The following is a 72,089-nucleotide window of genomic DNA, read 5'->3' as shown; positions in this document are numbered from 1 at the left end:
ATGAGGAACTGAACACTCTTCCCAATCCCCCGACTTGCAGCGAGGAGAGCGAGCAGAAGAGCTGCGATGACCGACCATGTTGGAATGGTTTTTTCCGGAGTGCTCTGTGGGATGCTTGCTCGAGGGGGGAGAGTGAGGTTTGGATCTGAGAATTCCCGTCTCTTCAAATAGACGGCCCGCTGGAAGGATCGCAGGTGGCAAATGCAAAAATGCCTCGTCTCCTTGCATTCGCTTGACACGTGGAGATGGTCATTATTGAGGCACTGAAGCTGAGGAGTGCGACATTGATGGGAAACCGGACACTATTCGTCATAGTAGGTACATTGGAGTATTCGAAGAAGTAACCCGCCTTGCAATGCCGAAGACAAGACTGCGCACCGGACTCATCATCATTAAAGCCTGGTTCAGGGGCTACTGAGGGAGTCCTGGATTAGGGGGTATCCGGACAGCCGGACTATATACATCATCCGGACTATTGAAGCGTGAAGATACAAGACTCAAGACTTTGGCCCGTGTCCGGATGGGACTCTCCTTTGCGTGGAAGGCAAGCTTGGCGATCCGGATATTGTGTTTCCTTCCTTGTAACCGACTCCATGTAAACCCTAGCCCTCTCCGGTGTCTATATAAACCGGAGAGGTTGGTCCTTAGAAGGCCGATCACAATTACAATCATACCATCATAGGCTAGCTCTTAGGGTTTAGCCTCTATGATCTCGTGGTAGATCTACTCTTGTACTACTCATATCTTCAATATTAATCAAGCAGGAAGTAGGGTTTTACCTCCATCGAGAGGGCCCGAACCTGGGTAAACATTGTGTCCCTCGCTTCCTATGACCATCAGCCTAAGACGCACAGATCGGGACCCCCTACCCGAGATCCGTCGGTTTTGACACCGACAGGGGGGCTTTCCTTCTCTCCTAGTCCTCCTTCCCTTCCTCTCCTACTCCTACTAGGGAAAGGGGGGAATCCTACTCCCACCGCCCTAGGGCGTGCCATAGAGAGGGCCGGCCCCTCTATCGGTTCAATATCTGGCGTATCTCATAGTAGGGGTCCTAAGCTAGGCGTCTTGGAGCGATGGTAACATGGATCAGGGTTTTACCCAGCTTCGGGCTCTCTTGATGAGATAATACCCTACATGCTGCTTTTGATTGTATTCATATGGGTGTAGTACAAAGTACATGTGTCTACCACGAGATTGTACTAATGAATATGAGATTGTCTATTGACTAGCATGGCCTCGGTTTATATAAGACACCGGAGGCCTAGGGTTTATGAGAGTCCTTGTCGGCGCCAAGTCTTGTGGAGTCTTCCTTGTATGCGGCAGGGGTTGTCCGAACTGTCCCATGAGTATACGGTCATGGGGGTCCTCGGCCCAATCCAACTGATCGGGAGACAACGTGGTGAGTACCCCTAGTCCAGGACACCGCCAGTAGCCCCCTGAACCGGTCTTCAAGTTGGGGACGCTCCTCGATTCTTCTAAACTGTTCTTCACCTTCGGTTGTTGGTCTTGAAAACTGGTTCAACAAATCTTCTCGTCTTTGATCTTGAGGATCGCCGAGGTGACTCCGAAGAGTTTACACGTCGGGTATCCAAGGAGCCCCTTTAAGTTTCCGGCCTTTATCAATGCCTTGTTAGTTTAATGTCATACCTCGGGTTTGAAGTTGTTCCTGAGCGGTAACGTCCTCTTGCGTCCGAGCTCCAAGGCCAGACTGCATTCGAGGTATCTTTAGCAGCCGAGCACCAACGCTGGACCGCTTCCGAGCTCCAACGCCGGAATGTATCCAAGCTCCAACGCTGGACTATGTCCAAGCTCCAACGCCGGACTATGTCTAAGCTCGAACGCGGGACTATGTCCAAGCTCCAATGCTAGACTGTATCCGAGCTCCAACGTCGGACTATGTCCAAGCTCCAATGCCGGACTATGTCCAAGCTCCAACGCCAGACTATATTTGAGGTGTCATAGATCACCTTGGTTCAAAAAACTTGAAGGACTTTAGCCGAGCTTAATGCCGTAAATGCCCTCTATGGAGCCAGCCACTAGCGTCCGAGCTTTATGCCGGACTGCTTCCGGGGTGTCTATTGTAGTCGAGCACCAATGCCGGACTGTATCCGAGGTGGTGCACCACCTCGGCCATGGGCTGATTGTTATGAATTTAATTCTGAATTATGCAATGTAATCTCTGCCGAGATGTATAGCCAGTAGCCCTCAAGGTGCGTGTTGGCCTAATATCCGGGATGCATCTGAAGGAAAAAAATCAAACCGCTGACCCTAGTAGCCCCTGAGACTCAGGTCGATTCATAAAATCAGCCTGAGGATCAATTCCCAGCTCGGCAGCATACTTAGGAATAGAAATGCGGTGTGCAAAGTCCACGAGACTCAGGTTAGGTGCGGCCGACCAACCTAAGGATAATAATCTCCTTGAAAACTATATTCCGCTTTAAATTTTCTGCATTGGATTGTCAGTGTAGTAGCTCCCGAGACACTGGTCGGGTGGCAACACCAGATCAGGGGATCGATGTGCCCTTTTAATATTTGTAAATGATAAGCACGAAGCCCAGTAGCCCCGAGCCTTAATGTGGGCACGGGTGGCCGAATGAAGGATCGATGTCCGAAGTAAAATCACAAATTATGTGTAATGATTCTATGTATCCAAGTACTCTACATCATTAATACTCGAATCCGCATTGTACAAAACTTTGTTGACCAACCATCGGCTTCAACCTCCTCGGCCAGTAGCCAGTGAGTGTTTGTCCCACTTTATAAAGCCTTTATGAGGGCAAAGATTTACGGCAAACAAAGCAATCTGGCCATACGGTTTTATAAACAAAGGTACACAGAGAGACATGTTATATTATTGTTTAACATAAGAAACATCGTCCAAAGAAAATAGTCCCGCTATCGGTTCCTTTCTTTGGGTTGTCATGCTAAGCATGATCATGAAACCTCAGCTCCGACCAATGTGGGAGGAAAATACTGAGGATTTAGTTCGGGGAAAGCTTCCAAACTCTGTGGTCTAAATGAACCCAAATTTTTACTTCCGTTGCGACCGTTTATAATCTAAAAGTGGCCCATCGCCGGATTCTACCCCATTGTAGATGCTACACAGGGTGTTTCCGAAATAACAAAACAACCCTTAGCCGACGTCTCGGTGCCCGAAGGCGGTTATGTTGGCGGAAACGAGGCAACCAGATATGCGGGCTTTATATCTTTCACTTAGTCATAGGAGCTTAAAGTTGGGAGGCCAGCAAGTAGCCCCCCGGTAAGTGTTCGGCAACAGCCGAAGTCAAGCCGTAAACACTTCAGCCAATGCTATGAATGGCCCATCATTTAATACAGTCATCGGACCGCTGACCAGTTTACGCTTATTGTGACAGTCAGTTTTCGGCTTTGTCCACTGCGGTGCTTAACCATGCGAGCTGGAAGCACAATCGTAGTGGTTCTCCCTTTGCACACCTAGACGAACAAAGCGGAACATAGGAGGCAAGCACAGGAGCCGGGCAACCCAACTATTGACCGAAGACACAATTTGAAACTGATGCATATATAGCAATATCCAAGAATTTTTGCCGAATCCCTAAAGGCGTCCGGCGTTGCACTGCGAGACTTATGCGGAAAACACACAAATAGTTGAAAAGTGCCATAGGATTGGAAAACCAAAAATGTTAGGAAAAACTCGACGTCCGAACTAGATCAATTGTTCGGTGCCAATCAGAAAATTGGTTTTAGAAAAAAAAATTGTGCTTCTGTCATGCTTTAACATGACATATCCTATCTCAAGACTTCAAGCGGGTCAGCCTACGGCTTCAACCTCCTATCCCGAAGGCGGAGTACTTCTCGTTAGGCCAGTTTAGCAAACTTTAGCGGCTTTGAGAGAGAAATTAGGCTCCCCGGCTATTGACCACACACTCGCGTCGAAAAAAGGAGTGATAGAAAAAAGACTTTGCAACGGCTAAGAAGAAGAACACTTATTATAAAATAGCTCACATAAATTTAAGAGCCCCTGAATGACTCGGGTAAAAGAATTTTATGTATAATGATTGTATGTACCGAAGTACTTATATCATATATGTGTTCACCCGAACTTTAAACACGTCTTAACCGACCGTCGGCTTCTCCCTCTTCGGCAAAGGGCCGAAAAGTATTATGTACTCCACCTGTCGAGAATATCGACGATGTTTCCGATAACCAGGCAATCAGGCCATAAGGCTGTAACAGACAAAGCACGCCCAGGGAACTTATGCTATATTACTGACAAAGTGTAAGAAGCATCTTCGAAGAAAATAGTACCTCCACCGATACCTTTCTTCGGTTGATCATTGTTACTTATGAGACTTGTGCAATAGATTTTTTGTACTCATGAGTTCTATTGTGTGCCGACCATCGTTGAAAACAATAAGAGCGCTAGCTTTTGGCTTCACCAGCCTGAGGTCCGAGCTCGGATGACCCGATCGTGACAATCGCAGAGGTGCTCCCTTTACTTCCTAGCCGAACAATCAGGAACGTAGGGGTAAACACATGAGCAAGGCAACCCAGCTTGCAAATCGCTTAAGTCAACATGGTGCATATTGTGGCGTAATACACGAACAAGGTGTTGGAAATATGCCCTAGAGGCAATAATAAAAGTTTTATTATTATATTTCCTTGTTCATGATAATTGTCTTTTATTCATGCTATAACTGTATTATCCGGAAATCGTAATACACGTGTGAATACATAGACCACAATATGTCCCTAGTGAGCCTCTAGTTGACTAGCTCGTCGTGATCAATAGATAGTCATGGTTTCCTGGCTATGGACATTGGATGTCGTTGATAACGGGATCACATCATTAGGAGAATGATGTGATGGACAAGACCCAATCCTAAGACTAGCACAAAAGATCGTGTAGTTCATTTGCTAGAGCTTTGCCAATGTCAAGTATCTCTTCCTTTGACCATGAGATCGTGTAACTCCTGGATACCGTAGGAGTGCTTTGGGTGTATCAAACGTCACAACGTAACTGGGTGACTATAAAGGTGCACTACAGGTATCTCCGAAAGTATCTATTGTTTTATGTGGATCGAGACTGGGATTTGTCACTCCGTGTAAACGGAGAGGTATCTCTGGGCCCACTCGGTAGGACATCATCATATGCGCAATGTGACCAAGGAGTTGATCACGGGATGATGTGTTATGGAACGAGTAAAGTGACTTGCCGGTAACGAGATTGAACAAGGTATCGGTATACCGATGATCGAATCTCGGGCAAGTAAAATACCGCTAGACAAAGGGAATTGAATACGGGATTGATTAAGTCCTTGACATCGTGGTTCATCCAATGAGATCATCGTGGAACATGTGGGAGCCAACATGGGTATCCAGATCCCGCTGTTGGTTATTGACCGGAGAACGTCTCGGTCATGTCTGCATGTCTCCCGAACCCGTAGGGTCTACACACTTAAGGTTCGATGACGCTAGGGTTATAAAGGAAGCTTGTATGTGGTTACCGAATGTTGTTCGGAGTCCCGGATGAGATCCCGGACGTCACGAGGAGTTCCGGAATGGTCCGGAGGTAAAGATTTATATATGGGAAGTCCTGTTTTGGACACCGGAAGAGTTTCGGGGTTTATCGGTATTGTACCGGGACCACCGGGAGGGTTCCGGGGGTCCACCAAGTGGGGCCACCAACCCCGGAGGGCTGCATGGGCCATGTGTGGGAGGGAACCAGCCCCAGGTGGGCTGGTGCGCCCCCCACAAGGGGCCCAAGGCGCAGGGGAGAGTGGGAGGGGGCAAACCCTAGGGCAGATGGGCCCTAAGGCCCATGCTCCCTGCGCCTCCCCTCTCTCCCCCTCTGGCCGCCGCACCAGATGCCATCTGGAGGCTGGCCGCCGCCCCTTGGGGTGGGAAACCCTAAAGGGGGCGCAGCCCTCCCCTTCCCCCTATATATAGATGAGTTTTGGGGCTGCCATAGACATGAGTACTTCTCCTCTCGTTGGTGCAGCCCTGCCTCTCCTCCTCCTCCTCTCCCATGGTGCTTGGCGAAGCCCTGCGGGATTGCCACGCTCCTCCATCACCACCACGCCGTTGTGTTGCTGTTGGATGGAGTCTTCCTCAACCTCTCCCTCTCTCCTTGCTGGATCAAGGCGTGGGAGACGTCACCGGGCTGTACGTGTGTTGAACGCGGAGGTGCCGTACGTTCGGCACTTGATCATCGGTGATTTGAATCACGACGAGTACGACTCCATCAACCCCGTTCACTTGAACGCTTCCGCTTAGCGATCTACAAGGGTATGTAGATGCACTCTCCTTCTACTCGTTGCTGGTCTCTCCATAGATAGATCTTGGTGACACGTAGGAAAATTTTGAATTTCTGCTACGTTCCCCAACAGTGGCATCATGAGCTAGGTCTATTGCGTAGATTCTTTGCACGAGTAGAACACAAAGTAGTTGTGGGTGTTGATGTCGTTCAATATGCTTACCGTTACTAGTCCAATCTTGTTTCGACGGTATTGTGGGATGAAGTGGCCCGGACCGACCTTACACGTACTCTTACGTGAGACAGGTTCCACCGATTGACATGCACTTGGTGCATAAGGTGGCTAGCGGGTGCCAGTCTCTCCCACTTTAGTCGGAACGGATTCGATGAAAAGGGTCCTTATGAAGGGTAAATAGCAATTGGCATATCACGTTGTGGTCTTGCGTAGGTAAGAAACGTTCTTGCTAGAAACCCATAGCAGCCACGTAAAACATGCAAACAACAATTAGAGGACGTCTAACTTGTTTTTGCAGGGTATGCTATGTGATGTGATATGGCCAAAAGGATGTGATGAATGATATATGTGATGTATGAGATTGATCATGTTCTTGTAATAGGATTCACGACTTGCATGTCGATGAGTATGACAACCGGCAGGAGCCATAGGAGTTGTCTTTATTTATTGTATGACCTGCGTGTCATTGAAGAACGCCGTGTAAACTACTTTACTTTATTGCTAAACGCGTTAGCCATAGAAGTAGAAGTAGTCGTTGGCGTGACAACTTCATGAAGACACGATGATGGAGATCATGATGATGGAGATCATGGTGTCAAGCCGGTGACAAGATGATCATGGAGCCCCGAAGATGAAGATCAATGGAGCTATATGATATTGGCCATATCATGTCACAACTATATAATTGCATGTGATGTTTATTATGATTATGCATCTTGTTTGCTTAGAACGACGGTAGTAAATAAGATGATCCCTTACAACAATTTCAAGAAGTGTTCTCCCCTAACTGTGCACCGTTGCTACAGTTCGTCGCTTCTAAGCACCACGTGATGATCGGGTGTGATGGATTCTTACGTTCACATACAACGGGTGTAAGACAGTTTTACACAGCAAAACACTTAGGGTTAACTTGACGAGCCTAGCATGTACAGACATGGCCTCGGAACACGGAGACTGAAAGGTCGAGCATGAGTCGTATAGTAGATACGATCAACATGAAGATGTTCACCGATGATGACTAGTCCGTCTCACGTGATGATCGGACACGGCCTAGTTGACTCGGATCATGTAATCACTTAGATGACCAGAGGGATGTCTATCTGAGTGGGAGTTCATAAGATGAACTTAATTATCCTAAACATAGTCAAAAGACCTTTTGCAAATTATGTCGTAGCTCGCGCTTTAGTTCTACTGTTTTAGATATGTTCCTAGAGAAAATATAGTTTGAAAGTTGATAGTAGCAATTATGCAGACAGTAGAAAGCTTATGTCCTTAATGCACTGCTCAGTGTGCTGAACCCCAAACGTCATTTGTGGATGTTGCGAACATCGGACATACACGTTTTGATAACTACGTGATAGTTCACTTAAATGGCTTAAGTAGAGGCACCAAAGATGTTTTTCAAAACATCGCGGAACATATGAGATGTTTCGAGGGCTGAAATTGGGATTTCAGCCTCGTGCCCACGTCAAGAGGTATAAGACCTCCGACGATTTTCTTAGCCTGCAAACTAAGGGAGAAAAGCTCAATCGTTGAGCTTGTGCTCAGATTGTCTGAGTGCAACAATCACTTGAATCGAGTGGGAGTTGATCTTCCAGATGAGATAGTGATGTTTCTCCAAAGACATTGCCACCAAGCTGCTAGAGCTTCGTGATGAACTATAATATATCAGGGATAGATATGGTGATCCTTGAGGTACTCACGATGTTTGACACCGCGAAAGTAGAAATCAAGAAGGAGCATCAATTGTTGATGGTTGGTGAAACCACTAGTTTCAAGAAGGGCAAGGGCAAGAAGGGATACTTCATGAAACGGCAAATCAGCTGCTGCTCTAGTGAAGAAACCCAAGGTTGAACCCAAACCCGAGACTAAGTGCTTCTGTGATAAGGGGAATAGTCACTAGAGCAGAATTACCCTAGATACTTGGTAGATGAGAAGGCTGGCAAGGTCGATAGAAGTATATTGGATATACATTATGTTAATGTGTACTTTACTAGTACTCCTAGTAGCACCAGGGTATTAGATACCGGTTCGGTTGCTAAGTGTTAGTAACTCGAAATAAAAGCTACGGAATAAACGGAGACTAGCTAAAGGTGAGATGACGATATGTGTTGGAAGTGTTTCCAATGTTGATATGATCAAGCATCACACGCTCCCTCTACCATCGAGATTGGTGTTTGCGTTGAGCATAGACATGATTGGATTATGTCTATCGCAATACAGTTATTCATTTAAGGAGAATAATGGTTACTCTGTTTATTTGAATAATACCTTCAATGGTCTTACACCTAAAATGAATGGTTCATTGAATCTCGATCGTAGTGATACACATTTTCATGCCAAAAGATATAAGATAGTAATGATAGTACCACTTACTTGTGGCACTGCCATGTAAGTCATATTGGTATAAAACGCATGAAGAAGCTCCATGTTGATGGATCTTTGGACTCACTCGTTTTTGAAAAGTGTGAGACATGCGAACCATGTCTATTGGAGTATATGCATGAAGAAACTCCATGCAGATGGATTGTTTGGACTCACTTGATTTTGAATCACTTGAGATATGCAAATCATACCACATGGGCAAGATGACTGAAAAGCCTCGTTTTCAGTAAGATGGAACAAGATAGCAACTTGTTGGAAGTAACACATTTTGATGTGTCCAATCCAATGAGTGCTGAGGCATGCAATGAATATCGTTATGATCTTACTTCACAGATGATTCGAGTAGATGTTGAGAATATTTACTTGATGAAACACAAGTCTGAATTATTGAATGGTTCAAGTAATTTCAGAGTGAAGTAGAAGATCATTGTGACAAGAGGATAAAATGTCTATGATATGATCATAGAGATGAATATCTGAGTTACGAGTTTTGGCACACAATTAAGACATTGTGGAAATTGTTTCGCAATTAATACCGCCTAGAACACCATAGTGTGATGGTGTGTCTGAACATCATAGTTGCACCCTATTGGATATGGTGCGTACCATGATGTCTCTTATCGAATTACCACTATTGTTCATGGGTTAGGCATTAGAGACAACCACATTCACTTTAAATAGGGCACCACGTAATTCCGTTGAGATGACACCGTATGAATTATGGTTTAGAGAAACCTAAGTTGTCGTTTCTTAAAGGTTTGGGGCTGCGACGCTTATGTGAAAAAGTTTCAGGATTAAGCTCGAACCCAAAGCGGATAAAATGCATCTTCATAGGACACCCAAAACAGTTGGGTATACCTCCTAATTCAGATCCGAAAGCAATATGGATTGTTTCTTGAATCGGGTCCTTTCTCGAGGAAAGGTTTCTCTCGAAAGAGTTGAGTGGGAGGATGGTGGAGACTTGATGAGGTTATTGAACTGTCACTTCAACTAGTGTGTAGCAGGGCATAGGAAGTTGTTCCTGTGGCACCTACACCAATTGAAGTGGAAAACTTATGATAGTGATCATGAAGTTTTGGATCAAGTCACTACCGAACCTCGTAGGACGACAAGGACACGTACTACTTCGGAGTGGTAAGGTGATCCTGTCTTGAAGGTCATGTTGCTAGACAACAATGAACCTGCGAGCTATGGAGAAGCGATGGTGGGCCCGAATTCCGACAAATGGTTAGAAGCCATGAAATCCGAGATAGTATCCATATATCAGAACAAAGCATGGACTTTGATGGACTTGCCCGATGATCGGCAATCCATTGAGATAAATGGATCTTTTAAGAAGAAGACGGACGTGGATGGTAATGTCACCATCAATGAAGCTCGACTTGTGGCGAAGTGTTTTCCGACAAGTTCAAGGAGTTGACTACGATGAGATTTTCTCACTCGTAGCGATGCTTAAAGTCCGTCGGAATCATGTTAGCATTAGCTGCATTTATGAAATCTGGCAGATGGATGTCAAGACAAGTTTCCTTACTAGTTTTCGTAAGGAAATGTTGTATGCAATACAATCAGAAAAGTTTTGTCGATCCTAAGGATGCTAAAAGGTATGCTAGCTCCAGCGATCCTTCTAAGGACTGGAGTGAGCATCTCGAAGTTGGAATGTATGCTTTGATGATGATCAAAGAGTTTGGGTTTGTACAAAGTTTATGAGAAACTTGTATTTCCAAAGAAGTGAGTGGGAGCACTATAGAATTTCTGATGAGTATATGTTGTTGACATATTGTTGATCAGAAATGACGTAGAATTTCTGGAAAGCATATAGGGTTATTTTGAAAGTGTTTTTCAATGGAAAACCTGGATTAAGCTACTTGAACATTGAGCATCAAGATCTATAAGGATAGATCAAAATGCTTAATAATACTTTCAAATGAGCACATACCTTGACATGATCTTGAAGGTGTTCAAGATGGATCAGTCAAAGAGGGAGTTCTTGCCTGAGATGTAAGGTATGAAGTTAAGACTTAAAGCTCAATCACGGCAGAATAGAGAGAAAGGACGAAGGTCGTCTCCTATGCTTAAGACATAGGCTCTACAGTATGCTATGCTGTGTACCGCACCTAAAGTGTGCCTTGCCATGAGTCAGTCAAGGGGTACAAGAGTGATCCATGAATGGATCATAGTACAGCGGTCATAGTTATCCTTAGTAACTAGTGGACTAAGGAATTTTCTCGATTATGGAGGTGGTAAAAGAGTTCATCGTAAAGGTTACGTCGATGCAAGCTTAACACCTATCCGGATAGCTCTGAGTAGAGATACCGGATACATATAATGGAGCAACATTTTAGAATAGCTCCAAGTAGAACAGTTATTTGGAATAGCTCCAAATAGAGCGTGGTAGCTACATCTAGGAGATGACATAGAGATTTGTAAAGCACACACGGATCTGAAAGGTCCAGACCCGTTGACTAAAACCTCTCTCACAAGCAACATGATCAAACATAAAACTCATTGAGTGTTAATCACATAGTGATGTGAACTAGACTATTGACTCTAGTAAACTCTTGGGTATTAGTCACATGGCGATGTGACCTATGAGTGTTAATCACATGGCAATGTGAACTAGATTATTGACTCTAGTGCAAGTGGGAGACTGTTGGAAATATGCCCTAGAGGCAATAGTAAAAGTTTTATTATTATATTTCCTTGTTCATGATAATTGTCTTTTATTCATGCTATAACTGTATTATCCGGAAATCGTAATACACGTGTGAATACATAGACCACAATATGTCCCTAGTGAGCCTCTAGTTGACTAGCTCGTTGTGATCAACAGATAGTCATGGTTTCCTGGATATGGACATTGGATGTCGTTGATAACGGGATCACATCATTAGGAGAATGATGTGATGGACAAGACCGAATCCTAAGACTAGCACAAAAGATCGTGTAGTTCATTTGCTAGAGCTTTGCCAATGTCAAGTATCTCTTCCTTTGACCATGAGATCGTGTAACTCCTGGATACCGTAGGAGTGCTTTGGGTGTATCAAACGTCACAACGTAACTGGGTGACTATAAAGGTGCACTACAGGTATCTCCGAAAGTATCTATTGTTTTATGCGGATCGAGACTGGGATTTGTCACTCCGTGTAAACGGAGAGGTATCTCTGGGCCCACTCGGTAGGACATCATCATATGCGCAATGTGACCAAGGAGTTGATCACGGGATGATGTGTTATGGAACGAGTAAAGTGACTTGCCGGTAATGAGATTGAACAAGGTATCGGTATACCGATGATCGAATCTCGGGCAAGTAAAATACCGCTAGACAAAGGGAATTGAATACGGGATTGATTAAGTCCTTGACATCGTGGTTCATCCAATGAGATCATCGTGGAACATGTGGGAGCCAACATGGGTATCCAGATCCCGCTGTTGGTTATTGACCGGAGAACGTCTCGGTCATGTCTGCATGTCTCCCGAACCCGTAGGGTCTACACACTTAAGGTTCGATGACGCTAGGGTTATAAAGGAAGCTTGTATGTGGTTACCAAATGTTGTTCAGAGTCCCGGATGAGATCCCGGACGTCACTAGGAGTTCCGGAATGGTCCGGAGGTAAAGATTTATATATGGGAAGTCCTGTTTTGGACACCGGAAGAGTTTCGGGGTTTATCGGTATTGTACCGGGACCACCGGGAGGGTCCCGGGGGTCCACCAAGTGGGGCCACCAACCCCGGAGGGCTGCATGGGCCATGTGTGGGAGGGAACCAGCCCCAGGTGGGCTGGTGCGCCCCCCACAAGGGGCCCAAGGCGCAGGGGAGAGTGGGAGGGGGCAAACCCTAGGGCAGATGGGCCCTAAGGCCCATGCTCCCTGCGCCTCCCCTCTCTCCCCCTCTGGCCGCCGCACCAGATGCCATCTGGAGGCTGGCCGCCGCCCCTTGGGGTGGGAAACCCTAAAGGGGGCGCAGCCCTCCCCTTCCCCCTATATATAGATGAGTTTTGGGGCTGCCATAGACATGAGTACTTCTCCTCTCGTTGGTGCAGCCCTGCCTCTCCTCCTCCTCCTCTCCCATGGTGCTTGGCGAAGCCCTGCGGGATTGCCACGCTCCTCCATCACCACCACGCCGTTGTGCTGCTGTTGGATGGAGTCTTCCTCAACCTCTCCCTCTCTCCTTGCTGGATCAAGGCGTGGGAGACGTCACCGGGCTGTACGTGTGTTGAACGCGGAGGTGCCGTACGTTCGGCACTTGATCATCGGTGATTTGAATCACGACGAGTACGACTCCATCAACCCCGTTCACTTGAACGCTTCCGCTTAGCGATCTACAAGGGTATGTAGATGCACTCTCCTTCTACTCGTTGCTGGTCTCTCCATAGATAGATCTTGGTGACACGTAGGAAAATTTTGAATTTCTGCTATGTTCCCCAACACAAGGAACGAATCCGTACAAGTATAATCATATGCAAGAGGAAAGGCTTAATAAAGGAAGCCCCCAAGTAAACTGGGTATTTGAATTTGCGCGTCACAAACAAAGTTTTGACAAGGAAGATTTTCACAAGCAACTTTTTGCCAAAGAAGTATAATGCTTGGTCGAACCGAACAAAATTTAAAACTGGAAGTTTTTGAGCATCAAAGCGACTTAGCTGGTTAATGTGTTAGGCATTGATGACGCGGTCCGAGCTTGGTGCGGGACAAGGTCTCAGCCCCCAAGCCCGATGTGGCCGAGCGAAGAGCTCGGCACTCCGAAGAGGTGAAGCCCCCAGTCTAGCCAAGGTGATGGAGCAGGTCGCCGGGTGACACTGGAATCTCCTGCCGGGTAGGTTGATGAAGCGACAATGCGGGGTTGCCAACACAGGGCATCGCTCCAAGGCGATGACACAATTCGGTCGATGGAGGTCGGCGACGAGGATACCACGCCGTGGGGATAGTGCGGCCCGATCTAAGTCAATTGCCTGCACAGATAAAATAGTCCAAGCCAGAGGTAATAACAATATATTTTTATATATAAAAAATCCTCTACTTAATGAATTTAAGTAAAGTAAATAATTAAAGAAATATGGCCTGAACGCCAAGGTCGTCCCAACAGAGTTGCCGCGGAGATGTTGACACAGGGACGCGCGCTGAGGCGACGCCACAACTTGATCGACGCAAGAGGACGACGATGTCGGCCCACAGAGTTGACTGTGTGACGCGGTCGAGTTGATTACCGGGGCCGAGCTTGGTGGTGGCGAAGGACTAATAGCCTCCATTTTATAGGGCGGATCCAGTTGTAGATGCGACGTTTGTGAGACCGCGGACAAAAATCTGGATACACTGTTCGACGATGATGACCGCGGCAGACGGAAGCAAGAAGAACTGATTCATACTGAACGGATACCGAGAGTCGGACTGCTTCAATCTTTATATGAAGATTCACCAAACGTGCAGTAGTAATACTGGTTGGATTACTAGTGTCCACCAACTAGGTTTAGGAGATCGTGCTGCAAGACTAAATCAATTGCATTAGTAGGAGTAGTTAGTACTTACATACTTCTCCAAAAGGTAGTAGAACGACTAGAAGCTGAATTGAAAAACAAAAGGAAGTGAATCTCCCTGATGTTGTCAGCGACCGACGGGATTAATACAACATCTCGGTTCGCACACGCTGGTGCAAGCTCTGTCCCGTCCTCAGCTGGAACGCCGCCTAGCCGAACCCTGTCAGCCAACCTCAGATCCTGCTGGCCGGGTTGATCTCCATGGGGGGTTGCCGTGACAATTGATGAAAAAAAGGAAGAAACAAATATTAGTTTGGCCTTTATGTAACTAGTATAGCAAGGGACGAGGCACACAATTCATTGTAACCGTCTTGTATTCCAATTAACTAATAGTTCTAGTTAGCAAATTGGTGCACTCTCCTGATAGCTCACGTGCAGAGGAGGACAAAGCCCACAAAAAGAATTGTTCCCTTGATCCGCGTGCGGATGAATCACTATTCAATCCATGCTTGCATGCATGGGTTTGCCTTGGCCTAATGTCTCCGATGTAGCAGAGGTGTAGGGCGGCTCCTATATGTTCGGCCATACGCACGCGCACCTCGCGAATACCTCGGCCATCCTACTGTGGCCGAGTCATGCGAAAAAATCGCCGCTGCTCGCGAGACCGAAACACATCTGCAAACAATACAACAAGGCAGTAGTAATACTTCGAGAAGAAATTGCCTTATTCTATACGGATTTAACTGAAAAAATATCACCTGCTAATTCATCGATGCGCGGTGATCACCTAGCAGGCTCTTAATGAAAGCACCAATGTCGATTCAATATCCAGCGTATCTCGTAGTAGGGGTCCTAAGCTAGGCGTCTTGGAGTGATGGTAACATGGACACGGGGTTTTACCCAGCTTCGGGCTCTCTTGATGAGATAATACCCTACATGCTGCTTTTGATTGTATTCATATGGGTGTAGTAGAGAGTACATGTGTCTAACATGAGATTGTAGTAATGAATATGAGATTGTCTATTGACTAGCCTGGCCTCGGTTTATATAAGACACTGGAGGCCTAGGGTTTAGGAGAATCCTTGTCTTGGGTACCAAGTCTTGTGGAGTCTTCCTTGTATGCGGCAGGGGTTGTCCGAACTGGCCCATGAGTATATGGCCATGGGGGTCCTCGGCCCAATCCAACTGATCGGGAGACGACGTGGTGAGTACCCCCTAGTCCAGGACACCGTCACCCTCCCCTCCTCCACTCCTTTATATACGGGGGAGGGAGCACCCCATGGACACAACTTGATTATTGATCTTTTAGCCGTGTGCGGTGCCCCCCTCCACCATAATCCACCTCGGTCATATCATCGTAGTGCTTAGGCGAAGCCCTGCACCAGTAGCTTCATCATCACCGTCATCACACCGTCGTGCTGACGAAGCTCTCCCTCGAAGATCTACTGGATCGTGAGTTTGTGGGTCATCACCGAGCTGAACGTGTGCAGATCGTGGAGGTGCCGTACGTTTGGTACTAGGATGGGTCGATCGTGAAGACGTACAACTACATCAACTGCGTTGTCATAACGCTTCCGCTTACGGTCTACGATGGTACATAGACAACACTCTTCCCTCTCGTTGCTATGCATCACCATGATCTTGCATGTGCGTAGGAATTTTTTTGAAATTACTACGTTCCCCAACAGTGGCATCCGAGCCAGATTTATGCGTAGATGTTATATGCACGAGTAGAACACAAGTGAGTTGTGGGCGATACTAGTCATACTGCTTACCAGCATGTCATACTTTGATTCAGCGGTATTGTTCGATGAAGCGGCCCGGATAGAATTACGCGTACGCTTACGCAAGACTGGTTCTACCGACGTGCTTCGCACACAGGTGGCTGGTGGGTGTTAGTTTCTCCAACTTTAGTTGATTGAGTGTGGCTACGCCCGATCCTTGTTGAAGGTGAAAACATCACATACTTGACGAAAATCGTTGTGGTTTTTGATGCGCAGGTAAGAACGGTTCTTGCTAAGCCCGTAGCAGCAATGTAAAACTTGCAACAACAAAGTAGAGGACATCTAACTTGTTTTTGCAGGGCTTGTTGTGATGTGATATGGTCAAGACGTGATGAGATATAAGTTGAGTATGAGATGATCATGTTTTGTTGAAGTTATCGACAACTGGTAGAAGCCTTATGGTTGTCTCTTTATTGCATAAGATGCAAGCGCCAAATAATTTCTTTACTTTATCGCTATGCGATATCAATAGTTGCAAGAGCAATAGTTTGTGAGACGACCATGTGACGAAGCATTGATATAGATCAAGATGATGGAGATCATGGTGTCATGCCGGTGACGATGGATATCATGACGATGCTTGGGAGATGGAGATTAAAGGCACAAGATGATGATGGCCATATCATGTCATATATTTTGATTGCATGTGATGTTTATCTTTTATACATCTTATTTTGCTTAGTTCGGAGGTAGCTTTATAAGATGATCCCTTATTAAAATTTCAAGCTATAAGTGTTCTCCCTGAGTATGCATCGTTGTGACAGTTCTTTGTGCTGAGACACCACGTGATGATCGGGTGTGATAAGCTCTACGTTCACATACAACGGGTGGAAGCCAGTTTTGCACACGCAGAATACTCGGGTTAAACTTGACGAGCCTCTAGCATATGCAGATATGGCCTTGGAACACTGGAGACCGAAAGGTCGAACGTGAATCATATAGTAGATATGATCAACATAGTGATGTTCACCATTTAATACTACTCCATCTCACGTGATGATCGGACATGGTTTAGTTGATTTAGATCACGTGATCATTTAGATGACTAGAGGGATGTCTATCTAAGTGGGAGTTCTTAAGTAATTTGATTAACTGAACTTTAATTTATCATGAACTTAGTCCTGATAGTATTTGCATAACTATGTTGTAGATCAATAGCTCGTGATGTTGCTCCCCGTTTATTTTTATATGTTCCTAGAGAAAAACTATGTTGAAAGATGATAGTAGCAATGATGCGGACTTGGTCCATGATCTAAGGATTTTCCTCATTGCCGCACAGAAGTATTATGTCCTTGATGCACCACTAGGTGACCAACCTATTGCAGGAGTAGATGCAGACGTTATGAATGTTTTGACAAAAGCTCGGTATGATGACTACTTGATAGTTTAGTGCACCATGCTTTACGGCTTAAAACCGGGACTTCAAAAATGTTTTGAACGCCACCGAGCATATAAGATGTTCCAAGAGTTGAAATTGGTATTTCATACTCATGCCCTTGTCAAGAGGTATGAGACCTCTGATAGTACTTTGCCTACAAGATGGAGGAGAATAGCTCAACCAGTGAGCATGTGCTCAGATTGTCCGGGTACTTGATATGTCTCCAACGTATCTATAATTTATGAAGCATTCATGCTATTTTATTATCAGTTTTGAATGATTACGGGCTTTATTATACACTTTTATATTACTTTTGGGACTAACATATTAACCGTAGGCCAAGCCCATATTGCAGTTTTATTGCCTATTTCAGTGTTTCGAAGAAAAGGAATATCAAACGGAGTCCAAACGGAATGAAACCTTCGGAAAAGTTATTTTTGGAACAAACGCAATACCGGGAACTTGGAGTGCAAGCCAGGGAAGCGTCGAGGAGGCCACGAGATAGGGGCGCGCCCACCCCCTGGGCGTGCCCTCCACCCTCGTGGGCCCCTCGAGGCTCCCCCGACCGACTTCTTTCACCTATATATTCCCATATACCCTAAAACCATCGAAAAACAAGATAGATTGGGAGTTCCGCCGCCGCAAGCCTCTATAGCCACCAAAAACCTCTCAGGAGCCCGTTCTGGCTCCCTGTCGGAGGGGGGATCCCTCACCGGTGGCCATCTTCATCATCCCGGCGCTATCCATGACGAGGAGGGAGTAGTTCACCCTCGGGGCTGAGGGTATGTACCAGTAGCTATGTGTTTGATCTCTCTCTCTCTCTCTCGTGTTCTCTCTATGGCATGATCTTGATGTATCACGAGCTTTGCTATTATAGTTGGATCTTATGATGTTTCTCCCCCTCTACTCTCTTGTAATGGATTGAGTTTTCCCTTTGAAGTTATCTTATCGGATTGAGTCTTTAAGGATTTGAGAACACTTGATGTATGTCTTGTCGTGCTTATCTGTGGTGACAATGGGATATCATGTGATCCACTTGATGTATGTTTTGGTGATCAACTTGCGGGTTCCGCCCATGAACCTATGCATAGGGGTTGGCACACGTTTTCGTCTTGACTCTCCGGTAGAAACTTTGGGGCACTCTTTGATATACTTTATGTTGGTTGAATAGATGAATCTGAGATTGTGTGATGCATATCGTATAAGCATGCCCACAGATACTTGAGGTGACAATGGAGTATCTAGGTGACATTAGGGTTTTGGTTGATTTGTGTCTTAAGGTGTTATTCTAGTATGAACTCTATGATAGATTGAACGGAAAGAATAGCTTCGTGTTATTTTACTATGAACTCTTGAATAGATCGAGAAGAAATGATAACTTTGAGGTGGTTTCGTACCCTACCATAATCCCTTCGTTTGTTCTCTGCTATTAGTGGATTTCGAGTGACTCTTTGTTGCATGTTGAGGGATAGTTATATGGTCTAGTTATGTTATTATTGTTGAGAGAACTTGCACTAGTGAAAGTATGAACCCTATGCCTTGTTTCCTACCATTGCAATACCGTTTGTGCTCACTTTTATCATTAGTTACCTTGCTGTTTTTATATTTTCAGATTACAAAAACCTATATCTACTATCCATATTGCACTTGTATCACCATCTCTTCGCCGAACTAGTGCACCTATACAATTTACCATTGTATTGGGTGTGTTGGAAACACAAGAGACTCTTTGTTATTTGGTTGCAGGGTTGCTTGAGAGAGACCATCTTCATCCTACGCCTCCTACGGATTGATAAACCTTAGGTCATCCACTTGAGGGAAATTTGCTGCTGTCCTACAAACCTCTGCACTTGGAGGCCCAAAAACGTCTACAAGAAGAAGGTTGTGTAGTAGACATCAAGCTCTTTTCTGGCGCCATTGCCGGGGAGGCTAGGTAAGAGGCACTCACACCCCGTCAACTAAGCTCTTTTCTGGCGCCGTTGCCGGGGAGGTGAGTGCTTGAAGGTATATCTTTATATCTTGCAATCGAATCTTTTTGTTTCTTGTTTTATCACCAGTTTAGTTTATAAAAGAAAACTACAAAAAAAATGGAATTGAGTTTGTCTCATACGCTTCATCTTTTTAATATTTTTTGTGAGAATGATGAAAAGGAAAATTGTGCTCATATGCTAGAAGAAGAATTACATAGAATGCTTGGCATGAAATATGTGAATGATGAGCATGATTGCAATGTTGTTAATTAGTATGAATTCCTTGAATACCCATGATGCTAATGATATGCAAAGCCACAATCTTGGGGATGATATGTTTGATGAAGATGATATTTTTTGTCCCCCAAGTTTTGATGAGCAAATTTATTATGATGAAAGCATGCATCCTATTTATGATGATTATTGTAAGTGCATCTAGTGCCACCCCTAGTTGGTTTTGGAGTATTGACGACAAAGTTGGTTGGGGGACTAATGCGTTTGTGAGAATTGTAGGATAACACATGTAGTGTCCCTCATTGATTCGGTTTACCTACCGGAGATGACCCCTAAAAATGTATGAAGACATTGAAGACAATGGTGGTATGTGAAGATATTCATATTGAAGACTATGACATGAGAAGACATTGAGTGAAGACTATGGAGTGCGAAGACTGTGTTGTTTCGCTATTTCCTTTTCTTCTTTGTTGAGTCATAGGAACCACTGTACTGTTAAGTGGGGTCCAAGTGAACTAAGTCAGAATGACTGAAGTGATGCTCAACCCAAATCCTATGTCTTCGAGCGAAGACAATGAGAGCAAATCTTATCCTGAGCTGGATAAGTCAGCTTTGCTTGTAGCCCAAGTAAAGTTGCCGTGTGTGTTTGAAATCTGACCGTTGGAACATGTGTCAGTTCCTTAGTGACCCAGGGTCATTTCGGACATATCAGGTCGGGTTGCCCAGTGGCTATAAATAGCCCACCCCCTACACCATAAATTGGTGGCTGCTCAGAGTTAGTGCACAACTTTTGTCGTTTGAGAGCAACCCACCTCGAAGCCTTTGAGAGAGAGAAATCCTTGCGAGGACCAAGTCCAAACACCCAGAGCCAAAGAGTGTTAGGCATCACTGAAGTCTTTCTGTCTGTGTGACCTGAAGACTTATTACACTTGAGGACTGTGTATCCTCCAGCCGGTTAGGCGTCGCGTTCTGAGCATCCAAGAGTCATTGTGGATTGCCGGTGAACGAAGTCTGTGAAGGTTCGGAAGTCTACCTTGAAGACTTACCAGAGTGATTGGGCGAGGACTAGGTGTCCTTAGCTCAAGGGGAACAAGGTGAAGGCACGGTCTTCTGAGTTGAATCTCAGCCTCCCTAACCAGACGTACAGTTGTCACAGCAACTGGAACTGGTCCAACAAATCCTGTGTCTTCAACAAGTGACTGGTTCTATCCTCTTCCTTCCTTTACTTAAGTTTGTCTTCGTGAAGTCATTGCCTATCTGTGTATCTGTTTGACTTCATTGCTTGACTACTACTGTTAATTGGCGTCATACTATCTTCCATCCTGATCCTTACTACTTAGCTGCTATTAGTCCTATACTGTCACATCATTGCATACTTGACTATGGTTTGCTTATGGTAGTTTATCTTCCGCTGCATATCAACTAGGTCATTTCTATTGTTTGTCTTCGAAACTTCCAAGTTTTGAAGACTTACATAAAAATCGCCTATTCACCCCCCCTCAAGTCGATACTAGCACTTTCAATTATATTGATGAAAGTGGGTTTGGAAGAGTGTCAACTTTAGGAAGTAGTGATCCCACTATTTTGGAGGATGTTGAATCTTATTGTGATGAACATGAAAGTGGATTTGGGAGAGTGTCAACTTTATTTAGTGATGATTCCATTATTTCGGAAGAGGTTCCAATTGATTATGAGAACAAAGTTGCTATCTATGATGATTATTGTGATGACTTGTATGCTATTAGGAATAATGATAACCGTGAAACTTGTCATCATGATTTTAGTTTTCAATTGGATTATGCCTCACATGATAATTATTTTGTTGAGTTTGCTCCCACTACTATTCATGAGAAGAATTTTGCTTATGTGGAGAGTAGTAAATTTTTTATGCAAGTAGATCATGGAAATAATGCTTTAGGTGCTGGTTATATTGTTGAATTCATTCATGATGCTACTGAAAATTATTATGAGGGAGGAACACATGCTTGTAGGAATTGCAATAATATCAAGTTTCCTCTCGAGGTGCTTAAAGTTTTGAAGTTATGCTTGTTTTGCCTTCCTATGCTAGTTGATTATTGTTCCCATAAGTTATTTGCTCACAAAATCCCTAAGGCCATGTTCGGTTTATCCTCTTGCCATAGGGATTGAAGGGGATTGGGGAGGTTTGAGAAGGATTTTGACTTGCAAGGGATTTAATCCCTTTCAATCCCTTTCAAACCTCTTCAAACCCTGCCAAACCGAACAAGGCCTAAGCATAGGAAGAGGGTTAGGCTTAAATTTGCTAGTTATATGCTTCATGATGCTCCCGTTATGTTTCAATTCTTATCTTTTATGTGAGCATCATTGTCATCATCATGCCTAGCTAAAAGGCATTAAAGAAAAGCACTTGTTGGGAGACAACCCAATATTTATCCTTACTGTTTTTGTGTGTCCACATGATTATTCTACTGTAGTAATCATGTTTTCTAGCTTTTGTTTCAATAAAGTGCCAAGTAAGACCTTTAGGATAGCTTAGAGTGATAGTTGTGTTGATCCTCCTGAAAATCAGAAACTTTTTAACCCAGTAAATTAGTTTTGATAATTCCCAGAAACGTGCTTCTGCTCTGATTCGTTTTTTATATGGATTGGTACACAAATTGATTAGGACTTCCTAATTTGGTAGGATTTTTGTAGTTCCATAAGTATACGTTTGATACAGATTACTATAGACTGTTCTGTTTTTGACAGATTCTGTTTCCATTGTGTTGTTTGCTTATTTTCATGAATCTATGAGTAGTATCGAAGGGTATGAACCATAGATAAGTTAGAATATAGTAGATATTATACCAATATGAATTTAGAATGAGTTCATTACAGTACCTAAGTGGTTGTTTTATTTTCTTATACTAACAGAGCTTACGAGTTTTCTCTTGAGTTTTGTGTTGTGAAGTTTTCAAGTTTTGGGTAAAGATTAGATGGACTATGGAATAAGGAGTGGTAAGATCCTAAGCTTGGGGATGCCCAAGGAACCCTAAGGTAATATTCAAGGACAATCAAGAGCCTAAGCTTGGGGATTCCCCGGATGGCATCCCCTCTTTCGTCTTCGTTCATCGGTAACTTTACTTGGAGCTATATTTTTATTCACCACATGATATGTGTTTTGCTTGGAGCATCATTTTATTTTGTTAGTTTTTGCTTTCTGTTAATTAGAATAATGTTTTGCATCTTTATTTTCAATAAAAATGTCAAGGATAGCCTTTGCCACGCTTATTTTGCTAGTATACATGTTGCTGTTTGAAAACAGAAAGTTTACCGTTGTTGCAAAAATTCCATAGAAAAGTTAGGGAATGGTATAATGTTGAAACCTTTTGCATATTGAGCTATGATAAATCTTATACAGTAAGATATTTTGCTCATAATTTTTGGAGTTAGGGAAGTATGATGAATCTTGCATTCTTTACAGACTAGTGATTTTGGTGTATTGAAGACTTATAGGTTAAGGGACTGATGCGTTTGTGAGTGTACACAGGTCTATAGGTCTATGAGGAGTTTGATATTTGCAGAGAAAGTCGACCACTAAAAATGAAGTTCTTTGTCTGAAGACTTTGTATATCTGAAGACTTTTTGAAGACTTTGAAAGTGAAGAAATTGGTGTGACCTTGTAGACTTGGTATTCATTCGAGGAACATGAAGCGTGAAGACTTTTGTTTTCGTAGTTTCATTTTCTCTTTCTTGAGTCATACGAAACACCGTACTATTAAAGGGGGTCGAGAAAATACTAAGGAAAACTTTCCATGTGATGCTCAACTCAAAATCCTACACCTACCAATCCCTTCGAGTGAAGCCATTGGAAATCTCATACAGTTCAGTCATATTCTTCAGTGACAGAGACGAAGTTCTTCTGGTCTCTGAGGAATTTGTTCTGACTGAGGAGTTAGGAATTCACCAGTGTGAATTACCTGCATAGTGAGGAACATGATAGCCCTGAGGATTTTGATAGTCAAAATTCCGACCGTTGCTGTGCTATGCGCCAGCGGTTCCAAAATATCTACCCACCTAACGGTGATATCAGACAAGGGCATTTATGTCTTATCATGTCGGGCTGCTCCCTAGGCTATAAATAGCCGTCCCCATCAACCACTAGCTGGTTGGCTGCTCCGAGGGAAACTGACACTTGTCAATTGAGAGCATCCCATCCTCCGAGGACTTAGAGCGAAAATCATCAAGTGAGGAAAACCAAACCCAACACCTACAAACCCAAAGTGATTGAGCATCACTGAAGAGATTGATCCTGCGTGGATCCGATGCTTGTTTCCTTTGAAGACTGTGCTTCTTCTAGACGGTTAGGCGTCAAGGTCTAGAGCATCCAAGAGGAATTGTGGATCGCCGAGTGACCTAGTTTGTGAAGGTTCGGAAGTCACCTGAAGACTTACCACGAGTGTTTGGGTGAGGTCTGTGTGACCTTAGCTCAAGGAGAATACGGTGAGGACTGTGTGTCCGGGACTGGGTGTCCTCGAGTTTAAATACTCAGCCGCTCCAACCAGATGTACATTTGAGACAGCAGTTGGAACTGGTCTACCAAATCATTGTCTTCACCAAGCCTACTGGTTCTATTTCATCAACTCTTTCATTTCCTCATGTCTGTTGTTGTGTGCCTGTTCATATCTGTTTGAAGACTTTGACTGAAGACTTTCTCAATTTCCTTAGATCAATTTCTTCAGTCTATCCGTCTTCGTTCTTGTGTTATCCTGTGTTTACGCTTTCTGTACTCTGTGTTTGTCTTCATCTCGCCATGATGACTATGCTTGTATCCTGTTATGTTTACTTCTGAGTACTTATTCCGCTGCTAGTAGTTCTTCATTTAGGAATTTCCTCACAAGCAAATTCCTCAGCGAAGAATTTATAAAAATCGCCTATTCACCCCCCTCTAGTCGATATAACGCACTTTCAATTGGTATCAGAGCAAGGTACTCCCTTATTCTGTGTGATTTGGTTTAACCACCTGGAGTTTTAGTTATGTCGACCTCAGGTATGATCAAGGTCTCTGCTGGGTGTCCTACCTTCGATGGAACGGACACCCCTACTGGAAGAACAAGATGCGAATGCATCTTGAGGCAATTGATAACGATCTTTGGTATGTTGTGGAAAATGATGTTCCCACAGTCTCACCCTCTCTGAACTACTGATGTGAAGAGATTCAAGCAACTCGATTCTCAAGCGAAGAATATCATATGTGGTCATCTGAGCAAAGGACAGTATGGAAGAGTGAGTGCTTTGGAAACTGCCAAGCTTATCTGGGATAGGCTATCCAAAGTAAATGAAGGAGTCTCAACTCAACGTGACTCTCATGTTGATGTTCTTCGCAATCTCTTCAACCGCTTCAAAAGACTCGACAATGAAAATGTTTAGCAAAGCTTTGATTGCCTCAGTAACATCTCAAATGAGCTTCAAGCGCTTGGCGCCACTGACATCACCGACCATGAGGTGGTGAAGAAATTGCTGAGATCACTAGATTCCTCATTTGACACTCTGGCACTGATGATTCAAGAGCGTGCTGACTACAAGTCACTTGATCCCACTGATATCCTCCAGCGGCTAAACACTCATGAGTTCCAGCTTGTTGAGAAGAGAGATCTCTACGGTTCGAGCTATGGCAGATCACGTGATTTGAAGGCCAAGGCAGTCTCTGAGTCTGAAGATGAAGACTCTGCTAGCAGCCTTGGTGACCCTGAAGAACTAAGCCAGGAACTTGCACTGCTCGTGAAGAAATTTCAGAAGTTCCCAAGACTTGGTCGCTTTGGAAAACCCTCAAGGAGCAATGATTCCTCATCTAGTGACTACAAGAAGAGGCTATGCTACAAATGCAAGAAACCTGGTCACTACATCCAAGATTGACCTCAGTGGGATAAGGAATCAAAGAAGAAGAAATACAAGGATTACAGTTTTGATGACGCAAAGAAAAAGAAGAAATCTTCAAAGTCTTCATCATCAAAATCCTCGAGGTCTTCATCTCACAAGAAGAGCAGCTCCAAGAAGGCTCGGGCATTCATTGGCAAGGAAATGGACTCTGAGGTTGAATCTGAGGAACATGAGGACGAGGAGGCATCTGAGGAGTCAGAGTCTGGTGTGGAGAGCCTAGCTCTCGCTACTGCATTCGTCAGCAAGTCTATCTTCAACTCTGATGAAAACGACTCCACCAACAAGGCTGATGAAGGCAATGATGACTACGCTCCCACCTATTGCTTCATGGCAAAGGGTGTCAAGGTAACTAAATACACCTCCTCTGACTCAAGTGAGGATGAATCTGATGAAAATATCAAACCCAGCTACTCTAAACTTGCTAAAATTGCTGTGAAACAACAAAAGGCTTTTGAAAAAGGTTCAAAACATGCTAGACAAAAGTGATGATATGTTGGGTGAAGAAATGGATCGCACTAAAACCTTGACTTAAAATCTTCAGAGACTTCAGTCCAGGTTTGACAATCTTCAAGGTCATCATAACACTCTCTTATCTGATCATGAGAAGCTTTCTTATGAATTTGTTCAAAGAAAGCAAGATCTTGAAAAGCTAAGAGTGGATTATGAAGATCTTCAGAAGGAGCGCGATTCATTACTTGCTCAACAAATTAGCGCTACCCAGGAAGAATTTGTTCCTCCATGTCTGAAGTGCATTGAACATGAAACTGCTAATTCCTCACCTGAATGTTCAAATGCTTCTAATGCTACAAATTCTTCATATGTCTCTGCTGTCACTAATTCCTCATCTGAGGACAATGTTAGTATCACTGATGATGCAGGGCTGAAGGAATTGTACATGACAGGCATGTGCAAAAGCCTCAAAGGGCATCAGACTCTTTGTGATGTGCTCAAAAAGCATATCCTCAACAGAAACCCTAGGAGAGAGGGTATTGCCTTTGAGAGGAAACTCAATGCTGATGGAACATATTGGAAGCCTGAGCAGTACCCCAAAACCTCATGGGCTGCTGCAAAGGGACCTCTAGTTGATCCATCCAACCTATCTGGCTTTACATGTGAATCTCCTCATTCTTTTGATGAGTCATTTGACTCTAACTATAAACTGTTCAAAAATCAGAATGATGAAGTATTTGCTAGATATGTTGGGACTAACTGCATGAACGGTTCCCCTATGAAGAAAATCTGGGTTCCCAAAAGTTGCCTTGAAAGTCTTTAGGTGAATGTCCTCATGACACCACCTGTGAAGAAAAGGAACTCCAGATCAAATTCTTCATATGAACCAAATTCTTCATATGGATCCTTGTCCTCAGGTGGACCAAATTACTCACATGGATCAAATTCCTCAAAAGGATCAAAGTCCTCATATGATCATCATCGTGCTAACCCTTCTGTTTCGCAGGGTAGAGCTAAGGGCTATGAATATGTGCATTATTCTTCAAATCATTATGTTCATAAGTCCTCGAAGAATTTCTCTGCTTATTCATATGCTTACCCTAACCCTCTTATGTGAAACGAAGTGGACTGGCGTCCATGCCACCTTTCTCATATGGTGCTCGCAGAGTGATGAATTCTTTGCCACCCCTCCAGATGTGGGTGGTGAAGAAAAAGAACTAATCTCTTATGCAGGGTCAGGTCTCCAGTCGTGCTCAAAACGACTGAAGAATTTGCTGGAGACCTGAACAGTGCCTGATAGGACGCAGGCTAATCATGATGAAATGAACCTTCATTTCACACGTCCTCATACTGATCAGCTGTTCAAATTGCTTGATGAAATTGACCTGATGATACTGATGTCATATTCTTCACTGATGAAGTATATGAGTTTGTAAGCTGCACTAATTCATCTGCAGGATGATCAACCCAAAGCAAATGAGTGGGTCCTCGATAGTGGATGTACAAATCACATGACTGGTGACAAGAATCTCTTGATGGATGCTCCCTTATCACCGTCACATCTTAAGCATATCATCTTCGCTAACAAAGGCAAAAGTCAGGTATTGGGTCTAGGTAAGGTTGCGATCTCTAAGGACATACACATGGACAAAGTCATGCTTGTTGAGTCCTTAGGATACAACCTCATGTCTGTCTCAATGCTTTGTGATCTTGATATGGTTGTTGTCTTTGGCAAGTATCATTGTGTTGTGATCATGGAAGCTGACAATTCCAAAGTCTTCGAAGGCTTTAGGAGAGGAGACTTGTACATTGTTGATTTCTCTACAGGACCACAACCTGCCGTGTGCTTACTTGCAAAAGCTTCAGAAGGATGGCTATGGCATCGACGACTTGGTCATGCTGGCATGAGGAATCTGCACACGCTCGCGAAGAAGAAGCATGTCATTGGCATTGAGAATGTTAAATTCCTCAAGGATCATTTATGCGGAGCCTGTGAAGCTGGGAAGATGACAAAGGCCAAGCATCCAACGAAGACTATCATGACTACCACTCGACCATTTGAATTGCTTCATATGGATCTTTTCGGTCCTAATCATTATTCTACTATGACAAATGATGCATCTCTATATGGCTTTTTAATTGTTGATGATTATTCTCATTACACATGGGTACACATTGTTACTTACAAACATGAAGTGCAGGAAGTCTTCAAACGATTTTCCTCAAGGGCTTCAACCAACTTTGGTGTGAAGATCAAGCACATCAGGAGTGACAATGGAACTGAGTTCAAGAATTCTGGTCTTGATGACTATCTTGATGAACTTGGTATTACCCATGAGTTATCTGCTCCTTATACTCCTCAACAGAATGGCATCATGGAGCGCAAAAACAGAACTCTCGCTGAAATGGCTCGCACTATGCTTGATGAATACAAGACACCTCGTCGGTTCTGGATTGATGCAATTGATACCGCTTGCCACATCATCAACAGAGTATATCTTCACAAATTCTTCAAGAAGACTGCCTATGAACTCCTCACTTACAAGAAACCCAATGTAAGTTACTTCAGAGTCTTCAGTGCTAAATGTTGGATTAGAGATCTCATCACAATTCTAAGTTTGCACCGAAAGCACATGAGGGTTTCATGCTTGGTTACGGAAAGGACTCGCACACCTATAGAGTCTTCAACAACGTTCTTCACAAGGTTGTTGAAACTGTAGATGTGCGGTTCGATGAAACTAATGGCTCGCAAAGAGAGCACCTACCTTCTGTGATAGATGAACCAGCACCTGAGGATTCTATCAAGTTCAAAGCCACTGAGGATGTCATTCCTACTGAAGAATCTGCTAAAGAATTCATTCCAGAACGTGATGAACGTCGAGCTGGCACACCAGAAGAAAATGGTGCTGAGGAAAATGCTCCTGAAGAAAATGCGGATCAAATTCCTCGAAGACAACCCGCTCATCCTCGTATTGCAAATGAAGTGCAAATCGAGAAGATCATCGATGACATTGAAGCACCAGGTCCTCTCACATGCTCAAAAGCTTCACACTTATCTAACTTTTGTGGGCACTTTGCTTTTGTCTCTATCACAGAGCCCACTAAGGTAGATGAAGCATTTCTGGAGCCTGAGTGGATTCAAGCTATGCAAGAAGAATTACATCAGTTCAAGCTCAACAACGTCTGGGAACTGGTCAAACGTCCAGATCCTCGCAAGCACAACATTATTGGCACAAAGTGGATCTACCACAACAAGCAAGATGAAAATGGCCTTGTGGTGAGGAATAAGGCATGGCTTGTAGCTCAAGGCTACACACAGGTTGAAGGAATTGACTTCGATGAAACTTTTGCACCTGTTGCTAGACTTGAGGCTATTCGCATATTACTTGCTTATGCTAACCATCATGATATTATGTTACAACAAATGGATGTGAAAAGTGCATTCCTAAATGGTAAGATTGAGGAAGAAGTATATGTTGCTCAACCCCCAGGTTTTGAAGATCCAAAGAATCCTGATAAAGTCTTCAAGCTCAACAAGGCCCTGTATGGCCTCAAGCAAGCCCCTCGGGCGTGGTATGATACCTTGAAGGAATTCTTCGTGAAGAATGGCTTCAAACCCGGTTCACTCGACCCTACTCTTTTCAATAAGTCTTATGATGGTGAATTGTTTGTGTGCCAAATATATGTTGATGATATCATTTTCGGCTGTACTGACCAACGATATAGTGATGAATTTGCCTATATGATGAGTGAAGAATATCAAATGTCTATGATGGGAGAGTTGAAATTCTTCTTAGGTCTTCAAATTCGTCAACAGCGCAATGGAATATTCATATCTCAGGAGAAATACCTCAAGGACGTATTGAGGAAATTCGGCATGCAAGATTGCAAAGGGGTCAAAATTCCAATGCCCACAAATGGCCATCTATGCACTGATGAAAATGGTAAAGACTACAATCAAAAGGTATACCGCTCCATGATTGGCTCTTTATTGTACCTATGTGCATCTAGGCCGGATATTATGCTTAGTGTTTGCATGTGTGCCCGATTTCAAGCTACACCAAAGGAATCACACCATAAGGCTGTGAAGCATATTCTTCAATACTTAGCTCACACACCAACACTTGGAATATGGTGTCCCAAGGGCTCCACTTTTGATCTCATTGGATATTCAGACTCTGACTATGCCGGCGATCGCGTGGACCGCAAGTCAACATCTGGTACATGTCATTTCCTTGGACGATCTTTGGTCTGTTGGTCCTCGAAGAAACAGAACTGCGTATCTCTCTCCACTGCAGAAGCTGAGTACATTGCTGCTGTATCATGTTGTGCTCAACTACTATGGATGAAGCAAACACTCAAGGACTATGGCGTCAACGTGAAGAATTGCCTCTCTACTGTGACAATGAGAGTGCCATCAAGATTGCTCATAACCCAGTTCAGCACTCGAAGACCAAGCACATCCAAATTTGTCATCATTTTCTTCATGATCATGTGTTGAAGGGCGACATCTCCATTGACCACGTCAGCACTGAAGATCAATTGGCCGATATCTTCACAAAGCCCTTGGATGAGAAGAGATTTAGCAAGTTGCGGTGTGAGCTAAATATCCTACAATCTTCGAATGTTCTCTGAAATGGACACACATCCTAACACTTATGCTGACTTGTTGACTTAGATGCGCAACACATGAAGTAATGTTTTTCTTCAATCAATGAAGACTAACCCTCTAAGTGTGAAGAAATTAATGAAGAAATTGATTCTCAGAGCCCTACGACAATTGTACACGGTGTCTGAAATCAGCCTTCTTATACGGTGGGTTACGCCACCAATCAAAGTTAAAAATCTTCAATTTGAGTTTTTCTTCGTTTTTGAAATTCCTCAGTTTTTCAAATTCTTCAACTTTGCATTGTCTTCACTCTTCCCGGTGTTATTCTTCATTCGAATATATATATATATATATATATATATATATATATATACATATATACATAAACACTATTCTGATCATGGGATGAAAATAATATTCTGATCACAACATGAACTTCCCGAGTAACGCGCTTGACCTTCCACGAATACTAGGTTGAACTTCAGCTAAAAAGTGTCCAAATGGGGCTTGCGATATACCGTTGGAAAGCTATGGACACCAATATCGTGATCCAAGTTAAATGTTTTGGCAAAATGTAAGCGGTTTAAGAGCAGTTTTGAAAACCATTTTTTCTTCATACAAAAAATGTGAATCGTATTTTCGATCGCATTTCTAAACTGTTTATCAGAATGAGGTAAATAATATAGCGTTGGAAAGCTGTTGCAAAACCGTTCCTTCGACATGTTGAAAGTTTTCTCTAATTCCCTATGGATAAAGAGTAATTTTGAAAATCGTAAAATTTTGCAAACCGAATAGCCGAGTTTGTATTTTCAATGTAATTTCTAAACGGCTAATCCATTTGAGGCAAATGATATGGCATTTGAAAGCTTGTGAAAATGCGCTACTTTCTCATGTTAAAAGTTTTTTCTAATTTGGAACGGTTTAAAAGTAATTCATAAAACGGTACAAAATCCACCGAGTTCGTATTTTCGGCCTAATGTTTTAACCATACGTCTGAACGAAACAAATGATACGGCGTTTGAAAGCTTGAGAAAATGCGAAACTTTTTCGTATATATTGTTTCTCCTAATTCCTTATAGTTTCAAGTCAAATTGGACAAATGGCTAAAAACGTATTTTTGGCATAATTTCTACATACTATACCAGAATGGGGCAAATAATATACCGCTGAAAAGCTATGGAAAATGCGAAACTTTTTCATTTTGATGCTTTTCTCTGATTCCTAGCCGTTTTCAAGTAATTGCGAAAATGGCGAGATCACTCGTTCTGCCTTTATCGAGAAACTGATTATTCGAAAATGCACCGCGTGAAGAACCTGAACTTCTCGGCACATGTACTTGAACTTCACTCTGTTTTTCACTTGCTTTTTTTGCTCGTATACCTCTATCCACTGCTCCTAGCTCTCCATCCACTCACCGGAATTGACCAAGTGATATATCGATGGAAAGCTGATATAATAACGCATCTTTCCCGTGTTGATCATTTTTTCATACTCGCAACGATTTTAAAAGTTTTTCATCTAAAATTCATTCAGCGTAGTAGTTGAACTTCCTGATGTTTTCACGTTGAACTTCTGTGACGTATTTTTGTTTGTACACGCGCTGAACTTCCCTCTGTACGGACCCGACCTTCGGGCTATCTTTGCAACCGTGGCTTCCCCCGCGAATTTTTCTGTTTAGTAGTGTTCTATATGATGTTAGTGTAATCTAGAAAAGTTTTTTAGCAACTAAATACCGGTTGTAAATAGAAATGTCGCTCGCTGGCGGATTTTGCTCTCGGCTCATGATGAAATTGCGTTTTTTTGCAATTTTATTGCCTGATTCGTTCGACCTGAACTTCCCCTAGTGCTAGTTGAACTTCCATCAACATTGCCCAAATGGGGCTTGCGATATGCCGTTGGAAAGCTATGGACACCAGTATCATGACCCAACTTCAAATTTTGGCAAAATGTAAGTGGTTTAAGAGCAGTTTTGAAAACCGTTTTTTCTTCATACAAAAAACGTGAATTGTATTTTAGATCGCATTTCTAAAATGTTTATCGGAATGAGGGAAATAATATGGCATTGGAAAGCTGCTGTAAAACCGCTCCTTCCACATGCTGAAAGTTTTTTCTAATTCCCTATGGTTAAAAAGTAATGTGGAAAATCGTAAAATTTCGCAAACCGAACAACTGAGTTCGCATTTTTTATGCCATTTCTAAACGCCTAATCCAATTGAGACAAATGATATGGCGTTGGAAAGCTTATTAAAATGCGCTTTTTTCTCATGTTGAAAGTTTTTTCTAATTTTGAATGGTTTAAGATTAATTTAGGAAACGGTACAAGTTCTACCAAGTTTGTGTTTTTGATCTATTTTCTTAATGATACGACCGAATGTAGCAAATGATATGACGTTGGAAAGCCTGAACAAATGCGAAACTTGCTGGTATATATTGTTTCTCCAAATTCATTATGGTTTTACGTTGATTTTGAAAATGGCTAAAAACGTATTTTTGCCGTAATTTCTACAAACTTCATCGGAACGGGGCAAATAATATACTATTGAAAAGCTACAAAAAATGCGAAACTTTTTAATGTTGATGGTTTTGTCTAAATCCTTGCCATTTTCAAGTAATTTCAGAAACGGCGAGATCACTCGTTCTTCCTTTATCGCGAAACAGATTCGCCGAAAATGCATTCCGTGAAGTACTTGAACTTCTATGGCAGTTCTCCTTGAACTTCACTCTGTTTTTTCACGTCATTTTTTTTGCTCGTAGCTCTTCATTCACTCACCGGAACACTCACCGGAATTAAGCAAGTGATATACCGATGGAAAACTGCTATAGACACACAACTTTTCTGTGTTGGTCATTTTTTCGTACTCGCGACGGTTTTAAAAGTTTTTCTTGTGAACTTCCTGCTATTTTCACGTTGGACTTCTGTGACGTATTTTTGTTTGTAATTTTCCCATTCATTTTCGTCACTGTTACACAAATGATATTCTTTTTGTACAAACCTCTTTCACAATATTTTTTTAACTTTCTCCGACCGAGGACTTGAACTTACACAAATGATATTCCTGTCGTTTTGAAGTAAATTAGAAAACGACGAGATCATGGTTTCTGCCTTTATCATGAATGGAAATGCATTGCGTGAAGTAGTTGAACTTCTCGGGCATGTCTATTTGAAAATATATGATTTTTTATGAATTTTAATCTGAATTCCTCAATCCTTCTTTTATGAATTTTGAAGTGCTCTATTTTTAAAAATTGAACTTCTTGTTATTTTGTTTTGTGAACTTCTTGTTTCCATTCTTTAATAACGAGGGAAATTTGAGTTTTCTATAATCATCGAACTTCTCCAACTTTTCAATGTGGACTTCTTGGGTTTTTTTTCTTAATCTTTTTTATGAAATTTTGAAGCATTCTATTTTTAAAAGTTGAACTTCTGGTTATTTAATTTCTGAACTTATTGTTTCAATTCTTTAATAACGAGGAGAATCTGAGTTTTTTATAATCATCGAACTTCTGCATCTTTTTAATTTGGACTTCCTGGTTTTATTTCTTTTAGTAACGAAAAAATCCTACTTTTTAACAGAATCTAGCCGCTCCGTTTTTAATTTTGAACTTATAGGTTTATTTTAACGGAGGAAATATTTTTCATAAAATTGTTTGAGATGCTTTTTTAATGACCTTCTTTGGGTTTGTTTCAAACATTTAACCAGTTGCACCGCACCAATGATAGTAAAACTCAGATTTTACTAACGATTTAAAAAAATTACTTGAAATTCATTCAGTGTACTAGTTGAACTTTTGTGACGTATTTTCATTTACAATTTTTTTTATCCATTCGTTAGTATTACATAAATGATATTTATTTTATACAAACCTCTCTCACAATAAATTTTTTTAACTTTCTCTGACCATTATCAATTTGGACTTCTTTGTGTTCGACTTAAAAAACGAGAAAATTCTTTTAAAACTTTTTTAGTTTTTCCTTTTTTTAATTTGAACTTCTTCATTTTATTATTTAGTAAAGTGAAAACATCTTTTTACCTTCAAACTTCTCTCTTTTTTACTTTGAACTTCTCAGAAAAATATGGTTTTAAATAAGCCAACAATTTTCTAGGTTTTTAAATTTGAACTTCCAGTTTTTTACCTTCTCGGTTATTTGAAATTGAATTTCCAGGTTTTTCAAATTTGAACTTCTACTTTTGTTTGACCTTCTCGGTTATTTGAATTGAATTTCCAGGTTTTTCAAATTTGAACTTCTACTTTTGTTTGACCTTCTCGGTATTTCAAATTTCCTAGTTTTTTTAAAACCCATGTTTTATAAACATTTTTGGACTGCTGTGTTATTTTGAGTTGGCTTTCTCTCTTGTTTTTGGACTGCTATGTTATTTTAATTTGACCTTCTTGGTTTTAAGTTTTTTAAAAAGGGGAAATTTATTTCTTTACATAGAAGTTGAACTAATGTGTTATTTTTTTTATAAAAGGAAAATTTGATTACTATTGAATTTATTTTTTCGCACAGTAAATATTGTTTCATAATTTTTCTAATTGAACTATCTAATTAAGGAAATTTGAACTTAGGGATTGGTTTTTTTGGGTAATGCTTTTGTTTTCTTCTTGTTTTTATGTTGTGTATTTGGTCACTCCCTATTTTTGCTGTTGTTGAACTTCGGCCACGTATTGTTTAAAAATGAGAAAAAATTGAGTTTTTAATATAGATTGAACTACTCCGTTATTTTAGTTTGAATTTCTTGTTTTTATTCTTGTAATAAGGAGAAAAATCCATAATTTTAATTTACATCAAACTATTGAACAATTTAAAATTAAACTTCCTAGTTTTTATCTTTGCTAGGAGTATTTTAATAAACATCCAACTGTTGTGGTATTTAAACATGAACGTTTTATTTTACTTTTTGGAAACGAATTTTTTCCTTTTTTAATAAACTTCAGACTTCTCTATTTTCAAAATTTGAACTTCATGAATTTTTTGTATGTTCACCTCCTTATTTTTGGATACCCAATGTGTGTGTTTTGCCCTAAGCGAACATATTGAACTATGTGCGGCAAAAAGAATATGAACTTCGCATCAACCTTTTTTTATCTCCAAGAAATGCTCGCCTGTTTTTTTGCTTTTAATATCGAACTTCTATGCTCTATTTTTTTGTAACAGTTTCATGAAGGAGAAGGAAAGCATCAATATATTGTGTGTTACAGAGCAACTAGTTGGGGAAACCAACCAATACGTGACCATTTTTTTACTGCGAAGAGCAGAGAACAATTCTTTTTCGTGTCTTTCCAATTTGAACCTCACTAAAAAAGTTTGTATTCAATGTATTTTTTAGTTTTTCCGTATTGGTTGAACTTGATGCTTCCTTAAAATTGAACTTCCTAATTTTTTACTACATGAACACAAAAAAACTAACACTATAAAACCAATATGGAAAAAAAACTTCTTGGAGCCGCATCGTTGAACGGCCAGAAACGACGGTGTTGAACTTTCTGGGCGACACAATGTGACCGCATACTATTTAGAAATGTATGGTCTCATCAACAAGGATCTGATTTTGAATACAAATGACAGACTGTCATGTATATAGTCAGAGAAAACATGAAAGTAAACAAAAAAACTATTGAATATATTCACTATTTTTGTCTCTAGATTTTACATCATATTTGGTTTTAACAATATCCTGTACGTGCACTTTTCTTGGGGTCTAGTTGTGGCCAAATGGGAAGTTCAGAGAAATATGTCGTTGTCGTTCTTCTTATCACAGAAACTGAAGGATTAAAAATCCACGACATCGTTGAATTTTGGAGATAAACTTGGAAGAAAACTGACTTGTCAAACTGAAACAAATGGACCAAAACACCTATTTTTTTGCACCTGCAGGTATAGCTGAACTTCAGACATCAAAAAGTGAATATATTTTTAATATTTTTTGCACTTCAGACACCTATTTTTTGCACTTGCAAACTGAAACAAGAAATTTCTTTTTAATATTTTTTAGTTGTTCCTTTTTTTCTAGTTTGAACCTCTTGATTTTATTCTTTAGTAACGAGGAAAAATCTTAGTTGTCTATAAATTTCAAACTTCTCTGTTATTTTGATTTGAATTTCTTAGTTTTATTCTTAGAAAAAATATATATTTGAAATAATCATCAAACATTTTAATTTACTTTTATTTTTCTAGAAACGGAAAGAATTTCAGGTTCCCCATATAGATCGAACTACTTGCGTCGTTGTGGTCGGCGACGTGCAGCGGGAGGGGCGGCCGCCAACGGGAGCAACTGAGCTTGGGATGGCCACTTTTTTTGTGCTCGCCCCGTGATCCCGAAGTGCTCATCATATTGCAACAGAAGTCCAAACGCAGCTCGCCCTGAAGGAGGGGCCGGCCTCGCGCAAAGTTAACAGTAGCAGCACTTCAACTTCATCAGCACCATTAAGAGCGTTGGTAGCAGATCGATAGACAGAGCAGTAGCGTTTTTGCAGTACAGAGCTCCAAGAAATTGCAGCGACAATAGGGGCCTCACGGAGTAACAGCTCCAACTGCCATAGCTGGAGAGCATAATAAAGTTGCTTCCAAATATTTTAAACATCGAACAACCAATTTTTTTAAACTTGAACTTCTACACAACTTATCTGAATCTCTGCATCCCTCATCACAAAATACACGAAAGCTTTTTTGTCAGGAATGTAACACAAAAATGCAACGCTGTACAATGGGGACAGTAGCAAATGATCGAGACGTACAGTGAGATGGAAGGTGCCATCAGGGGGAGAGGAGGTGTGCAGGTGGCGGAGCATGGGTGGGTGCAGGAAGCAGCGGCTGCTCTGGCTGGAGAGAGCCACGGTGGCTATGCGATGAAGAGGTAGGTGGTCGGCAGGGACATCCGAGGTCTCCATGAAGCACAAGGCCGGCTATGCAAATCCAATTCCAGCACGATCCATTCGATCCTCGACCTTGAGCACCAGCGACCGATGCGACATGTTTATTGCGGATGACACTGGTGGCGGCGCGCATGGGCAGCTTCGGTGGGATGAGGATGGCGGCGGGGCTGCGGGAGCAGGACGACGGCGGGTCATGGGAGGGAAGCAGATCCGCGGGAGGAGGACGGCGGTGAGTCGCGGGAGGAGGACAGCGGTGAGTCGCGGGAGGGTAGGAGATCCGCGGGAGGAGGATGGCGGCGAGTCGTGGGAGGAGGCCGCCGGAGGGTCGCGGAAGGAGGCTGGCGGAGGGTCGCTGGAGGAGACCAGCGGAGGGTCGCCCGGCGGCGGGTCACGGGAGGAGGCCGGCGACGGGTCGCGGGAGGAGGTCGCGGCGGCGGGGGCTGCAGGAGGAGAAGGTCATTGGGGCTTATGAGGCTATTCAGAAATATGTTTGTGGGCCGGTCTGGCTCTATGTTTTAGATCTCGAGATAACCTAATCAAGCCCTATATAGGCCTGACGTGATCCAAATAGTTATTCTGATCCCAGGATCAGAATAGTGTTACTCTCTCTCTCTCTCTCTTTATATATATATATATAAATATAAATATATATATATATATATATATGAGTTTTAAGTCCTCTACGACATTCACTTATTGTTATTTCTTCAAGTTGATTTCTTCTGCTAAGTGAATGTGATCGGACCCTTCCCCCTCTATGCGAAACTCAACCCAGTCTATTCACAAATTCCTCATATGCGCTCTATTTGAAACTCGTTCAGATTCTTCACTGTGTCCTTGACAGCTGAAGAAATTGCGAACGGAACTTTAAAACTTATCTTATCGGAATTTTCGGCTTTGCCGCTCAAACCGTTCTGCATCCCATGATATACTTATCTATTCACCCACGATCCTACACGATCGCCACCTCACAGTACGTGGGTGACACATGTCATGCAAATGAGAAGGGTCAGGGGCACGTTCAACCTAAATCTTCGGGCGAACAGTTTTTCACTGCGACTATAAATACCCCCTCACCCCTTCCTCACTTCCTTTACTCCGCTCGATCTCTCTCTCCCGCTCGAGCTTCTCAAACCCTAGCGCCTCCGCTACTCCATCATCACCAGTGAGGAAGAGCTTCACTGCCTCGACCTTGTCGCCATCGTACTCGCGCCGGCCGCAGAAATCTTCACTCCGCCGCCGCCGTAGCCGTCTTCCTCCGCCAAGTTAGGGCGTGGAAGATCTGAACTGACGAACTTCACATCTGTTCTTCCCAGTTTGTCGTGTTCTTCACTTCGGGTAATTAAAAGTTACTTTTAACTGCTCGCTTTGATTCTCAAGTTTTTCTGAAAATCTTCAAAGGTGTTTATTCTTCAATTCTTCACACACACAAACACCTCACATGTCATCTGTTTTTGATTCGTTTCTCTAAGCTATGATTTTCTTCAAGATTCCTCAATTGTGTGGATTTTCAATCTATACAACTCTGGAACCTAAGACAAAGAACGCTTAGTGAAATTCCTCAAGACTCATCTGGTCAAATTCCTCAAACTTGTTCCTTTTGAAAAACCCTCTGAGAACGCAAATGACCTCTCCAAATTCCTCGCAACTACACTCTGTTCACAGGTACAAATGTCTGCTGCTGAATCACTAGGTTCTCATCAACTTAACTCATTTGCAGCGTTCCTCGAAGAAAAGTTGCATACTTCTTCAGAGAATTCAATTGTTCAAATTCCTCAACTGAAGAAAATGGCAGATGGTAAGAAGCCACGGAAGGGAGGAAAGAAGCCTGAGGTCATGACTACTTTTGAGATCCCTGAGGACATTTACGCAGGCTATTGCACACCTGATGAGGCCAATTTTGGTAAGGAGAATAAAAAACAGCGCAAGGTGCGCATACAGAGGATTGAAAGGAGATGGGCACGGGAATGGAGGGAGTACAGGTATGTAACTCCCAAGTACATGAAGAAATTTGCACTCAACCCTCCATGCCCAAGACCTCCATTGGCACCAGGCCAGTTGGCAGATCCCACTAGCCTCAAGTGCGGTGAGGATTATCCTGACGAATGGGCAAAACGCCAAGCCAAACTGGCTAAGCAAGCAAAGGAAGAAGTGAGGAAATTCAACACTGACTCTGCTGCTGCTGCTGCCTCTACTGAGGCCTCTGCCAGTCAGCCCAAGAAGCCTGCACACAAGTCTAGTGCTTCACCTTCAATGCCCTCACGGCCAAGCTCCTCTGCTATGCCATCAAGGCCAGACACCTCAAGGCCCTCACGGCATATTCCTCAGACTGCTCCTTCAAAGTCCTCAGCTCCTCCGTCAAAGTCTTCAGCTACTCCGACAAAATCCTCGGCACCTGTGCATCTCGCCACGTGCCAAAGGACTCAAGGCTTCTCTATTGCCTCAGGAGCATCTGCAAGCTCCTCTGTTGCTCGAAATTCCTTAGCTGGTCCCTCTCTGCTGAAGAAAAAGGCCACTACTGGACAAGGCACTCGCCCAAGTCCTCACAAGAAGTAGGTCGCCTTCCATGTACCTTCTGGTGATGATGAGGCTGATGATGAAGAACTTGCCGAAATCATCAGAAACAGGCAAGCTAGGGCTGCTAGAGCCAAAGGCAGCAATGTGCCACTGATGTTGGATCCCAAGCTGATCCTTGATTACATTGACTTATGGCACAAGGACCCCAACACGACTTTGACTGAGATGAACCTCACTCCTGGTCAAAGCCATGTCCTCACTGCCTTCATTGAAGAAGAGAAATGGAAATTTGAACAAGGCAGAAGTCTGAAGAAAGCGCAATACAAGAAACAACGCTACCTCAAGGACAATGTCCTCACTCTCACCCCTCATGAGCTCATTGCTCTGCAAGCTGAAATCAAGCAATTGAGTGATAAATTGATCGCTACTATGCTGACTAGAAGGGCTCCAAGGTGCGTTTCGTCAATCTGACGAAGAAATTAACTTCAAGTGCTGCTCCACCTGTGCACGTTGAAGTTACTCAGGCTGAGGCATCTGCTCAGCCTACTAAAGAAAATTCCAGCACCGCTGATGACAATCAGGCTGCTGAAGAAAATGAGAGTGCTAGGGCTGATGACTCCATTCCAGCCGCTGAAGATATTGCCAGGGCATCCACTAGTGGTGCGCCTGAAGAAAGTGAACAAGTCAGGGCAACTGCATCAGTTGCGCCTGAGGAAAATGAACCAATGTCCTCTGCACCTCCTGCGCCTACACCAACTCCAATCCTTCCATCTGCATCAGATGCGAAGAAGACCAAGGCTGCAGAACATGCAGCTGTGAAGAAAAGGAAGGCATCAGCTTCATCAAATTCTTCAGCTCCAAAGAAGATGAAGACTCTGATCAGTTCCATTCACAATCCAATTGATGCCGTTCCTGTTTCATCAATGCCATCAAAGGACCTTGTTCCTTTTGGTGAAGACTCTGTGATTCCTGATGAATCTGATGAAGTAACTCCTTCTGCTGCTTCTTCAGAGCAGTTGGACGAAGAAATTGAAGTGGATGAGATCCCTTAAACCCCAATCATTTCCTCACCTTTGCCTCAGTTTAGTGCTGAAGAGGCAGGTGTTGAAGAAATTGAAGAGGAGGATGTGGACATTGGCTGTACCACTCCTGTGCTCAATGATGAATTTTGGGACAGTCAACATCCCAACTCTCCAATGTTCACTCCCCTTCAAGCTATTCCTCAGTCCCCTGCCGCCACTGAAGTGCAAATAGGATCTGATGAACCTCATGCAACCCCAAGTGTTCATGAAGAAATTCCAGCCACTAGTGCTGAAGAAATTGTCAATGAAGAATTGACGACCCAGGCTGAAGCTGAAGAAGAGCCTGAAATTCCTCAGCCTGAGGAACCTGAGATTGCGATTCCTGAAGTGCTGCTGTAATTGACTGACACTCCTCAGCCCAAGCCAAAGGATCCTTTCTCTAAGAAGCCAAAATTCAAGGTTGATGATTTCTTCGGCGAGCACGTGTTCTTCACTGACTTCAACCCCTATGACAATGCTCGTCTTAGAAGGAAGCATTTCTGGACTGCCAGCCAGGCAAACTTCTATTCCTCAGTGCTTTACAACAAGGACAAAGTCTTCGATCATGAGCATATTCCTCATGTGGACATGGAATCCATGTCATGTTTCTCTCAAGTCCTCATAATGATTCATGATGCTGGCTTGCTCAATTTCTGCTCTGACATAGTTGATTGGAATGAAGAGCTTATTCTTCAGTTCTACGCAACCTTGCATATCACAGGCGATGCTGCTGACGTCAACTCATGGGTGTTGGACTGGATGACTGGAAACACTCATTACAAGGCACCAGCCACTGAATTGCTTCGTGCCCTACCAATCAGTCCTCCACTTGACGGTGCTCGTTGTCTGTATGATGAGCCTGAACTCATTGATCATTATATGCAAGTGCTCATGAAGCCACTGAAGCCAGGACAGGCTCCAAGGACCAAATTCCTCGTGAAGGAATTGCTCTATGTGCCAAGGACAATCTACCGCATTCTGACGAACACCATGAGTCCCATCAAGGCCATGACTCATCCGATGAAGAAATTATTGGAATGATGAAGAATATGCTATCATGCATGGCATCCCCATCAATTATGATGATTTCTTCATGAGGACTCTGGCGAATGTTGCACTTTCTCCATTTGAGCTGAAGCCTTACGCGCCGTGAATCATGAGATTCCTCAGAACAAGGTCTTCACTCAACTACAAGGCTGATTTTCAAAATCACCTCAGCTACTTGCCCCCTATCGAAGTCCTCAAGCGGACAATTTCCTCATCTGATGAGAAGGGCAAGTCACCAGCCGTGATCGATGAAGGCATTCGTCCATTGGATGGTCAGTTCCGCAAAGCTACATCTTACTCCACCAATGATGACTCTGCCACTCATGATACTGCTGCCAATGCTACCAAGACAAGTCCTCAAGCTACTGCTCCTCGTGTGCTGACTGATCCTGAATTGCTGATAAGTCTTCACCAGAAGGTGGATCGCAACCACAAGTGGGTTAAGCGTCAGTTTAGTTCTATTCGTCACAACATGACTTCCACACATAATGCAGTGAAGAAAAACCACTACTACCTCCATGAAGTGTTTGATCGCACCTGGGCTATTCTGTCACATCTATATGGTGAAGAAGATCTGAAGCAAATGGGCTTCAAAGAAGACTTTGACTGGTCTGCTCCTCCACCGAAGAGATTCAAGAGGGTCAAGGTTCCCTCCGTGGTGGCTAGCTCATATTCTTCATCACGCGCCATGGACGAGCATGAAGACTTGGACGACACTGCAACAGGCCCTACATCGACTCAAGACCCTGACAACGCTGGCGCTCCTCCATCTTCATGATATTCTTCAGGGGCGTTAGTCCTCAGTTTCAACCCTTTTGGTCATTCGATGACAAAGGGGGAGAAATTTGAGTTAGTCTTCAAGCGGGTCTATCTTATATGGGCGTTTTTTTGCTAAGTTACAACTCTTGTTCTTCTAATGACTTTGCTGGATCGAGTTGTAATCTTAAACTCTATGGTGACCTGATACTTTTGATGTGTTCTTCTGCATGCTTATTCCTCATTAATGTTAATGCACACATGCTGAATTACATCAGTCACCATATTTCATCATGCATTTCAAATTCTTCATATTATATATCAAATGCGTGTATGAGTTGCAAGATATAGGAGGAGATCTCCATGATTATACTCTTCAAGTGTGCATTGCTTCAAAAGCAAATTACTCACTATGCACATCTTTAGGGGGAGTTCTTCTATATCTTGCAATCAAATTCCTCAATACCAGTATTTACACTTCACATGTTTATCCCCGTTGAAAACTTAACCTATATTGTCATCAATCACCAAAAAGGGGGAGATTGTAAGTGCATCTAGTGCCCCTTAGTGATTTTGGTGTATTGAAGACTCATAGGTTAAGGGACTAATGCGTTTGTGAGTGTACACAGGTCTATAAGTCTATGAGGAGTTTGATATTTGCAAAGAAAGTCGACCCCTAAAAATGAAGTTCTTCGTCTGAAGACTTTGTATATCTGAAGACTTTCTGAAGACTTTGAAAGTGAAGAAATTGGTGTGACCTTCAAGACTTGGTATTAGTTCGAGGAACATGAAGCGTGAAGACTTTTGTTTTCGTAGTTTCATTTTCTCTTTCTTGAGTCATAGGAAACATCGTACTATTAAAGGGGGTCGAGGAAATACTAAGGAAAAATTTCCATGTGATGCTCAACTCAAAATCCTACACCTACCAATCCCTTCGAGTGAAGCCATTGGAAATCTCATACAGTTCAGTCATATTCTTCACTGACAGAGACGAAGTTCTTCTGGTCTCTAAGGAATTTGTTCTGACTGAGGAGTTAGGAATTCACCAGTGTGAATTACCTGCATAGTGAGGAACATGATAGCCCTGAGGATTTTGATAGTCAAAATTCCGACCGTTGCTGTGCTATGCGCCAGCGGTTCCAAAATATCTACCCACCTAACGGTCATATCAGACAAGGGCATTTATGTCTTATCATGTCGGGCTGCTCCCTAGGCTATAAATAGCCGCCCCCATCAACCACTAGCTGGTTGGCTGCTCCGAGAGAAACTGACACTTGTCAATTGAGAGCATCCCATCCTTCGAGGACTTTGAGCGAAAATCATCAAGTGAGGAAAATGAAACCCAACACCTACAAACCCAAAGTGATTGAGCATCACTGAAGAGATTGATCCTGTGTGGATCCGAGGCTTGTTTCCTTTGAAGACTGTGCTTCTTCCAGACGGTTAGGCATCAAGGTCTAGAGCATCCAAGAGGAATTATGGATCGCCGAGTGACCGAGTTTGTGAAGGTTCGGAAGACACCTGAAGACTTACCACGAGTGTTTGGGCGAGGTCTGTGTGACCTTAGCTCAAGGAGAATATGGTGAGGACTGTGTGTTCGGGACTGGGTGTCCTCGAGTTTAAATACTCAGCCGCTCCAACCAGATGTACAACTGAGACAGCAGTTGGAACTGGTCTACCAAATCATTGTCTTCACCAAGCCTACTGGTTCTATTTCCTCAACTCTTTCATTTCCTCATGTCTGTTGTTGTGTGCCTGTTCATATCTGTTTGAAGACTTTGACTCAAGACTTTCTCAATTTCCTTAGATCAATTTCTTCAGTCTGTCCGTCTTCATTCTTGTGTTATCTTGTGTTTACGCTTTCTGTACTCTGTGTTTGTCTTCATCTCGCCATGATGACTATGCTTGTATCCTGTTATGTTTACTTCTGAGTACTTATTCCGCTGCTAGTAGTTCTTCATTTAGGAATTTCCTCACCAGCAAATTCCTCAGTGAAGAATTTATAAAAATCGCCTATTCACCCCCCCTCTAGTCGATATAACGCACTTTCAAGATTGTTGTTATGGTTGCGTTGTTTGCATATGTTTGCTTGTTTAATGATTCTATTTGAGGATAGGAGAGTATGCAATGTTGAATAATAATTTTAGTGATTTGTTACAGTAGAAAATGATAAGGTTTTGCATTGGTTTATACTAACCTATCTCACGAGTTCTTGTTGAGTTTGGTGTGGATGAAGCTTTTGATAAAAAGAGAAACCATGATATGAGAGGAATTAAGGAGACACAAAAGTTCAAGCTTGGGGATGCCCAAGGCACCCCAAGATAATATTTCAAGAAGTCTCAAGCATCTAAGCTTGGGGATGCCCCGTTAGGCATCCCACCTTTCTTCTTCAACAACTATCGGTTAGTATTGGTTGAACCTCAGTTTTTGCTTCTTCACATGAGTTGTGCTATCCTTGCAAAGTCATTTTATTTTGTTTTGCTTGCTGTTTGGATAAAATACCAAGATCTGAAATTCTTTATTGAGAGAGAGTCTTCACACAGTTACATAATTATTTAGCTACTCATTGATCTTCACTTATATATTTTTGGAGTAGTTTGTCACTTACTCGTGTGCTTCACTTATATCCTATGAGTGAATGGTTGAATGAGTTGAATGTCATAAATCTGAAATTATATATGTTTCATTTGCTTATCCCATGGGGAGTAATGACTTCACATCTAATAAGTAAAGTTGTAAATTTATTAAAGGTTAGCAAACATTGTATTGGTCATTTGAACAATTCATGAAAGAATATTGAAGGAAGAGAGATTTCACATATAAATATATTATCTTAGACATATTTTATAATTGTGAGCACTCATTAAGTATGGCATGCTAAAGAGTTGATGTTGGACAAGGAAGACAACGTAATGGGTTATGTTTTCTCACATCTTAGTTAAAGTATATTGTCATGGATCATTCAAACATGTTGAGCTTGCCTTTCCCCCTCATGCTAGCCAAATTCCTTGCACCAAGTAGAGATACTACTTGTGCTCCCAAATATCCTTAAACCCAGTTTTGCCATGAGAGTCCACTATACCTACCTATGGGTTGAGTAAGATCCTTCAAGTAAGTTGTCATCGGTGCAAGCAATAAAAATTGCTCTCTAAATATGTATGATCTATTAGTGTGAATAAAATAAGCTTTATACGATCTTGTTATGGAAGCAATAAAAGCGACAGACTGCATAATAAAGGTCCATATACAAGTGGCAATATAAAGTGACGTTCTTTTGCATTAAGATTTTATGCATCCAACCATAAAAGCACATGACAACCTCTGCTTCCCTCTGTGAAGGGCCTATCTTTTAATTTATGTCTTTTATTTTATGCAAGAGTCAAGGTTATCTTCACCTTTCCCTTTTTCATTTTATCCTTTGGCAAGCACCTCATGTTGGAAAGATCCTGATATATATATATATGCAATTGGATGTAAGTTAGCATGAACTATTATTGTTGACATCACCCAAAGGTGAATACGTTGGGAGGCAACACTATAAGCCCCTATCTTTCTCAGTGTCTGATTAAAACTCCATAACCATAAGTATTGCGTGAGTGTTAGCAATTGTAGAAGACTATATGATAGTTGAGTATGTGGAGTTTGCTAAATCAAAGCTATGACATAGACCCTTCCTAAAAATAAAATGAATTGTAATTGTTTGATGACCAAGAATGAAGTTTGCTAGTTTTCAAGAAAGTTTATGGTCTATGCTTTAACATGTGAATAGCTTATTACTTGATCTTGATGAGTTTTATGAGATAAACTACTGTTATGACATATAATCTTGCTAGAAAAGGTGATTGAAATTATCATTAATCAAACTTGTGCACCTTCTAGCATTCACACTTCATAAATTCTTTCTTTTATCATTTACCTACTCGAGGACGAGCAGGAATTAAGCTCGGGGATGCTGATACGTCTCCAACGTATCTATAATTTATGAAGCATTCATGCTATTTTATTATTTGTTTTGAATGATTACGGCCTTTATTATACACTTTTATATTACTTTTGGGACTAACCTATTAACCGGAGGCCCAGCCCATATTGTTGTTTTATTGCCTATTTCAGTGTTTCGAAGAAAAGGAATATCAAACGGAGTCCAAACGGAATGAAACCTTCAGAAAACTTATTTTTGGAACAAACGCAATCCCGGGAACTTGGAGTGCAAGCCAGGGAAGCGTCGAGAAGGCCACGAGATAGGGGCGCACCCACCCCCCTGGGCGCGCCCTCCACCCTCGTGGGCCCCTCGAGGCTCCCCCGACCGACTTCTTTCACCTATATATTCCCATATACCCTAAAACCATCGAACAACAAGATAGATCGGGAGTTCCGCCGCCGCAAGCCTCTGTAGCCACCAAAAACCTCTCAGGAGCCCGTTCCGGCACCCTGCCGGAGGGGGGATCCCTCACTGATGGCCATCTTCATCATCCCGGTGCTATCCATGACAAGGAGGGAGTAGATCACCCTCGGGGCTGAGGGTATGTACCAGTAGCTATGTGTTTGATCAAACTCTCTCGTGTTCTCTCTCTATGGCACGATCTTGATGTATCGCGAGCTTTGCTATTATAGTTGGATCTTATGATGTTTGTCCCCCTCTACTCTCTTGTAATGGATTGAGTTTTCCCTTTGAAGTTATCTTATCGGATTGAGTCTTTAAGGATTTGAGAACACTTGATGTATGTCTTGCCGTGCTTATCTGTGGTGACAATGGGATATCACATGATCCACTTGATGTATGTTTTGGTGATCAACTTGCGGGTTCCGCCCATGAACCTATGCATAGGGGTTGGCACACGTTTTCGTCTTGACTCTCCGGTAGAAACTTTGGGGCACTCTTTGAAGTACTTTGTGTTGGTTGAATAGATGAATCTGAGATTGTGTGATGCATATCATATAATCATGCCCACGGATACTTGAGGTGACAATGGAGTATCTAGGTGACATTAGGGTTTTGGTTGATTTGTGTCTTAAGGTGTTATTCTAGTATGAACTCTATGATAGATTGAACGGAAATAATAGCTTCGTGTTATTTTACTACGAACTCTTGAATAGATCGAGCAGAAAGGATAACTTTGAGGTGGTTTCGTACCCTACCATAATCTGTTCATTTGTTCTCCGCTATTAGTGGCTTTGGAGTGACTCTTTGTTGCATGTTGAGGGATAGTTATATGGTCCAATTATGTTATTATTGTTGAGAGAACTTGCACTAGTGAAAGTATGAACCCTATGCCTTGTTTCCTACCATTGCAATACCGTTTGTGCTCACTTTTATCACTAGTTACCTTGCTGTTTTTATATTTTCAGATTACAAAAACCTATATCTACTATCCATATTGCACTTGTATCACCATCTCTTCACCGAACTAGTGCACCTATACAATTTACCATTGTATTGGGTGTGTTGGGGACACAAGAGACTCTTTGTTATTTGGTTGCAGGGTTGCTTGAGAGAGACCATCTTCATCCTATGCCTCCTATGGATTGATAAACCTTAGGTCATCCACTTGAGGGAAATTTGCTGCTGTCCTACAAACCTCTGCACTTGGAGGCCCAACAACATCTACAAGAAGAAGGTTGTGTAGTAGACATCAGTACTACAATTGCTTGAATCAAGTGGGAGTTAATCTTCCAGATAAGATAGTAATTGACAAAGTTCTCTAGTCACTATCACCAAGTTACTAGAACTTCGTGATGAACTATAATATGCAAGGGATGATGAAAGAAATTCCCTAGCTCTTCGCGATGTTGAAATTGGCGAAGGTAGAAATCAAGAAAAAGCATCAAGTGTTGATGGTTTACAAGACCACTAGTTTCAAGAAAAAAGGGCAAAAGAATAGAAAGGGAACTTCAAGAAGAATGACAAACAAGTTGTCACTCCCATGAAGAAACCCAAAGCTAGACTCAAGCCTGAAACTGAGTGCTTCTACTGCAAAGGAAATGTTCACTGGAAGTGGAACTGCCCCTAGATACTTGGCGGATAAGAAGGATGGCAAAGTGAATAAAGGTATATTTGATATACATATCATTGATGTGTACCTTACTAGTGTTTATAGCAGCCCCTCGGTATTTGATACTGGTTTAGTTACTAAAGAGTAGTAACTCGAAACGGGAGTTGCAAAATGAACAGAAACTAGTTGAGGGTGAAGTGACGATGTGTGTTGGAAGTGGTTCCAAGATTGATATGATCATCATCGCACACTCCCTATACTTTCGGGATTAGTGTTGAACCTAAATAAATGTTATTTGGCATTTGCGTTAAGCATGAATATGATTTGATCATGTTTATTGCAATAAGGTTATTCATTTAAAGTCAGAGAATAGTTGTTGTTCTATTTACATGAATAAAACCTTCAATGGTCATACACCCAAGGTGAATGGTTTATTGAATCTCGATCGTAGTGATACACATATTCATAATATTGAAGCCAAAATATGCAAAGTTAATAATGATAGTGCAACTTATTTGTGGCACTGCCGTTTAGGTCATATTGGTGTAAAGCGCATGAAGAAAATCCATGTTGATGGGTTTTTGGAATCACTTAATTATGAATCGGTCGGTGCTTGCAACCATGCCTCATGGGCAAGATGACTAAGACTCCGTTCTCCGGAACAATGGAGAGAAAGTTGTCGTTTCTTAAAGTTTGGGGTTATGATGCTTATGTGAAAAAGTTTCATCCTGATAAGCTCAAACCCAAATCGGAGAAATGTGTCTTCATAGGATACCCAAAGGAGACAGTTGGGTACACCTTTTATCACAGATTCGAAGGCAAGATATTCGTTGCTAAGAATGGATCCTTTCTAGAGAAGGAGTTTCTCTCAAAAGAAGTGAGTGGGAGGAAAGTAGAACTTGATGAGGTAATTGTACCTTCTCCTGAATTGGATAGTAGTTCATCACAGAAATTAGTTCCAGTGATGCTTACACAAATTAGTGAGGAAGTTAACGATGATGATCATGAAGCTTCAGATCAAGTTACTACCGAACCTCATAGGTCAACCAGAGTATGTTCCGCACCATAGTGGTATGGTAATCCTATTCTAGAGTTCATGTTACTTGACCATGACGAACCTACGAACTATGAGGAAGCGATGATGAGCCCAGATTCCGCGAAATGGCTTGAGGCCATGAAATCTGAGATGGGATCCATGTATGAGAACAAAGTGTAAATTTTGATTGACTTGCCTGATGTTCGGCAAGCCGTACAAAAAATAAATGGTTCTTCAAGAGGAATACGAACGCTGATAGTAGTGTTACTATCTACAAATCTAGACTTGTCGAAAAAGGTTTTTGACAAAGTTCAAGGTGTTGACTACGATGATTTTTTCTCACTCGTAGCGATGCTTAAGTCTGTCCGAATCATGTTAGCAAATTGCCACATTTTATGAAATCTAGCAAATGGATGTCAAAGCTTCATTCCTTAATGGATTTCTTAAAGAATAAGTTGTATATGATGCAACAAGAAGGTTTTGTCAATCCTAAAGGTTCTAACAAAATGTGCAAGCTCTAGTGATCCATCTATGGACTGGTGCAAGCATCTCAGAGTTGGAATATACGCTTTGATAAGTTTATCAAAGCATATAGTTTTATACGGACTTGCGGTGAAGCCTGTATTTACAAGAAAGTGAGTGGGAGCACTACAACCTTTCTGATAAGTATATGTGAGTGACATATTGTTGATCAGAAATGATGTAGAATTTTCCAGAAAGCATAAAGGAGTGTTTGAAAGGAGTTCTTCAAAAGAAAGACTTCAGTAAAGCTACTTACACATTGAGCATCAAGATCTATTGAGATAGATCAAGACGCTTGATAAGATTTTCAATGAGTACATACCTTGACAAGATTTTGAAGTGGTTCAAAATGTAACAGTCAAAGAAAGAGTTCTTGCCTGTGTTGCAAAGGTGTGAAATTGAGTAAGACTCGAATCCCGACCACGGCAGAAAATAGAAAGAGAATGAAAGTCATTCCCTATGCCTCAGTCATAGGTTCTATAAAGTACGCCATGCAATAGACCAGACCTATTATATACCCTGCCCTGAGTTTGGCAAGGGAGTACAATAGTGATCTAGGAGTAGATCACTGGACATTGATCAAAATTATCCTTAGAGGACTAAGGAAATATTTCTCGGTTATGGAGGTGATAAAGAGTTCGTCACAAAGAGTTACCTCGATGCAAGCTTTGACACTGATCCAGATGACTCTGCGTCTCAATCTGGATACATATTGAAAGTGGGAGCAATTAGCTAGAGTAGCTCCATGCAGAGCATTGTAGACATAGAAATTTGCAAAATACTTACAGATTTGAATATGGCAGACCCGTTGACTATACTTCTCGCACAAGAAAAACATGATCACACCTAAGTAATCTTTAGGTGTTAATCACATAGCAATGTGAACTAGATTATTGACTCTAGTAAACCCTTCGGGTATTGGTCACATGGTGATGTGAACTTTGGGTGTTAATCACATGGTCATGTGAACTATTGGTGTTAATCACATGGTGATGTGAACTATTGGTGTTATTCACATGGTGATGTGATCTAGATTATTGACTCTAGTGCAAGTGGGAGACTGAAGGAAATATGCCCTAGAGGCAATAATAAAGTTGTTATTTATATTTCCTTATATCATGATAAATGTTTATTATTCATGCTAGAATTGTATTAACCGAAAACTTAGTACATGTGTGAATACATAGACAAACAGAGTGTCACTAGTATGCCTCTACTTTACTAGCTCGTTGAATCAAAGATGGTTAAGTTTCCTAGCCATGGACATGAGTTGTCATTTGATTAACGGGATCACATCATTAGAGAATGATGTGATTGACTTGATCCATTCCGTTAGCTTAGCACTTGATCGTTTAGTATGTTGCTATTGCTTTCTTATGACTTATACATGTTCCTATGACTATGCGATTATGCAACTCCCTAATACCGGAGGAACACTTTGTGTGCTACCAAACGTCACAACGTAACTGAGTGATTATAAAGGTGCTCTACAGGTGTCTCCGATGGTACTTGTTGAGTTGGCATAGATCGAGATTAGGATTTGTCACTCCGATTGTCGGAGAGGTATCTCTGGGTCCTCTCGGTAATGCACATCACTATAAGCCTTGCAAGCAATGTGATTAATGAGTTAGTTGTGGGATGATGCATTACGGAACGAGTAAAGAGACTTGCCGGTAACGAGATTGAACTAGCTATTGAGATACCGACGATCGAATCCCGGGCAAGTAACATACCGATGACAAAGGGAACAACTTATGTTGTTATGCGGTTTGACCCAGAAAGATCTTCGTAGAATATGTAGGAACCAATATGAGCATCCATGTTCCGCTATTGGTTATTGATCGGACATGATTCTCGGTCATGTCTACATAGTTCTTGAACTCGTAGGGTCCGCATGCTTAACGTTCGGTGATGATCGGTATTATGAGTTTATGTGTTTTGATGTACCGAAGGTAGTTCAGAGTCCCGGATATGATCACGGACATGAAGAGGAGTCTCGAAATGGTCGAGACATAAAGATCGATATATTGGATGACTATGTTTGGATATCGGAAGGGTTCTGAGTGGTTTAATTTGGACATTTTTCTGGAGTACCGGGAGGTTATCGGAACCCCCCAGGAGAAGTTATGGGCCTTATGGGCAATAAGAAGGAAGCACACCAGCCCACAAGGGGTTGGTGCGCCCCCCTTGGGCAGGAGGCCGAATTGGAAAGGGTTTGGGGGGGGGGCTTTCCTTCTCTCCTACTCCTCCTTCCCTTCCTCTCCTACTCCTACTAAGGAAAGGGGGGAATCCTACTCCCGGTGGGAGTAGGACTCCCCTAGGGCGCGCCATAGAGAGGGTCGGCCCCTCCCCTCCTCCACTCCTTTATATACGGGGGAGGGGGGCACCCCATGGATACAAGTTGATCATTGATCTTTTAGCCGTGTGCGGTGCCCCCCTCCACCATAACCCACCTCGGTCATATCATCGTAGTGCTTAGGCGAAGCCCTGCGCCGGTAGCTTCATCATCACCGTCATCATGCCGTCGTGCTGATGAAGCTATCCGTCGAAGCTCTACTGGATCATGAGTTTGTGGGACGTCGCTGAGCTGAACGTGTGCAGATCATGGAGGTGCCGTACGTTCGGTACTAGGATGGGTCGATCGTGAAGACGTACGACTACATCAACCGCATTGTCATAACGCTTCTGCTTACGGTCTACGAGGGTACGTAGACAAAACTCTTCCCTCTCATTTCTATGCATCACCATGATCTTGCGTGTGCGTCGGATTTTTTTGAAATTACTATGTTCCCCAACAGCGACAACCATATGGCTCCTGCCAATTGCTGATAACTTCGACAAAACATGATCATCTCATACAACAACTTATATCTCATCATGTCTTGACCATATCACATCACAACAAGCCCTGCAAAAACAAGTTAGACGTCCTCTACTTTGTTGTTGCAAGTATTACGTGGCTGCTATGGGCTGAGCAAGAACCGTTCTTACCTACGCATCAAAACCACAATGATTTTTCGTCAAGTATGTGTTGTTTTAACCTTCACAAGGACCGGGCGTAGCCACATTCGATTCAACTAAAGTTGGAGAAACTGACACCCGCCAGCCACCTGTGTGTGAAGCATGTAGGTAGAACCAGTCTTGCGTAAGATAAAGCATAATGTCGGTCCGGGCCGCTTCATCCAACAATACCGCCGAATCAAAGTATTACATGCTGGTAAGCAGTATGACTATTATCTCCCACAACTCACTTGTGTTCTACTCGTGCATATAACATCTACGCATAAACTTGGCTCGGATGCCACTGTTGGGTAACATAGTAATTTCAAAAAAAATCCTACGCACACGCAAGATCATGGTGATGCATAGCAACGAGAGGGGAGAGTGTCGTCCACGTACCCTTGTAGACTGTAAGCGGAAGCGTTATGGCAACGCGGTTGATATAGTCGTACGTCTTCACGATCGACCGATCCTAGTACCGAACGTATGGCACCTTCGTGATCTGCACACGTTCAGCTCGGCGACATCCCACGAACTCACGATCCAGTAGAGCTTCGAGGGATAGTTTCGTCAGCACGATGGCGTGATGATGGTGATCATGAAGCTACCGGCGCAGGGATTCGCCTAAGCACTACGACGATATGACCGAGGTGGATAATGGTGGAGAGGGGCACCGCACACGGCTAAGTGATCAATGATCAACTTGTGTGTCTATGGGGTGCCCCCCTCCCCCGTATATAAGGAGGCCGGCCTCCTAGGCGCGCCCCAAGGGGAGTCGTACTCCCACCGGGAGTAGGATTCCACCCCTTCCAAGAGTAGGAGTAAGAGGGAAGGAAGGAGGGGAGAGGGGGAAGGAAAAAGGGGGGGCGCCGCCCCCCTTCCTTGTCCAATTCAGACTAGATGGGGAGGGGGCGCGCGGCCTGCCCTGGTCGCCCCTTCCTCTCTCCACTAAGGCCCATGAGGCTCATTACACTCCCCGGGGGGTTCCGGTAACCCCCCGGTACTCCGGTATTTGTCCAAAGTCACTCGGAACTCTTCCGAAGTCCAAACATAGTCATCCAATATATCGATCTTTATGTCTCGACCATTTCGAGACTCCTCGTCATGTCCGTGATCATATCCGGGACACCAAACTACCTTCGGTACATCAAAACACATAAACTCATATTACCGATCGTCACCGAACGTTAAGCGTGCGGACCCTACGGGTTTGAGAACTATGTAGACATGACCGAGACACGTCTTCGGTCAATAACCAATAGCGGAACCTGGATGCTCATATTGGCTCCCACATATTCTACGAAGATCTTTATCGGTCAAACCGCATAACAACATACGTTGTTCCCTTTGTCATCGGTATGTGAATTGCCCGAGATTTGATCATCGGTATCTCAATACCTAGTTCAATCTCGTTATTGGCAAGTCTCTTTACTCGTACCGTAATGCATCATCCCGCAACTAATTCATTAGTTACATTACTTGCAAGGCTTATAGTGATGTGCATTACCGAGAGGGCCCAGAGATATCTCTCTGACAATCGGAGTGACAAATCCTAATCTCGATCTATGCCAACTCAACAAGTACCATCGGAGACACCTGTAGAGCACCTTTATAATCACCCAGTTACGTTGTGACGCTTTGTAGCACACAAAGTGTTCCTCCGGTATTTGGGAGTTGCATAATCTCATAGTTATAGGAACATGTATAAGTTATGAAGAAAGCAATATCAATATACTAAACGATCAAATGCTAAGCTAACGGAATGGGTCAAGTCAATCACATCATTCTCTAATGATGTGATCCCGTTAATCAAATGAAAACTCATGTCTATGGTTAGGAAACCTAACCATCTTTGATTCAATGAGCTAGTCAAGTATAGGCATACTAGTGACACTCTGTTTGTCTATATATTCACACATGTACTAAGTTTTCGGATAATACAATTCTAACATGAATAATAAACATTTATCATGATATAAGAAAATAAAATAACAACTTTATTATTGCCTCTAGGGCATATTTCTTTCAGCTGGACCTAGTGGGTCCTCTCACATGTTCAAATTTGTCCACATTTAGACCTGTTCAATTGACGGGCATTAATGCATCGAGTAGTCTTACTACTTTTGCTGGGACTTTATGTCGACTTGATAGACTATGTTATGAGTGGGTGCAATGTCTATATCATGTTATATAATTGTGAACTATTGGTCTTAATTAATACTCTTCACAAATAGTATAAGATATTTTCGATATTTTAATATGGACTACATACGGACCAAAATGAGTGAACATACACACAAAATTGCGTCTACATGCATCCGAATTAGAAAAAAGTTAGAACATCTGATAATAGTGAACGAAGAAAGTATATTGCTATTTTTTTAGCAAAGGCCGTGTGGATTTTTTGTTCATCGAGTCTCTAGCCGGCTTGTCGAGCTTCACGAGCTTGACCGAAGGTTTGGACTTGGCTTGTTGGACCTTCGACCCGAGTCGAACCCAACCAAGCCTCGACCCCGACCTTCCTGTCCAGACCTACAGCCATGCCACCATGTACCCTCACCCTATGTACTGCCGCGTGCTCCCTTGGATGTATTCTGTGCGGACAGCTGATGCTCTGTCCTGAACCAAGGTGCCAATTAACGTGTCATGTAGTCGTGCACTGAGGGGCCTCTTTGGCCCACTATGGAAATGTGCAGGTCTAGTAGCAACAAAGCACTAGCACCAGAGATTGATACTCCCTTCGATCCATTTTAAGTGTCATTGATTTAGTATAAAGTTGTATCAAATCGGCAACAATTAATATGAAATGGAGGGAGTACAATTAACTACTCCATCACGGTTTAGAAGACGCACTTGGAAATTCTCTGGGACCTAGGTGGTTATCTATTGGTTGTGACGTGGGCTAAAAATAGCATTCACACTACGCATGCATATAGAAATAGTATCTCAGAGTACTAATTAGTTACTAGAAATAAATGCAATGCGCCCTAAACCTTGTCTATTGTGGAAACGCACGCAAATTTAACTGTGCCTTCTAAACTGTGATGGAGGGAGTACTTTACATCCATAGTGTTACTGGTTACTAAAATTGATGCTCAGACATAATTATTTCACTATGAAAACATGGTTTCATACATACATAAGGCTAGTCATAGTGGGAGTAACTTAGCTAGTAACATAGCGCACTCCAAGAAATTTTTGCTTATGTGGCAAGTATTTAATGTGAGGTGGTAACATAATATGTTACTGTAACATAGCGCTTCCCAAGATATGATGAGTCTACAAGCTAATAAATGAAGCCATCTATGACACTACTATTATGTTACTTTGCATTATGAAGATAGTAACTTAGACTACACTAGTCTAAGTTACTCCCCACTATGACCAGCCTAAGTAAAAGAGCTTACACCAGCATACTTGGATCACATGATATTAAAAGGGAAACTCATGTCATGGCTTGAAGAAATAGCTAAAGGAGAATAAAATGAGAAGATTCAATTGCAAGCATTCATCTCCCCTCTTGTAGAACGGTCACTGAAGACTCACCAGATATAGAGCAAATGCTAGTATTCGATAGAGTGCACGCCATTTTGTACGAATCGAACCCTTCGTTATGCATCATCGCTATCATGTTGTACCTCACATAGGTTGGAGATAGATCAGAAATTGACTGGCCACGGTCCAGGTATTGCACGACCTTTCACGTTCTAGGCCTTGCACTTGGTGATGGGTAGGAGCACAATAATCCTAAGTTGAGCACGAAGGTGGCTTCCTCTATGTTGAAATTGCCCAGAGCCGTGGATCTACCACATCGATAATTGATCCATTGCGGCGATGTTCAAGCACCGATTCAATCAACAATGTTTGTGTGTTGTCCTTCCTGCAACTGATTGGTCTACACCCACATGCAACCTCTAGGAGAAACACACCAAATGCGAACACATCGGTCGAGGGTGTTGCCTTCCCGGTGCGTATAAGTTCCGGTGCAAGGTATCCCATGGTGCCTACCACATGGGTTGTTTTAGCAACCGTGCCATGGTCGTATAACCTTGCTAGACCAAAATCATCCAGCCGTCCATTCATCTGACCATCCAAGAGCACATTGCTCGCCTTTATATCTCGATGGATGACGATTTGTTCCCACTCCTCATGAAGATACAACACTGGTAGAAAAAGAGGCTTCCGTCCAGCCCCATTAGTCACGAAACTGTAGGAACCGCGACTAATGAAGTCTTTAGTCGCGGTTTGGCAGACGAACCGCGACCAAATGCCTGGGCCCAGGGCGCTCGGTGGCCAGCTGGTGCACGTGAGGGGCTTTAGTCGCGGTTGGCCAGGCCAACCGCGACTAAAGGTGCCCAAAGGCCTTTAGTCGCGGTTGGCCAGGCCAACCGCGACTAAAGCTCCTCCCCTATATATACCAGTTCAGCGCACTCACTTAGCCATTTGGTGCCACTTCTCTTCACAAGGGGGTGTAGGTTTGCTTTTGGTTCCTCTTATGCACACAAGGTGTTTGATGAAATGCCCCAACAGCGTGAAACAAACATGATATGAAGTGTTGGAGCCACACTTGAGGTTCCTCCTCGATCGCGGTTAGCAACTTGAACCTTTCATGCATGTGTGTCATTGATAAAATATGCATGTGTGTTGTTCATTGTTTAATTTCTATTGTTTATAGCTAGTTAGTTTAACAAATGCATGATGGTTAATTATATATTTTATATTATAATAATGCAGATGAATCGGCAATGGATGTACGGTAACCGACTCTCCCGCGAGTTCACTACGGGTTTGAAAGATTTCCTCGTAGTGGCTAATGCGAACAAGCAGAAGGGTATTGTTATCTGTCCATGTGTTGACTGTAAGAATCAGAAGGGTTACTCTTCCTCAAGAGAAGTTCACCTGCACCTGCTTCGGCACGGTTTCATGCCAAGCTATAATTGTTGGACCAAGCATGGAGAAAGAGGGGTTATAATGGAAGAAGATGAAGAAGGGGATGATTTCATCGATGAAAGCTATCTTGCTCATTTCGGTGATACTTTCATGGAGGATGCTGAAGGTGAAGGGGAAGGTGAAGGGGAAGGTGAAGGGGAAGGTGAAGGTGAAGGTGAAGGTGAAGGTGAAGAAGAGGCACGTGATGAGACCGTTGATGATCTTGGTCGGACCATTGCTGATGCACGGAGACGCTGCGAAACTGAAAAGGAGAGGGAGAATTTGGATCGCATGTTAGAGGATCACAGAAAGTCGTTGTACCCCGGATGCGATGATGGTCTGAAAAAGCTGGGCTGCACACTGGATTTGCTGAAATGGAAGGCACAGGCAGGTGTAGCTGACTCGGCATTTGAAAACTTGCTGAAAATGTTGAAGAATATGTTTCCAAAGAATAACGAGTTGCCCGCCAGTACGTACGAAGCAAAGAAGGTTGTTTGCCCTCTAGGTTTAGAGGTTCTGAAGATACATGCATGCATCAACGACTGCATCCTCTACCGCGGTGAATACGAGAATTTGAATGAATGCCCGGTATGCACTGCATTGCGTTATAAGATCAGAGGCGATGACCCTGGTGACGATGTTGAGGGCGAGAAACCCAGGAAGAGGGTTCCCGCCAAGGTGATGTGGTATGCTCCTATAATACCACGGTTGAAACGTCTGTTCAGGAACAAAGAGCATGCCAAGTTGTTGCGATGGCACAAAGAGGACCGTAAGTCGGACTAGGAGTTGAGACACACCGCAGATGGAACGCAATGGAGAAAGATCGACAGAGAGTTCAAAGATTTTGCAGCTGACGCAAGGAACATAGGATTTGGTCTAAGTACAGATGGCATGAATCCTTTTGGCGAGCAGAGCTCCAGCCATAGCACCTGGCCCGTGACTCTATGCATCTACAACCTTCCTCCTTGGTTGTGCATGAAGCGGAAGTTCATTATGATGCCAGTGCTCATCCAAGGTCCGAAGCAACCCGGCAACGACATCGATGTGTACCTAAGGCCATTAGTTGATGAACTTTTACAGCTGTGGGGCAGACCTGGTGTCCGTGTGTGGGATGAGCACAAAAAAGAGGAATTTAACCTACGAGCGTTGCTTTTCGTAACCATCAACGATTGGCCTGCTCTTAGTAACCTTTCGGGACTGTCAAATAAGGGATACAATGCATGCACGCACTGCTTACATGAGACTGAAAGTGTACATTTGCCAAATTGTAAGAAGAACGTGTACCTTGGGCATCGTCGATTTCTTCCAAAAATTCATCCAGTAAGAAAGAAAGGCAAGCATTACAACGGCAAGGCAGATCACCGGCCGAAGCCTGCGGAACGCACTGGTGCTGAGGTATTTGATATGGTCAAGGATTTGAAAGTCATCTTTGGAAAGGGTCCTGGCGGACAATCAGTTCCGAAGGGAGCTGACGGGCACGCAGCCATGTGGAAGAAGAAATCTATATTCTGGGAGCTAGAATATTGGAAAGTCCTAGAAGTCCGCTCTGCAATCGACGTGATGCACGTTACGAAGAATATTTGCGTGAACCTCCTAAGCTTCTTGGGCGTGTATGGGAAGACAAATGATACAAAGGAAGCACGGCAGGACCAGCAACGTTTGAAAGACCCTGATGACCGGCATCCGGAATGGTTTCAAGGTCGTGCCAGCTACGCTCTGACCAAAGAAGAGAAGGTCATCTTTTTTGAATGCCTGAGCAGTATGAAGGTCCCGTCTGGATTCTCGTCCAATATAAAGGGAATAATAAACATGGCGGAGAAAAAGTTTCAAAACCTGAAGTCTCACGACTGCCACGTGATTATGACACAATTGCTTCTGATTGCTTTGAGGGGGCTCCTGCCGGAAAATGTTCGAGTAGCCATTGTGAAGCTATGTGCATTCCTCAATGCAATCTCTCAGAAGGTAATCAATCCAGAAGATCTACCACGGTTACAGAACGATGTGATCCAATGTCTTGTCAGTTTCGAGTTGGTGTTCCCGCCATCCTTCTTCAATATTATGACGCACCTCTTGGTTCACCTAGTCGAAGAGATTTTCATTCTCGGTCCTGTATTTCTACACAATATGTTCCCCTTCGAGAGGTTCATGGGAGTATTAAAGAAATATGTTCGTAACCGTGCTAGGCCAGAAGGAAGCATCGCCAAGGGCTATGGAAATGAGGAGGTAATTGAGTTTTGTGTTGACTTTGTTCCTGACCTTAAGCCGATTGGTCTTCCTCGATCGCGGCACGAGGGGAGACTAAGTGGAAAAGGCACGATCGGAAGGAAATCAACGATATTTATGGACGGCCATTCTCTGACTGAAGCACACCATACTGTACTGACCAATTCCAGCTTGGTGGCTCCGTACTTTGAGAAACACAAGAATATTTTACGCTCGGACAACCCGAGGAAGCCTGAATCCTGGATTAGGAAGGCCCACATGGAGACTTTCGGCAGTTGGTTGAGAAAACATTTAATGAATGACAATGATGTTGTAGATCAGCTGTACATGTTGGCCAAGACACCATCTTCGACTATAACGACTTTCCAAGGGTACGAGATAAATGGGAATACATTTTACACGATCGCCCAAGATAAAAAGAGCACCAACCAAAACAGTGGTGTCCGCTTTGATGCAGCAACCGAGAATGGGCAAAAGGTCACATATTATGGTTACATAGAGGAGATATGGGAACTTGACTATGGACCCTCCTTTAAGGTCCCTTTGTTCCGGTGCAAATGGTTCAAGCTAACAGGAGGTGGGGTAAAGGTGGACCAGCAATACGGAATGACAATGGTGGATTTCAACAATCTTGGTTACCTTGACGAACCATTCGTCCTAGCGAAAGATGTCGCTCAGGTTTTCTATGTGAAGGACATGAGTAGCAAACCGAGGAAACGAAAAGATAAGAAAACGATCAGTACATCATGCGATGATCCAAAGCGCCACATTGTTCTTTCAGGCAAAAGAAACATCGTGGGAGTGGAGGAGGCCGAGAAAACGGAATTAGAAAGTAAAAAAAGCGGGAAACGAGTTGCCCAGCTCGGGGAACAAAGTAAACAATCGATTGCCCCGCTTATAGTGAAAGCCGCCGGTCCGGATGACCCCGATATCATAGCAGCTGCGGCAGCACATGGATTAACTGTAACGAGTGCCAGAGAACAAGCGGCCAACTTAGGTATTACTCTTCGTGAACTGTTAGGCCTTGATGAGGCGCCAGTGAAGGAGGTAGTAATTACATATGTGAAGAATGGGCCTCTCGTCGAGCCTGCGCAGGAAGAGGATCTACCTCCACAAATAAAAGGTCTGCTGAAATGGTACAAGGGTTACATAAAAAATAAAAACGCCAAAGAATATATTTATGCGGAAGTTAGATATGAGCATCACTTCAAACATTACTATGTACAAATTCATCTGAGTGAATTGTTCCAGCTTTTCAATCTGCGCGAGCTCGACAAATCTATCATCAGTTGCTACGTTCTGTAAGTGATTTATTTCTACCCCATCTCGTTCATATTGCCTGCACTATATATATGTCCTAACTATATTGTTGTGTCCGCTATTATACATGCAGAATGAAGATTAAGGAATGCAGAGTAAGGAACATCCATGATGTTGGGTTCATTGACCCACACATCGTTAATGGATATGTGTTGGAGCATCACCCCGCCGACATGGAGGCAGACCTGTGGCAGTTTCTTACAAAGCAGGAACTCAAAAGTGATATTCTATTTCCTTACCATTTTGGGTGAGTGTTTCTGTCTTGAGCACATTCTCTTTTTTTACTCCATGCATGGTATGTGGCCGGCTAATCGATGAGTTATGCATGACGTACTGTGCATGTATCGTGTCCGCAGGTTCCACTGGATTCTGCTAGTAATTAAAGTTGACACCTCAGAATGTCTCGTCCACGACTCTCTGAATAAGGATCCAAAGCTTTGGGGCGACATGAGAAGAATGCTGCAGAAGTAATTATTTTCATTCATTTGCGCTCTATATCGATCGGCCTATTTCGTTCATTTCCTAATATCAAGTAACTAATAACTCTCTTGTTCATTTAATTTTCTTTGCCTCGTAGGGTTTGGAGACGGTTCGTAGATACAAAGGTCGGTGAATTCAAAAAAGAGCTAGAATTCAAAAGGTCAAAGGCTAAGAATGGTGAGGATATTCAGCCAGCGGGGACCAATCTATGTGCATACTATGTCTGTGAGATGATCCGGAGATACACCTCTGAGCGGGTTCCGAGTGATACCAATGCTCAGAGGAATAACCTCCGATGATGCTTAGTCCAGAAGCTCGCTTCCGACCACTTCAAGAGGAACTAGCTGGATGGTTCAGGAGGGAAGTCCTCCATCCTAAAGGAGAACACCATTACGAGGACGTAGAACTTTATATGCATTAAATTATGTATGGAAACTTGTTCAAAATTGTATATGGTCATCCGATGATATTGAATATATATTGTATATTCCTCTTGAATTCTTTTTGGTTCTAATTTCAAATTTGTTTGAAATTGTACATTCCATGTATGTAGTACCGTAGAATATGTGAAACTCCTTCAAAATTAAAATAAAGCACAAAAGAAATAAAACAATACAAATTAAACAGAAAACAGGTTTAGGGGGGGGGGGGCTAAAACCCTAAACCTGCGGCGGCCTTTAGTCGCGGTTGGCCAGAAGAACCGCGACTAAAGGTCCTCCACCCCGACGGCCGCCTGGCGCCCACGTGGACGGGCCTTTAGTCGCGGTTCTTAAGCAACCGCGACTAAAGGTGGGGGCCTTTAGTCGCGCCTATTTGGTCGCGGTTGCGCAACCGCGACTAATGGCAGTTGCGAACCGCGACCAAAGGCCCTTTTTCCACCAGTGCAACAAACTTGATGCAACATCTTTGATGATCTTATATCTCTGAGGCCAGTGTAGAGTTGGCTTATTTTTATCGTACAAGTACTTGACAAGACTACCATTTTCCATGTACTCATAAACTAAGAGAAGTTCACCCTTTCGACGGCAGTAGCCTAGTAACCGTGCGAGATTTCGGTGGTGGAGACGGCCAATGCTCACCACCTCTGCAATGAACTCCCTTATTCCTTGTTTAGAATCATGTGACACCCTCTTCACTGCAACCTCCAGATTGGACGGAGAAAGCAATCCTCTGCATACTCTTCCAAATCCTCCTACACCAAGTAAATTCCTACTCGAAAACCCTTCGGTGGCATGAAACAAATCCTTGTATCGGAAACGATGTGGGCCGAACTCATCCTCCCAATCTTCTCCCACCTCGGCAAATCGACGTCGATACCACAAAATGAAGAAGACAACACCTAGCACTACGATGACAGGCAATGACGAAGCCAGTGGCAGCAGGGCGTTCAAGATCTTAGACCGAGGCTTGGGACCCACACGTGGCAGAGCAGGGAGTTTGTGTTGGCGCCGCCTCTCCTTGCAGCCCCGCTTCTTCTTCTTCCTCTCCTCTCACAACTCTCACTTTTGTTTTTCTCTTCTTCTCTCAAGAACACAAGAACACACACCCGGGCAGAAAACACACACGCACGCACACATTCACCAGGGAGAAAATTAGCTTTGCCTTATCTCTCCCGGTGACAATCACATGCGCTACATGGTTTCCTTCAGCCCTCACGGCCTCCCTTCTCATTCATTTTGTTGAACTTAAATAGGCAGTACAAATGACTTCACACCCAACCACTAACTCATGCACGCACACACTAGGCTGACCGACACACTCGGCCACTATCCTACACACGTCGGCATAACACCATCTCCTCCTAGAATCTCTCCAGGATATGCATCACCTGCTAACTAACCTACACCCGGTCATGCACAAACAGACTCAACGCATGCACGGCTACATGACCGACCTTTTAGCTAGCCCACTAACCAACCTATACATGCAGCTAACGACGACTCCATTCATGCAAACTAACTCATCGTCCAGCCGGCCAGTCTTGCTTCAGCCATCTACGTGTGTGCCGTATCACACGACCTTGCCGCCTCGCGCGGCACCGCGGTGTCACGCCGCCATCGGCATCTCGCCGGACTCGCGGTATTTCACGGCCGTCTGGCATCTCGCCTTCTCCACACATCTTCATTGAAGCTCCGCTGACTAGCTACTCCCTAATCTATGCTACATGAATAAGGAAAGTAAACATGCAGACACAAGTGACAAGATTAATCCTGACAGTTTGGAGAAGTCGAGAGTCGGGGCAGGCCGTCCAAGCTGAAGCTCCATCCAAGGACATAGTGGCGCCTGGAGTCGATACCTGACGAAGACGAGAAGCCGGCGTACATCTTGCCCGCCATGACCATGGAGAGATCAATGACTTGGGAGAGCAAAGGATTCTTGGGCTTTAGTACCCGCACCGGTGCTAATGTCACGTCGAGTCGCCTGGCCATGGCGTCGTAGTCAACCCACACCTGCATCGGCCTGCGGCCGTTCAGCCTCAGATCTTGAAAGGCGCCGTCCTCGTCACGGTAGTACCCAGCCGGCTTGTCCTGCCGTGAGATGTGGCTGTTTACGTCGATGCCCACGTGGTTGCTGTCGATGTCGTGAAACTTGGCGTCCAGGATGGTGTCGAGCTCGACCGCCAAGATGGGGTCGCTCGCCGTGCCGTTTGTCGCGTTGAGGAGGCCCAGGTATTGGTGGCCGTTCGCCATTGAGAGGTTGGAGGTCGTTCGTCGTGGCGAAGCCTTGGTAGGCGAACTCGCCGTCTTCCGCCGCCAGAGCCACCTCTCCGTCGAGGCTCAGGCTCAGCAGGAGGAGCAGACCAAGCGCAAGCACAGACTCAGAAAGCATGGCGCCTCGTCACACTTGCAAGGAGCAGACCAAGCCTCTCCTTTTGACGTTGTGGATGGGTGATTGCTTTGACGGTGAAGAGGAGACGCCGGGCTGTGGAAACTACACGGAGAAGGACGTGTGTTGACAAGGAATAGTACTACACGGAGAGTACTACTTTAGTATCTTTCGCAGTGTGACTCGATAAGGCATGTACAATGGTTGATAAGATAGTTTTATTTTAAGTCTTGCATGTAATTTAGAGTTGATAAAAAAAAGTCTACAATGAGCCATCTCTTAGCCTTATCTTTAATAACTAGTCATTCCTAAAAATATGGTGAGACATATTGTGATAAGAGATCATCTCTTGTCTTCTCTTAAATAAGAGAAGATAAGCCTTTTCTTACGAGTTCTCTCTCCTCCACCTCATTATTTATCCTACGTGGCACTCCTAAGATAGCACCATTGTACATGGCCTTAGCTGGGTAATTAAGTACCATGCCGCGTGGGGCAAGGTAGTGAGCGTTAGTCGTTGCACGTGGAAGGAAGCAGGAAAGTAAGGGGGAGGGTACCTCATGGACACAGCGACGGCCGATGCTAAAAATGATTTTCAGTGTTCTGAAACGTTGAATTCAACGTAATACGTCTGCCTCGTACTACTATGGATGATAGGCCCGCGGTAGTTCAATGGCTATCTGCTTCCATGGAATCCACAGTCTCAAGCTTGTCGTCTATGAATGTCTTCTACCTCAATAGGCTGACGCGCGTGTCAGGTGGAAGTTGTAGTTGGGGGAGAAACGGATACTTAAAGGGTGTGAGTAGGCCTCAGTCAACTGAAACTTAACCAAACCGCAACATACAGTTCATGTTGCGCATGTACTTCGTGCTGGATTACTAAGTTGCTAATTCTCCTGAAACACATTTCGGTCCAAACTGCAACAATTTATAGCTACATCCCCATATGTCAGTACGAATTCTCCGTAAACTCGTTTCAGTCCAAACCATACACAAAATCATTGATTGTTTCATAGAGCTTGATGCCTAGGCAGCATAAATTCCCCATAATTTAGGAGGGGATTAGGGGACACTAGTAGAAAAGAGGGCTTTGGATGAGGCCGGGTCAGCCCGTTAGTTCCGATTCAGTCCAGAACCGGGACCCATGGGGGCATTGGACCCGGTTCGTGAGCCCAGGGGGCCGGCCGGGCCACGTGGGCCATTGGTCCCGGTTCATATGGACCTTTTGGTCCCGGTTGATGGGATGAAGCGGGACCAATGGGCCTGGTTCCTGGCCCACCACCATTGGTCCCGGTTGGTGGCTTGAACCGGGACAACAGGCTGCCCTTTAGTCCCGGTTCGTGCCACAAACCGGGACCATTGAGGTGCCTATATATACCCCTCGCCCGAGCAGAGCACTCCACTGCTCTGTTTTTCTCTGGCCGGGGAGGGGAGGGCTTTGTGGTGCTCTAGCTCACCTTCTATGCACATGAGGTGTTCGATGAAATGCCCGAGCCACACTAGTTAAGCTTTCTCCTCTCGAAGCACGACCTTCGAACTCTATTTTTCCCGAGATTTGTCTAGGTTTATATTAGCGGCCGTCACGCCCCGTCCCCGTCTTCACTGTCGTCGATCGCCCGCGCCGATCTCGTCGCCGGCACCACCGTGATGAGCCTCTTGTTCTTATCTTCTTTCTGAAAGAAAAAAAATTCTTGCTTTAGATAGATACTTGTCTAATTTTCTTACTATTTTATTGCTTGTTATTATATAGTGCGATGGTTTTGGTATCCGCCCCCGTCGGCCCTCCTCCTGTCTATGATTCGGATGTGGTATATATTATCTTTTCATAACTATTGGTTCATTTATTGTTTATGACAATTATGCCGACCAACGTGACATAGATATTATTTATCTAGGAGGTTGTTGAACCGGAAATTCCAACCGACCCTATTGTCGAGAGGTTAAATTTAGTTGAAGAAGAAAACAATTTCTTGAAGGAGAAAATAAGAAAAATTGAGGAGAAGAAGATGATATTGGAGTTGCATGTTGCGGATGTCGTCGATGATCACAAGATCAAGATGGATGCAATGCGCTTGAAGATTATAAAGATTAGAAAATATGCCATTCATACCGAGGCTTGGTATCATTATGCAGTTGGATCAGTTGTTACCTTGATTGCGATTATGATCGCATTTGTTTTCGCATTGAAATGTTTTACATAATTTCAATGTATGGTTAATTAATTTAGATGCTCTGGAGAGCTTTATGTTGTTAGATGAGAACTATGTATGTACTTTGGTTTTAATGTGATGATGAACTTCTATTAATTTGGTCTCTTAATTATCTATTCATGATGTTCTGTAATGGTTTTGGACACACTTAATTATATATAATGCACGCAGATGAACCGGCAATGGATGTACGGTGACAGACACACCTCCGAGTACATTAAGGGCGTGCATGATTTTCTCGAAGTGGCTGAGGCAAAGAAGCAGAATGGTTTTATGTGTTGTCCATGCCCTAAATATGGGAATACGAAGTCTTACTCTGACTGGAAAATCCTTCACACCCACCTGCTTTATAATTGTTTCATGCCACACTATAATGTTTGGACGAGGCATGGAAAAATAGGGGTTATGATGAAAGACGGGGAAGAAGAAGAGGACGATGACAACTATGTGCCCCCTGAATACGGTGATGCTGCAACGGGGGAAGCTGTTGAAGATCAAGAGGAACCAGATGATGTGCCCAATGATACTGCAACAGGGGAAGCTGCTGAAGATCAAGAGGAACCAGACGATGTGCCCGATGATGATGATCTCCGCCAGGTCATTGTCGATGCAAGGACGCAATGTGAAAGTCAAAAGGAGAAGCTGAAGTTTGATCGCATGTTAGAGGATCACAAAAAAGGGTTGTACCCCAATTGCGATGATGGCAACACAAAGCTCGGTACCGTACTGAAATTGCTGCAGTGGAAGGCAGAGAATGCTGTGCCTGACAAAGGATTTGAGAAGCTACTGATAATATTGAAGAAGAAGCTTCCAAAGGATAACGAATTGTCCGGCAGTACATACGCAGCAAAGAAGGTCGTATGCCCTCTAGGATTGGAGGTGTAGAAGATACATGCATGCCCTAATGACTGCATCCTCTACCGCGGTGCATACAAGGATCTGAACACATGCCCGGTATGCGGTGCATTGCGGTATAAGATCAGACGAGATGACCCTGGTGATGTTGACGGCGAGCCCCCCAGGAAGAGGGTTCCTGCGAAGTTGATATGGTATGCTCCTATAATACCACGGTTGAAATGTCTGTTCAAAAACGAAGAGCATGCCAAGTTGATGCGATGGCACAGTGAGGACCGTAAGAAAGACGGGAAATTGAGAGCACCCGCTGACGGGTCGCAGTGGAGAAAAATCGAGAGAAGGTACTGGACTGAGTTTGCAGGTGACCCAAGGAACGTATGGTTTGGTTTAAGCGTAGATGGCATTAATCCTTTCGGGGAGCAGAGCAGCAATCACAGCACCTGGCCCGTGACTCTATGTATGTATAACCTTCCTCCTTGGATGTGCATGAAGCGGAAGTTTATTATGATGCCAGTTCTCAGCCCTAAGCAACCCGACAACGACATTGATGTGTACCTAAGGCCATTAGTTGAAGAACTTTTATAGCTGTGGAATGAAAACGGTGTACGTACATGGGATGAGCACAAACATGAGGAATTTAACGACCCTTTAGTCCCGGTTTAAGAACCGGGACAAAAGACCTTTACCAACCGAGACGAATGGGGCTTTTTCTACTAGTGGGAGGTTTAACGGAGAGATTAGGGGAGACCGTAGCCAAATTCCCCGTAATCACAGGTTTTTGTTTGAACTATTTATGCAATGTTGGAGTGAAGAACGGTGGCTGAGGAGGGCAAAACATTTTGGGCATCACTTTTACCACATCTGTTAAAGCAACAACCTTGGCGGTGATGAATTTTCTCTCTCTTCTGCCCTATATTGTTTTCACGACACCAATTTTTCATCATCTGGTTGAGATGCTCTTAGGATATCGCTAAGCAAATCCATAACTAAGCTTACACCTCACCAGGGACTATTAGTGGACTCCGGAGTCTCGGCAAATGGCGGTTACCACTATTTCCTTACCAAAAGTGTTACTGATTATTGAAATTCATGTATGAGATAGAACCAGTTCACTTAGACAAACTCAGATCCAATATGGATTACAAGTTCTTAAGGAACATTGAGAGAAGAACAAAAAAAGAGGTGTAAACTAAAAGCATTCACCTTCCCTCTTCAAGAATCGACACCGAAGACTCACCAGATACGACACAGATATTCGTATTCGATGAAGGGTACGACATTATGTATGAATCGAACCCTTCATTCTGCATCATTGCTATCCTGTTGTAACTCATGTAGGCGAACAGGTCAGGAATTGACTAGTCGCGGTCCAGGTATTGCATGAGCTTTCGCATGCTAGGTCTTGCATTGGCTGATGGGTAGGAGCATAACAAACCTAATTTGAGCAGGAGGGTGGCTTCCTCTGTGTTGAAATTCCCCATAAGACGTGGATCGACCACGTCGAGAATTGAGCCGTTGCGGTGATGTTCAAGCACCCAATCGACCAACACTAACTTTGTGATATCCTTGCTATTGTTGATTGGCCTACGACCACATGCGACCTCAAGGAGAAACACACCAAATGCAAACACATCGGTTAAGGGTGTTGCCTTCCCGGTGCGTATAAGTTCCGGTGCAAGGTACCCCATAGTGCCCACCACATGTGTTGTTTTAGAAATTGTGCCATGGTCGTATAACCTTGCTAGACCAAAATCACCGAGCCGTCCATTCATCTGACTGTCCAAGAGCACATTGCTAGCCTTTATATCTCAATGGATGACAATTTGCTCCCATTCCTCATGAAGATACAACAAGCTTGATGCAGCACCTTTGATGATCCGATACCTCTCGGACCAATGTAGAGCCGGCTTATTTTGAGTATACAAATACTTGTCAAGACTACCATTTTCCATGTACTCATAAACCAAGAGAAGTTCACCCTTTCGACGGAGCCTAGTAACCGGGCGAGATTCCGGTGGTGGAGACGGCCAATGCTCACCACCTCCGCAATGAACTCCCTTAGTCCTTGTTTCGAATCATGTGACACCCTCTTGACGGCAACCTCCAAATTGGACGCGGAAAGCAATCCTCTGTACACTCTTCCAAATCCTCCTACTCCAAGTAAATTCCTACTAGAAAACCCCTCGGTGGCATGAAATAAATCCTTGTATGCAAAACGATGTGGGCCGAACTCATCCTCCCAGTCTTCTCTCACCTCAGCAAATCGGCACCGATGCCACAAGAAGAAGAATGCGGCAGCTAGCACGGCAATGACAAGCGATACCGCTGCCAGTGGCAACACGATGTTCAAGATCTTGGACCGAGGCTTGGGACCTAGCCATGGCAGGGCGGGAAGCTTGAAGAAGTCAAGCGTCGGGGCGGGTCCGTCGAAGCTGAAACTCCATCCAAGGACAGAGTGGTGATTGTCACCGGGAGTACCGCTAGAAGCAGAAAAGCCGACTTACATTTCGTCCACCATGACCGTGGAGAGATCAATAACCTCGGAGAGCAGAGGATTCCTGGGCCTTGGTACCTGCACAGGTGCTAATGTCACATTGATTCGCCTGGCTTGGGCGTCGTAGTCCACCCACACCTGCATCGGCCTGCGGCTGTTCAACCTCAGATCTTGGAAGGCGCCGTTCTCGTTGCTGTAGTACCCAGCCGGCTTGGCCTGCCGTGAGACGAGGCTGTTGACGTCGATGCCGACGTGGTTGCTGTCGATGTCGCGGAACGCGACGTCCATGATGGTGTCGAGCTCGACCGCCAGGATGCGGTCGCTCGCCGTGCCGTTTGTCGCGTTGAGGAGGCCCATGTACCGCCTGCCGTTCGCAGCCGAGAGGTTCGAGGTCGGAGCGACCACGAACGCAAGCCCGTAGCTGGTCAGGCCATCGTACCTGGACGAAATGGCAAACACGAAGGTCACGGAGAAGGACCGCGCCATGGTGGTGCTGTTCGTCGTCGTGGTGGAACTTTCGAGGAACTGGAGTGGCGCGGGGTGGAAGGCATGGCCCGTGTTCGCGGACTCCGTGTCGGTGAGCAGCAGGAGGCCGTTGGGCATGACGGTGGCGAGGCCATCCAGCGTAAGGTTCGCCGTGGCGAAGCCTTGGTAGGCGAACTCGCCGTCTTCCGCCGCTAGAGCCACCTCTCTGTCGAGGCTCAGGCTCAGCAGGAGGAGCAAACCAAGCGCGAGCAGAGACTGAGAAAGCATGGCGCCTTGTCACACTTGCAAGGAGGAGCTAGCAGACCAAGGTTCTTCTTCTGACGTTGTTGATGGGTGATTGGAGCCTTGCAGGCTTGGTTTTCTAGCTTTGGGCTGTGGAAACTACACTGAGGAGGACGTATTTTGACAAGGAATACCATTTTTCTTGAGTATCTTTCGCAGTGACCCTTTAGCTAGGTACTATAATAAGCACCGTGCCGCGCGGGGCAAGGCAAGGAGCGTTCGTCGTTGCACGTGGAAGAAAGCAGGAAAATAAGGGGGAGGGTACCTCCTATGGCCGATACCGGAAATGATTTTCTGTGTGCTGAAACGTTGAATTCAACGTAATACGTCTGCCTCGTTCTACTACGAATTTCAACGCAATACGTCTGCCTCGTACTACTACGAATGATAGATAGGCCTGCTACAGTTAATGGCTATCTGCTCCCATGGAGTCCATTTTCTCGACCTCGCGAGTTGGCCCCTAGCCGCCGCCCCCAGAGCCGGCCCCATGCGTGAAAAAAAAAGACAAATTTGAGCTGAAACACGTCAATT

At 43.6% G+C, this 72,089-nt stretch overlaps 1 pseudogene; it reads right to left on the bottom strand.

Moving 5' to 3' along the window:
- Nucleotides 1-57,351: 57,351 nt before the first annotated feature.
- LOC123039097 (L-type lectin-domain containing receptor kinase SIT2-like) lies at nt 57,352-71,664 on the bottom strand (annotated as a pseudogene).
- Nucleotides 71,665-72,089: the final 425 nt, after the last annotated feature.

The sequence above is a fragment of the Triticum aestivum genome, chromosome 2B (assembly GCF_018294505.1).
Source record: "Triticum aestivum cultivar Chinese Spring chromosome 2B, IWGSC CS RefSeq v2.1, whole genome shotgun sequence".
In the NCBI taxonomy this organism is placed as follows: Eukaryota; Viridiplantae; Streptophyta; class Magnoliopsida; order Poales; family Poaceae; genus Triticum; species Triticum aestivum.
This window is presented reverse-complemented; position numbering and strand designations above follow the sequence as displayed.